Source organism: Gorilla gorilla, chromosome 17 (assembly GCF_029281585.2).
Source record: "Gorilla gorilla gorilla isolate KB3781 chromosome 17, NHGRI_mGorGor1-v2.1_pri, whole genome shotgun sequence".
Taxonomy (NCBI): Eukaryota; Metazoa; Chordata; class Mammalia; order Primates; family Hominidae; genus Gorilla; species Gorilla gorilla.
This window is the reverse complement of record NC_073241.2, coordinates 105,960,160-106,032,248: the sequence shown is the minus strand read 5'-3', so window position 1 is coordinate 106,032,248 and position 72,089 is coordinate 105,960,160. Positions and strand designations below refer to the sequence as shown.

Here is a 72,089-nt window from a genome sequence, read left to right as displayed (position 1 = left end):
GGATTTGAGACAAGACAGGAACAGCCCAGAGAGACGCATCTGAAAAGACCTGGGTTCTGCGTTCCCTGAGCCTGAGCCCGGGAAGATCTCTCGCCCTGAGCTTCAGCTCTTCGTGTCCTCAGTGGAGCTCTTTGTAGCACTTTGCCAACTTCCCAGGACTGTTGCAATGGGGAGTGAAATGAAGTATGGAGGTTCTTTGAAGACCAAAAAAGACAACTCAAAAAATTCACATGTCATTTACAACATTAACAAGGAGGGGAGCCACAGGACATGAGAAACTTATTTACCTTAAAATAGTAAAAACAAAGAAAAGTGCTTTTTAGGATTTATAATTAGTGTGGTTTTGCTATCTGTCTTGCAGCACACATTTTAATTGAATCTAAGTGTGTCATCAGCTGTTTGAAACCTACAGACTCTCCAAGTATGGATACATCCTACACAGGATCACAGTTTCACCTGTTCTGGCATTCAATTGTAAATTTAATCACAAACCGAGAACGGGACGACCAGGGCCTGTTTTTGGACTGATCATCCCTGTAGCACATATGGTTAATTTTAGTCATCGGTAGCAGGATTGTTTTTCTTTCAACTTGGATTACTTGGATCTTTAAAATTTAAGTACATATGTTTTCAAAGTTAATAAAAAGATTTTACATTTCAGTTGAGAGCTTAGTGATACCAAGAGCAGGTCCAAGCTGAAGGGAAGTTCAATGAGATGTTCCCTCCCCTCCCTGGGGGGTAGGATGGGAAGGAAACTGTGGAAACCCCGTCTCAGCTCCAGAACCACTCCAAGTCATGAGGAGAGGCCAAAGAATCCGAGAGAATTTTGGCAAAACGAATGGGAAACGTTCCTTTGAACACACAGCCTTTCCAAAGAGTGTAGTTTCCTCCCTGTTGCCACCCGCTCTGCTTTTGGCATTAACCTTTCTGTAATTGGAAATTCTGATAATGAACAACGTTTATAATGACATTCAAAGGCTAGAAAAATTTATCATTCAGACGAAGCCATGGACAGATAAATTATAATGCCTCTCCGTGTTTCCTAATTGCGTTTCATCAAAGTTTAGACAAGAGGGCCTCAGAGAAAACATCAAAAGAAGATTGTTTTGTCTGGAGAGGACAGCGGCTTAGGAAATGACCGCTATTTTCTAGAATGTGAAGCGCTATTATTAGGGCAGAGGCTGTCTATGATTTCCTCATCTATCCCATGGGCAGAACAGGAGAGCAGTTGTTTGGGCTGGTTTCTGGTTACCTGCCCCTAAGGGGTCCCACCTCTCCCTGTCTCTCTCTTTTTTTTTTTTTTTTTTTGAGATAGGATCTTGCTCTGTAGCCCAGGCTGGAGTGCAGTAGCACGATCTCACCTCAGTGTAGCCTCCACCTCCCAGGTTTAAGCGAGTCTCCTGCCTCAGCCTCCTTAGTAACTGGGATTACAGGCACCTGCCACCACGCCCAGCTAATTTTTGTATTTTTAGTAGAGATGGGGTTCCACCACGTTGGCCAGGATGGTCTTAATCTCCTGACCTCATGATCCGCCCACCTCGGTCTCCCAAAGTGTTGGGATTACAGGTGTGAGCCACCGCGCCCGGCCCCTGAGGGAATTTTAAAAGTTATATAATCATTTTTGCATGGTACGTCATGAAGAAGTAATTTTTTAAAGAGGTGTTTTTTGGTCAGTATGTCATTGAAGATTGTACTATACCTTCCATCTTAACACAAACACTGATAATTTGTATAATCTATAGAGACACATTTTGACTTTTCCCATGGAAACAGTGATGTTCTCCATTTAATTATTTTTTATTGTTCTACTTATTTTAAAATTATGTGATAAAAGCATGAATTGTTGACAAATAACGTTTTAATGTAAGATACTGCTTGGTGTTGACACATTACATACACTAAAATGTGGCAGGACATTTAGCTTCATGCAGTGTTAAAGGCAGACAAAAGTGTGGTCAGAGTCTATTTGGAGTTCTTGCATTTTGTTCTTTAAAAGCCAACAGACTTGTGTTTGTATTTCTATATGACCATAAGTGTTGTGTATGTGTAGTTAATATTGCTCATCTAAAATTTAGAAAAACTCTGTCTTAAATTAATGATTTATATCATATCTGACTTTTATGAAAAATGTGATGTTTTCACTTTAACAATATGAACGCCCTTGAATACTTTTTTTTTTTTTTAATAGAGTTTTGCTCTGTCACCCAGGACGGAGTGCAGTGGTGCGATCTCAGCTCACTGTAACCTCTGCCTCCTGGATTCAAGCAATTCTTGTGCCTCAGCCTCCTGAGTAGCTGAGATTACAGGCATGCACTACCATGCCCGGCTGATTTTTGTATTTTTAGTAGAGATGGGGTTTCACCATATTTCCCAGGCTGGTCTTGAACTCCTGGCCTTAAGTGATCCACCTGTCCCGGCCCCCCAACGTGCTAGCATTACAGGCGTGAGCCACCATCTTGGCCTTGAATACTTTCATATTCTGATGAATTGCTAAGCCATAGGAAACTACAACTAAAAAGGATCACGGGATATTACCAGGACTAGCTTCTTGTCCTTAGGTAAATTTCTAGCTTGTACGGAACAAAAAATAGTATATTATTTGTGGTTAAAGATTTCTCAGGAGCAGAAATTCCACATCTGTCCTCATTAGTCACGCCAAAGCTGTATTTCTTCACACAGCTTTGGAAAGCTACATCCAAATCACTGGCAGGAATCCTCTCTCACGAAGACCACTTTTTAGGATGCCCAGGCTCTGCCCTCTTCTGGGCACTGGAAAAAATAAAATCAATAAAGACAAAGCGTGAGGATGAATTGAGAAAAGGGCTAAAATAAATGTCAGAAATTCAATACAAAACACAAAATTTACTTTAACAAAATACGAAACTTAGCCTTGAGTCCTTTGGCAACTATGGCAAAAAGGGAAACATGATGATTGACAAAAGTAATATGCCAGTTGTCGGAGGCTTTTCTCAACAACACTCTCATGATTGAGTTAGCACCAGCAGCACTCACGGAAGCATGTTCTGTGAAGACCCTGTGGCTCAGTGCCTCTATTCCTCCCCTGGAATCTCTTTCACTCCCCTGAAGTTAGGACAGGCCTCAAAGAGCTGGCTTTCCCCAGCTTTGTTCAAATATCTTGACTCCTTCTCAGGTTGCAGGGCTGCCTAGTGGCCTTCTCAATGGCATTGCACTTCTCGTTTCCTCAGTCATGCTCCTGAAGGACCCATGGTTGCAGTGGAACTTGCTTCCAGCGGGACGTCCTGTGTTCCTTGGTGGGAAGTCCATCTCTCTCTCTGCACACCTGTTCCAGCCTTAATGGGTCAGAATTGCTCACCAGAGCAGAAAAAAAGTTCAGGAAGAGGCAGCTTAGAGGAAGTGCAGGCAGTGACCACGCTCGGCTCGGGGAGGAGGTTGGAGGCTCCTTGGCTGAGAGGTTTGTGGCCCAAGGACACAGCAAATCCAGCAGTCCTCCTTCTCATCAGTGACAGCGCCTTGTTCCCAGAGCAGGTGGAAACATGGTGATGTCTACCAGAGCACTGTATTTATTGATTGATTGAGACAGTCTTGCTCTGTCACCCAGGCTGGAGTGCAGTGGCACAATCATGACTCACCGCAACCTCCGCCTCCCGGGTACAAGCGATTCTTCTGCCCCAGCCTCTGGAGTACTGGGACTACAGGTACGTGTCACCACACCTGGCTAATTTTTTGTATTTTTTAGTAGAGGCGGGGTTTCACCATGTTACCCAGGATGGTCTCGATCTCCTGACCTCGTGATCTGCCTGCCTCAGCCTCCCAAAGTGCTGGGATTACAGGTGTGAGCTGCTGTGCCCAGCCTATTTGTTATATATACATATATGTGTATATACAAATATAGACATAGATATGTATGTACACGTGTGCGTGTGAGCGGGCACACACACACACAGCCCCAAATACCCTTCCCCATCCTACCACATGCATCAGCAAATGCTTTCACCGAGAGCCTGTGAGGCCCTGGGAGCAGTGAAGCAGCTTTAGGGCCGCTGAGCTGAGGGCGTTTCCCACTCTCTGCGTGAAGTCCAGCACCACAGGGGTTATTGTGACCACTCGGCACAGCCACAACAGGAGGCAAGGAGTTTGATCAGTCTGGGCACTGTCTTGGCGGCAGCGTGAGGAGGAGCTGTCTTAGAAGCCAGATAGATGGTGGCTGGAGCCAGCTGACCCGGAGTAAACCCGGAGCACTTCCTTAGAGACGCTGATAAGTCTTTGGGAGGAAACTTCAGGTGAATTGCTGGCCATGCTGGGTGGGCAAAGGTGGGTGAACCCGGGACCGTCAAGTTAATGACTTCACTGAATATACAAGCAGGCGATTCCTGGTCATGTCTGAGTTGCATAAAAGTTATGGAACTGTCTGGGTGCGGTGGCTCACACCTGTAATCCCAGCACTTTGGGAGGCCACGGAGGGCAGATCATGACGTCAGGAGTTTGAGACCAGCCTAGCCAACAAGGTGAAACACCGTCTCTACTAAAAATACAAAAATTAGCCGGGCGTGGTGGTGCACACCTGTAGTCCCAGCTACTCAGGAGGCTGCGGCAGGAGAATTCCTTGAACCCAGGAGGCAGAGGTTGCAGTGAGCTGAGACTGTGCCATTGCACTCCAGCCTAGGCAACAAGAGCGAGAGTCCGTCTCAAAAAAATAAAAAGTTATGGAACTGCAGAGTATTGCATAATATTGTGCAAGATTCTAAAGTTAAATGAGAATTTTATGAAAGTACCTTGATATGGTTAGGCTTTTTGTCCCCACCCAAAGCTCATCTTGAATTCTAACCCCCAGGTGTTAAGAGAGAGACCTGGTGGGAGGTGATTGGATCATGGGGGCAGTCTCTCCCATGCTGTTCTCGTGATACTGAGTGAGTTCTCATGAGATCTGATGGTTTTAAAAGTCTTTGGAAGTTCCTCCTTTGTTCACTAGTCTCTCTCCTGCCACCTTGGAAAAGGATTCCTGCTTCCCCTTCCGCCATGATTGTAAGTTTCCCAAGACCTTCTCAGCCATGCAGAACTGTGAGTCAATTAAACCTCTTTCCTTTATAAATTACCCAGTCTTGGGAAGTTCTTTATAGCAGTGTGAGAACGGTGCTATACATACCTCTTAAAGCTCTTGCTTTAATTGTTTATTATTACAGATGCATGAAAACTAATCAGTACTCCTTTTTATAAATTCATCTTTAATTTGAAGAAGCAATCAAGCATTCTGTCATCTTATTATTAAATTCCCCCTTAATTTATTTAGCCTTCTTATACCACTTATTAATTATTTTTTATCTTAGACTAATAGAGCAACATCTTTTTAAAAGTATAAAATCAAAAGCTGTACACATTTATAACAAAAGTCTGAGTAATGCCAAAGAAAGAAACAAGCATCGTTCTTCATGCTGTGCCTGTCGGACTCTCTGAAGACCGTTGCTGGGTCATGGCAGGTTTTCCAGGGCTGAGCTCGATTGCTGGCTGCGTTCAGCTCAGTCAGTTACTCTTTCTATGCTAAATCAGTATGTCTTTTATACTCAGCCAGGACAGCTTAATCTTGTCAGAATATTTACTTTTTTCTTTACTTTGTACTTTTTCCTGGTAAGACTTCTACTGTTTAATTTTAACTTTTTATTTTGAAATATAGATTCACAGGAAGTTGCAAAGACAATACAGAGACATCTCACATAACTTTCACCCAGTTTCTCCCAATGGTTACATCTATAGTACAATATCAGAACCAAGAATCTGGCATTGCTACAGTGTATGTGTATAGTTCCATCCCATTTTAAGACAGGCGTGGATTTGTGTAACCTCCACCATATTCAAGATACAGGGCTGTTCCATCAACTCAAAGACCTCCCCTTTGGTACTCTTTTACAGTGAAACCCACTTCCCTCCCTATCCCCACCATCCCTAACTCCTGACAACCACTAATTTTTTTTTTTTTTTTGAGATGGAGTCTTGTTCTCTCACCCAGGCTGGAGTGCAGTGGCGTGATCTCAGCTCATTGTAATCTCCGCCTCTTGAGTTCAAGGGATTCTCCTACCTCAGCCTCCGGAGTAGCTGGAATTACAGGTGCCTGCCACCACACCTGGCTAATTTTTGTACTTTTAGTAGAGATGAGTTTTTGCCATGTTGGCCAGGCTGGTCTCAAACTCCTGACCTCGGGGGATCCACTCGCCTCGGCCTCCCAAAGTGCTGGCATTACAGGCATGAGCCACCGTGCCTGGCCATAACCCATTTAAATTTAATGTAATTATGAATATGTTAGGGCTTATGCCTGTAATTTTATTTAGTTATTTTTTGTTGTTTTCTGTTTGTTTCCTATTTTTCTTTTCCTTCTTTTTTTTTTCCCTGCCTTCCTATGGGTTACTTGAATATTGAATAGATTTCCATTTTAATTGACCTATAAATTTTTGAGTACACCTTTTTGTTTCCATTGTTTTGTGGTTGCTGTACGTATTACATTACATATACGTAACTCAGCACTGTTTTCCGGTGCAAATGTCAGCACAGTTTGAGTGAAGTGTAGAAATTGTCACTTTTTAAAGTCCCTTTATCCTCCCTTAATTGACTTAAATATTCCTTCTACTTGCATTAAGAACCACATCAGACAGTGATAATGTTTTGCTTCAACTGTTAAATGTAATTTAGAAAACTCAAGAGGAGGAAACGCTGTTGTCTTTTTTTTTTTTGAGTTAGAGCCTCACTCTGTGGCCCAGGCTGGAGTGCAGTGGCGCGATGTGAAGGACTTCTTCAAGGAGAACTACAAACCACTGCTCAAGGAAATAAGAGAAGACACAAACAAATGAAAAAACATTCCATGCTCATGGATAGGAAGAATCAATATCATGAAAATGGCCATACTGCCCAAAGTAATTTATAGATTCAATGCTATCCCCATCAAGCTACCATTGAGTTTCTTCACAGAATTAGAAAAAATTACTTCAAATTTTATATGGAACCAAAACATAGTCCATAAAGCCAAGACAATCCTGAGCAAAAAGAACAAAGCTGGAGGCATCACGCTACCTGACTTCAAACTATACTACAAGGCTACAGTAACCAAAAGAGCATGGTACTGGTACCAAAACAGATATATAGACCATGGAACAGAGTAGAGTCCTCAGAAATAATGCCACACATCTACAACCATCTGATCTTTGACAAACCTGACAAAAACAAGCAATGGGGAAAGGATTCCCTATTTAATAAATAGTGTTGGAAAAACTGGCTAGCCATATGCAGAAAACTGAAACTGGACCCCTTCCTTACACCTTATACAAAAATTAACTCAAGGCTGGGTGCAGTGGCTCATGCCTGTAATCCCAGCACTTTGGGAGGCTCAGGTGGGCAGATTACGAGGTCAGGAAATCAAGACCATCCGGGCTAATGTGGTGAAACCCCGTCTCTACTAAAAATACAAAAAATTAGCCGGGCACGGTGGTGGACGCCTGTAGTGCCAGCTACTCGGGAGGCTGAGGCAGGAGGATGGCATGAACCCGGGAGGCAGAGCTTGCAGTGAGCCGAGATTGTGCCACTGCACTCCAGCCTGGGCGACAGAGTGAGACTCTGTCTCAAAAAAAAAAAAAAAAAAATTAAGTCAAGATGGATCAAAGGCTTAAATGTAAGACCTAACACCATAAAAACCCTAGAAGAAAACCTAGGCAATACCATTCAGGACGTAGGCATGGGCAAAGACTTCATGACTAGAACACCAAAAGGAATGGCAACCAAAGCCAAGATTGCCAAATAGGATCTAATTAAACTAAAGAGCTTCTGCACAGCAAAAGAAACTCTCATCAGAGTGAACAGGCAACCTACAGAACGGGTGAAAATTTTTGCAATCTATTCATCTGACAAAGGGCTAATATCCAGAATCTACAAGCAACTTAAACAAATTTACAAGAAAAAAGCAAACAACCCCATCAAAAAGTAGGTGAAGGATATGAACAAACACTTCTCAAAAGAAGACATTTGTGCAGCCAACAAACATATGAAAAAAAGCTCATCATCACTGGTTATCAGAGAAATGCAAATCAAAACCACAATGAGAAACCATCTCATGCCAGTCAGAATGGAGATCATTAAAAAGTCAGGAAACAACGGATGCTGGAGAGGGTGTGGAGAAATAGGAACTCTTTTACACTATTGGTGGGAGTGTAAATTAGTTCAACCATTGTGGAAGACAGTGTGGCGATTCCTCAAGGATCTAGACCAGAAATACCATTTGACCCTACAATCCCATTACTGGGTATATACCCAAAGGATTATAAATCATTCTACTATAAAGACACATGCACACGTATGTTTATTGCAGCACTGTTCACAATAGCAAAGACTTGGAACCAACCCAAATGCCCATCAATGATAGAATGGATAAAGAAAATGTGGCACATATACACCATGGAATACTATGCAGCCATAAAAAAGGATGAGTTCATGTCCTTTGCAGGGACATGGATGAAGCTGGAAACCGTCATACTCAGCAAACTAACACAGGAACAGAAAACCAAACACTGCATGTTCTCACTCATAAGTGGGAGTTGAACAATGAGAACACATGGACACAGGGAGGGGAACATCACACACACAGCCCTGTCAGGGGGTAGGGGCTAGGGGAGGGATAGCATTAGGAGAAATACCTAATGTAGATGACGGGTTGATGGGTGCAGCAAACCACCATGGCACATGTATACCTGTGTAACAAACCTGCACATTCTGCACATGTATCCCAGGACTTAAAGTATAATAAAAAAAATTTAAAAATGCTTTTTAATTTTCTCTGATACCTGTTGCTTTTTATACTTGAAATGAGTAAAAGCAAATGTACTATTTGATCTAGCACAAAATGTTATATTTAATTATATTTAGCGGGATATCTTTATCAGTTCATCATGCCATGTGAGTGAGTTTGAGGAACATTAAAGCATGAAAGTTTCCTTGTGTTCTTTGGTTTTGGCGAACTATGTTGTTTTCTCTTCTGAGCTGTGTGGTCTTGGACGAGCTGCTCTACTTCTCAGGGCCCCAGCTGGATCATTTGTAAAACGGAGATAATAAGAGTTCACCTTCAGAGGGTTGTTATACTGATTATGTGGGTTAAAAGATTAAAGTGCTTAGGACATTTTTTGGCAGATTAGCAAGCTCAAATAATGTTAGCCCTTGTTTTTGTTATGACTGTTATTAAACAGAATAATACAAATGCTAGGAGTAATTCTTCTCTGGCATTCACTTTGCACTTTGCCTTCCCTTCTCTTGGTTGATATGGTTGGATTAGTATTTGCAAACCTCTCTGGAATTGGGTAAGGAACAGATAGTTTTATGTCAGCCCTCGAATCCTCTGCTCTAGCTGCTCAGGTGCAGTCTTGCTAGGGTTTTGCTCTTCAGCCCTTATACCCTATTGTATATGTGTTACATTCTATCTTTCATGTTTAGAAAGATTTGTATCTAAATACACTATTTATAGGTGCTTAAGAGATGTATCACAATACCCTACAATACTTCTTACCTTAGCAAGTTTGTTGGCAACTGCAGTGCTCGACCTCCAGGGGTCCTTTGCAACCTGTATTCTTTTTTGCTTTGTTTTGTTTTTTGATACAGGGTCTTATTCTGTTGCCCAGGCTGGAGTGCAGTGGGACCATCATAGTTCACTGCAGCCTCGAACTCCTGGGCTTAAGCGATCCTCCTGCCTCAGCCTCCCAAAGTGCTGGGACCACAGGGGCACACCACCATTCCTGGCTAATTAAAAAATATTGTAAAGATGGGATCTGGCTGTTTCCCAGACTGGTCTTGAACTACTGGGCTCAAGGGATCCTCCTACCTCAGCCTCCCAAAGTGCTGGGATCACAGGGGCACACCACCATTCCTGGCTAATTAAAAAAAAAATTGTAAAGATGGTATCTGACTATGTTTCCCAGACTGGTCTTGAACTCTTGGGCTCAAGAGATCCTCCCACCTCTGCCTCCCTAAGTGCTGAGATTACAGGTTTGAGCCACGGCCTCTGGTTCCCTGTGTTCTTAAGATTTGAAGTGGGGCCTTGGGTTACACGACTTCATTTGCCCTTCAGGAACATTTGCCGGTTCCTTCCTAACATCTTCCGCCCTTCTAGTTGATGGCCAATTGAGTATCTGATTATTTGTTCCAGGATCTTTCCAAGTATTGATTCAAAGGTCAACAGTCTGTAACTGGGTACTAGGTCATCTCTTTTAAACAATGGCCACAGTGTCTCCTTTGAAAATCCTCCGGAGACTCTCTTTGTCCTCTGGGACTTCTCCTGTGACTGCCTGTTTTCCACAGTGACTGATGTGTGCCAATGTGTAAAATGGCCAGGAGTGTAAAACATCAGACTTCCCCAGAGCAAACGCATCCTTTGCAAAGTGATTATTTGGTTATTCGTCTTCCTCTATTAATTTGCTTTTCCACCCGTGCATCTATATGGAGGTTATGCAAGTTTGATGTTCACAGAGGCATTCTTCAGCAAAGATAATTACTCAAACATTAAAAATATATACATTCTGTTGTTTTGCTTTCCTCTTTCAGAAAGGGAGCTTTAAAAACTTTTTTCCTTCACCTAGTAGACCTGGCAGTATATGAATGTTTGTTATTTCTCCTGTGCTGTGGAGTCCTCATAAGCTTTGCCACCTTACAGCTGCACCACTCGCGAAGACCCTGTTTTTGTGATCTAGCTGAATTGTGACTTCAGGAAGATGAAGTTTGGATGTTGCCGTTCTTGTGGCAACACCACAAGTGACACAGGTGACACACCAATACAGGGGGCTGGATGCTGGTCCCCCCTGGGCATGGCGTGAATTCTTCAGAGTATGGATGTACGCAGTGTACGGGTGAGGGGTGTCCCTGTTCGTGTCCCTAAAGAGGTAAGCTGACTCCAGATGGCCTGTTCCAACTCTGTCCCCAGCCCCTCCAGGGCGGGGCCCCACCTGCCTGAGGCTGTTCACCCCCAGCCTCTTGGTGCGACAAGCCCCTCGTGCTGCCAGGCCTTCTTGGAAGAGGCACCAACCATTCCTGGCTACTTCCCAAGGAGCCCATCTGGTGAAGGAAAATGAACCATCCTCACAGTGGAGACAGTGATGGCAGCTGCTACAGACATCCTCTGCCTGCTCCTCCTACCCATTCTGGTCTCTCCCTCCAAATACACCTGGATTGGCTGGGCCAGCACCTCCCCGGGGAATGGGACCCCTCTGTCCTATGAAAACAGCTCTAATCACTGTGAGTCCCCATTTGGTGTGCACCCCATGAACTTGGTTTTGGGAGAGACACCTGATTGGGAGCCATAGCTGCGTCTACTGCACCAGGGACCCACAGCCCCATCCCTTTGCCTTATCTTCGCCCCTCTTTGTGTTCTTGTAGACAGATGGGAAGGGAGATGGGGCGGGGGGCAGATGGAGTGTTTGGAGGGGCAGATCAGCCTGGACTGATCGCTCCCTGGACCTGATGAGCAGCTGAAGTCACTCCTGGACCCTCCCACTGTTACTGTTATCTGTGGGACCCTGTTTCCCAGGGTTGGGGCCTTCCTCTGTCCAGAGTCGCTTCTCCTCCAGAAGGTAGGCATCCTTCAGGGGCACGGTTCTGAGGGCCTGGCAGGACTACACGTCTTTATTTTACCTTCATGTTTTATGGTTTGGTATAAAACTATAGTTTTACTATAGCTTTCCACTTAGCATTTCCCTAGTTTATTTACTTTTTATTTTTATCAAAGAAAATGTCCAATAGAGCGAGACCCTACTCCAGGCCGTTCTTTTGGTGTTGACCACTGACCCAATCCATTTAAGTCATCTGTGTGTACCGGCAACGCTGGCTTCATTCACTTTCTCCTATTGTTGCCTTGTTGATTTTGGTTGGTTTTCACAGTAGGTCCTAAAATTTCTATTTTTGAAACTCTAAACATATATATAAAAAAAGAGAGAGTAGCGTAATGGACCCCTGTGAACACGCACTATGCAGCCTCAACAAACATCAACTCCTGGGCAGCTATGTCTCCCAGGCTGCAATACAGGCCACAGTGACCATATTGAAGGCACTGCGGCATCTTCCAACCTCCCTGCGACTGAGCAACCCACTTCCATTCTAATGCCTTTTCACCTGGGAGCTGCTTGTTTGTTGTTCCCATTTTAAAGCCCTCAAGATCATCTATTGAATGATGGCGTCTTGGAATTTCATGACGACAGACCTGTGATCATGTCTCCTTTCATTCTGCTGGTCCTTGGCAGGTCTCTTACATTTGGGCACTTGTTAGTTCTGTAAACTTTTACTTGACTTCATCCTTCAGACCTTCTACAGAATTTTTTTTTTCGAGACGGAGTCTCGCTCTGTCGCCATGCTGGAGTGCAGTGTCACGATCTCAGCTCACTGCAACCTCTGCCCCCCGGGTTCAAGCTATTCTCCTGTCTCAGCCTCCTGAGTAGCTGGGACTACAAGTGCCCGCCACCACGCCCAGCTAATTTTTGTATTTTTAGTAGAGATGGGGTTTCACCATGTTGGCCAGGATGATCTCGATCTCTTGACCTCATAATCCACCCGCCTCAGCCTCCCAAAGTGCTGGGATTACAGGCGTGAGCCACTGCGCCTGGCCAGAAATTTTGTTTTATTTTAGTTGTCATTCCTACAAATTCCAGGAGCTGTGATTTAGTCTCTGTCTGTGTGCACGTGTGCGTTCATCTTGCTGTTTTATGAATGCAGCATTTGCCTAAGGATGTTAATATAGATTTTTTAAAAGTTTTTTTCTGCTCTCTTTATAGACTGCTTCCTCTATGTTAATTTTTGTAACTTTCGTTATTTTTTTTAAATCAAATTTCTTATGGTGCTGGACTGTCCTTTCACATTGACGACCGAGGTACTAAAAACCAGACTGAGGCACGGCAGGGCCTGTGGGCGAGGGGCGTCATTCATCTCCCTGTGGGGGGAAGGCCGCCCACCCATGGCTTCTGATTGTCTGGGAGCAGGTGGTCAGGGGCTCCTGCACTGAGAAAACTTTTCCTGGGCCCCCTGCATGGAGCGCCCCCACCCCTGTGAGATGGAGAAGGAGGGCGAGAGCTCCCCCTGTGGCCCAGCTATGGAAGGAGACCCTTTCTGTTGGGCTCCTTGTGGTAAACGACCTCTTCCTGTCCACATCTTCAGCTGTAGACACGTTCCCTGTACTTTACCACCTCTCATCTGTTCCTGCCTTCTGTACCTTGTTGAAATATCTCACTGGCTGCTGTTTTTCCTCTCATTTTCTTTGTTATTATGAATAATATCTTTAAAACTATTATGCAGAGCTTTAGGTAAAAGAGAAGATAAAATCCATCTGGTCAATCCACTGTGTTAAATAGAACATATATTTCTGAAAGTTCTTTTTCTTTCTTTTTCTGATTTCAGTTTTCTTCCCTTTATATATTGTGTCTTTTTTTTTTTTTGCCACTCATTCCTCTAACCCATCTACCTCCAAGAGACTGATTTCTAAATCTCTCACGATCTCTTCCCTGTTAGACATCAGATGAGCAACAGACCTCGTTCTGTTTGATTCCTCCAACGTTCTAAGGGAGGAAGCTCTCTCCAGTGTAGACCAAAAATCGACTTGGTGGTCTGTGGTCAGCTGAATTGTTTTTCCAGAATGTAACAGGAGTTTCATGCCCCATCATAACCAGATGTAGCTGAAAGCTTTGGTGAGTTGACCAGAAAAGGTTTCCTCGACCTCTTCATCATGTGGGCATCTATAAATAGACTCTACTGCGATGTCGCCCTCGATCTTAATCCGCCTTGCACAGTCTAGTGAGTGGCTTCAGGTTTCCTGAGAGATTTTATTCAGCGGATCGTGGTGTTCATCCACACGGATGCAGTGTTCCCTGCCATGATGATACAATGTGAGAATGTGAGAGATTTTTTGCCCTGCAAGGAAAGAACTGAATTTCTCATTAAGTTGAAGAAATTTTTATGATCATTGAATTATTAAGCTCTGGTCTTTTCAGAAAGCTACCAAGGGAAGGGAAGGAAAAAAATAAATAATAAATGGTGTTTTTTTGTGCAAAGTTTACATTTTTTTTTTCCAGGGAACAAGAAGGACGCTGATAAAACTCCAGATGCTTTGCTCATCCATGTCTACTCCACACATTTCTCCTAGACGGCGGCACCTCCTTTCCATCCTGACTTGGAGGGGCTTCATTTCAGACGGGCCGTGATTCACATTTTCTTACAGTACTTTGAGCTCTTGAAAGCCCTGGTAGAGATCATTATCATTTCCTTCTTTAGCCTGGCTCCGGAGCTGTGGTGGCTGCATTTCTTTGGTCCTGTTTTTTTATGAGCCTCACCCTTTGAGTACCAATAAAGGCTGCAGTAAAGGGACTGATCCAGACCCAGATAACTGCATGGCCAGAACAAAGTGCCCCAGCCTGAGCACCGTGACAATAAATGGAGCTACACTGAAGCAAAAAGTTCCAGAGAAATGGGAAGAGAGGTGCCACAAGAGAGAGCAGGACTCTTAATCTTTTGGAACTAAAAATTAACTGTTACTTCCACTACTTCAATTTGGAGCCTATTTGAAGGAGCAGTTGACATATGCTTTTATACAAATTTGTTGATCTGTATTTTCCTATATTTACCTTATGCACTCCTCAGTCATAACACTGCTAGAATGTCCTTTGTGTAATTTAAAAAGCGACAATGGAATTTTTTGAAGTATGCAGGGGGAGAAGTGAAAAGATGTCCACAGAGCAGGATGCTCCTTGTCCTGGCCCCCATCTGTCATCAGGGGCACTGGGAACAGTCTCTGTTTTTCCTAGGAGCAGCGATCACTTAAACTAATTTACAAAGTAAGCTGATTTCTGCCTCCTAACAGTTACTGAGTGCTTAACATTATAGGAAATACAGTCTAGGTCTAAATTACTTGCAAGGGATGTTTCAAAAAGTAGTCCTAAAAATTATTCAATCACCAAGAAATTATCCTTCATATAAATGTGTCAGGAGCAGTATGCATTGACATTTTGAGTAAATATTTCAGTTTTATGTCGAATGTATATTCAGTTGCTTCTGAAAAATAGATTGTAAGCAAGCAGATGGGGAAAAATATTTCAAAATGGAATTTAAGAGGATCAATTGTATTTAGAACCAGTTGTATTAGAAATGCAGCATAATAAGAGGTATCTTTCTCGGAGCTGTAGGTATTGTTATAATCTGGGATTTGTTTCCTGTACATCTGGATATAGATCATTATGTAAATAAAAGAAATGCCTTTTCAATATTCAAAAGTTTTTTTTTTCTTTTTGAAGCACAGCTAGTTATGTTTTGTTGATAAGGGAACATTAAATCTTTAATTTATTCCAAATTTTACTCACGATACTCAAACTGCTCTCACTCATTTTAGGTTGAGACTTTTCCAAGCCAGGATTGGGCTGATGCAGGGGACCTCCTCCGAGCAAGAGGGTGCATGCCATGGATGACAAAGGCAGGAGCTGCTCGGTCCAAACCCGGGTCCCCCAACCACCGTCTAGCGGACGTGTAACATCGGGCAAGTGATGCAGCTTTCCTCTCGCATTTTCCTATAAAATGGAGCTAAATATAGTCCCTACCTTATAGGGTTCTTATGAGGATTAAGTGAGTTAATGTGGAAAAATCACTCAGGACAGCAGTTGGTTATTGGTATCATATAAGGGGAAACATGGACTTCCTCAGATAATGCCAACGATTGACCCTTTCCTGCTGGGTATGTCCAGACAGTAAAACTCCTCTGTGCTTCAAAAAGTAAAGAACTGGTTCCATAGATGTGGGACATGAGCAGGGGTGGTGCTGTTGGAAATTTTGCTTTTTTGTTTAATGTGAACAATACCATTTGTTCTTGAGTGGTTTTGCCCAGGTATTATAGGCAAGGGGTCTTTGAAAAATGAATTTATGGCCAGAAGTGGCTGTATCTTCTCAAGCAAAGCCCTTGGTGGTTACTGATACCATCAGTAACTGAAGGCTATTCTGGTTAGGGCTGAAATTCTTTTCCTTTTACAGAAGTTGGAGACACCAGATAAAAGACACTAAAAAGTTATAAAGTAGATTTAGTGTTGAGTACGTTCCAGCATTCTCCATTAATTGTGTGGTTTCAAACAGCAAAGGGCTACCTCCTCTTGAAGACAACTCATGAGAGGATGATGGGGAGGAGATGGGTCCTGGAGGACCAGGAGCAGGGAGACACAGCCATTTGTGGGAAGAGCCCGTGGAAAGGGCATCCAGCCAGACTCCAGATCCCTCGTTTTTCCTTTGGCCAACTTCATTGCATCAACTTGTAGTTGATGTACTACTAGCAAATTGTAACAGTGTGTAGACTACTTAATAGGCGATCAAGTGGACCAAGAGGAAAAGTGGGACCTTCCTGGGGCACACATGCAGGTAACATGGAAACTATAGTCACTTCCTGGTGCTACCTCTTAGCCAGGCAGTGTCCTTAGTGATATTGCTTATGCCTTATTATCACCCTGTGTGGTTACGATCCTCCACTGCACAGGTAATGAACATGAGGCACTGAAGGTAACCTGCCCAGTGTCCCACAGGGCTGTGGTGTGAGTGTTTACATCACCCAAAGCATTGAAATCCTAACTCCCAAGGTGGCGGTATTTGGAGATGGGGCATTTGGGAGCAGATAAGGTCATGAGGCTGAAGGTCTCATAGATGGAATTAGTGCCTTTATAAAAGAGGCCCCAAGAGAGACTGCTTGTCTGTCCCTTCCACTGCGTGAGAACACAGCAATAAGGTACCATCTACGAACCAGAAAATGGGTCTTCAACAGACGCCAAATCTGCCTTGACTGCGGACTTGCCAGCCTCTAGAACTGTGAGAAATACAGTTTTGTTGCTTATGAGCCACCCAGCCTATGGTACTTTGCTATAACAGCCCAAACAGACTGAGACACAGTGAGTGGACCCTGTGACGCCAGAGTCTGTCCCTTGGCCACCACTGTTGAAGGCCAGAAGGGTGACGGTCGTGATCAACTCAGTGCACCACTGGAGGCCATATGGGTAAACAGCAGACTGTTCTCATTGAAAGCAGGATGTTGGCAAACTGACAAACTGCATCTGCAGCCCAGAAGGAATGCTGAGGGCAGTCACGACTCAGGCACAAGTGTTGCTTGGGATTAGACGCATCTGGAGCCTGTTAGCAATAATGTGAACCTGTGATCAATTAAGCAGCTGACCAGTCATCACCTCCTCCTCCCTATTCTTTCTACCCAATAAATACAAAGGGCTGGAGAAGCTCAGGGCTGCTGCCTTTGCTCACCAGAAGCGGGGAGCTCTCTTCTTCTTCCCCTGGCCCTTTCCTTTAAAACAGTTTCTTTTGTCTTAAGTTTTCATTTCTATGTTCATCCCCCTTCATTCAGTCTCATAATGACGGTCTCAAGTAGTAACAGTGGTAATTGTCATAATGATGGTCTCAAGTAGTAAGAGTAGCAATTGTCGTAATGACGGTCTCAAGTAGTAACAGTAGTAACTGTGGTAATGACAGTCTCAAGTGGTAACCGTGGCAGTCTGTCACACACCACCTGTCTTTCTTCCTAACCGCTCAGTACCTGGCTCCCTGGTGCACTCATGAGACCTGCTCTTCCCTTCTTTCTCACCCCTTCCACTCAGTCTGGAAGTTCTCAAGCACCACTGCTGAATCAGCAAAAAGTGAATGTGACAGACACAGTCACTGCCTTTTGAGAAAATTAATTCCCAGACAGACAACACTGCTATGGGCAGAATGTATAAAGGATCCCTCAAATAAGACACAAATGCTACACCTCACCTTCAGGAACTGTTGTGGTTTGGATATAGTTTGTTTGGCTCTGCCAAGTCACATGTTGAAGTTGGTTCCCTAGTGTTGGAGATGGGGCCTGGTGGGAGGTGTTTAGGTCTTGGGGACAGATCCCTCATAAATGGCTTGGTGACGGTCTCACTTGTGCGAATTGTCACTCTTAGTTTGCATGAGAACTGATGGTAATAAAAAGCCTGGTGGCCAGGTACGGTGGCTTATGTCTGTAATCCCAGCGCTTTGGGAGGCCGAGGAGGTGGAGTCTGCAGTGAGCCGAGATCACGCCACTGCACTCCAGCCTGGTGACACAGCAAGACTCTGTCTCAGAAAAACAAAACAGAAATAAAGATAATAAAGATCAGAGCATAAAGAAATGAAACTTAAATGAAAACAGTACAATCAATGAAATCAAAAGTTGTTTTTTTGAAAAGGTCAACAAAATAGACAAATTTTGCCAGACTCAATAAGAAAAAAATGAGAGAACACCCAAATAAATAAAATCAGAGATGAAAAAGGAGGCGTTATAACTGATGCCACAGAAATTCAAACAATTATTAAAGGCTACCATGGGCAACCATATGGCAAGAAATTGGAAAACCTAGAAGAAATGGATAAATTCCTAGACACATACAGCCTACCCAGATTGCACCTTGAAGAAATCCAAAATAACAAATAACAACATTGAAGCCATAATAAAAAGTCTCCCAGCAAAGAAAAGCCCCAGACCGAATGGTTTTACTGCCTAATATTACTAAACATTTAAAGAAGAACTAACACCAATTCTACTCAAACAATTCTGAAAAATAGAGTACAAACTCATTCTATAAGGCCAGTATTACCCTGATACCTACACCAACAAATACAAACCTAAAAAAGAAAACTACAGGCCAATATCCCTAATAAACATTGATTAAAAAAATCCTGATGAATATTGATGCAAAAATACTAGCAAACCAAAGTCAATAATACATTCGAAAGATCATTCATCATGACCAAGTGGGATTTATCCTAGGGATGAAAGGATGGTTCAACGTGTGCAAATCAAATCAATCAATGCAATACATCTTATCAACAGAATGAAGAACAAAAATCATATGTTCGTTTCAGTTTACATAGAAAAAGCATTTGAAAAAATTCAACATCCCTTTGTAACTTAAAACCCTCAAAAAAAAACTGGGTATAGAAGGGACATACCTCAACATAATAAAAGCCCTATATGACAGACCCACAGCTAGTATCATACTGAATGGGAAATAACTGAAATCCTTTTCTCTAAGATCTGGAACAAGACAAGGATGCCAACTTTCATCACTATGTTATTCAATCAGCACTATGTTATTCAACACAGTCCTTGAAAGTCCTAGCTAAAGCAATCAGACAAGAGAAAGAAATAAAGGACATCCAAATCACAAAGGAGAAAGTCAAATTATCCTCGTTTGTGGATGATATGAACTTATATTTGGAAAAGCCTGAAGACTCCACCAAAAAATGATTAGAACTGATAAACAAATTTAGTAAAGTTGCAGGATAAAAAATCAACAAATAATCGTAGCACTTCTATATACCAACAGTGAAAAATCTGAAAAAAAGATCACATCTATAATATTAATAACTACAACTAAAATTAAATACCTAGAAATTAACCAAAGGAGTAAAAGATCTCTACAATGAAAACTATAAAACATTGATGAAGGAAATTGAAGAGGATACTGTTGGGAATCCTATTTATAGATAGCAAACTCACTCTTTCACCCCAAATTCTGCCATCAATAATAATTATTAAGATAAATGTTGGGATTTTTATTTGCATCATCCTAGTGATTTTTTTTGAGACAGAGTCTCCCTCTGTCACCAGGTTGGAGTGCAGTGGCACGATCTCGGCTCAGTGCAACCTCCTCTTCCCAGGTTCAAGCGATTCTCCTGCCTCAGCCTCCTGAGTAGCTGGGACTACAGGTGCCTGCCACCACGCCCAGCCATTTTTTTTTCCTTTGTATTTTTAGTAGAGACGGGGTTTCACCATGTTGGTCAGGATGGTCTTGATCTCTCGACCTCGTGATCTGCTCACCTCAGCCTCCCAAAGTGCTGGGATTACAGGCATGGGCATCGCGCCCAGCCTGCTGGCCAACTTTCTATTTTTCCTTCTTTGCTAATAGAATCGATTTATTCAGGTCTTGAGAAACCAGTAAGTGGATGCTGGTTATTGTAAGTCAATCTTGGCAATTCTACTTCCCTTGCTACTGATTGTTTTATGTGTGGTTAGTCAATGCAATGCTGTCTCATAATGTTTAAGAAGAAGTTGGTTGAAGGTTTTATTAGAGGGGTTCACCCCTAATAAAAAGGGGTCCAATGAGGACTTCAAGTCCAGGCTCTTATGGGAAGGATGCTGTTTTCCCTGCTCCTTCTACTAAGTAAAACTATAGACCCTGAACATAATACAAGAGACAACCAAAGGAGACCGCTAGAAGATGGAAAGAAGAAGGCAAGCTGGTTAGAGGTCCCAGGACTGGAGAAACAAAATAATAGCAGGGCATCTTACAACCCACCATCCAGCAGAGAAAGAAAATCCACTCTGACCCACAACCTAGCCACAGAAGGTGGCTCAGGTAGCTTCATTCCTCCCCCAGATTTGTGGAATCCCACCACCAACACCAGGTAAGCCCAGCAGCACCAAGAAGAATGATCACTCAGAAGCCCCACTAGTAAGTGACCAGAGGAATCACTTCCCCGAGGACCTGAGCCTCCCCTCCCCTAACCAGGGACATGGGAGACACAGGCAAGAAGGACTTACTGCAACAAGCACCTAGCCTAGGAAGTTTTTTCATCCCCACTGTCTGCAGACTCCTTTCCCCAACCTGTGGGCACCAGGGACCAAGCATGGGGAAACTATCTGCCTATTTAGGCAGCACCAGTAGGGACCATTGGGAGATCAAGCAGTACAAAAAAAAAATGAGCAGCCCAAAATAACTCCACAAAAGCTCTGAAGATTAAATTGTCGTTGGAACCACAGCATACGAAAAAAGGCGAAGATCTGTATGCCTAAACCTAATCAGGATGGCTACCTGCTAAAACAAAAGAATTAAATAGGGCCCATAGTTCCCTAACATAATAGTTAAAATGTCCAAGATACAATGGAAGATCACCTGTCATACCAAGACTCTGGAAAACCACGACTTGAATAAGAAATTACAGTCACCTGACATTGACATGGAGCTGAATCAGAGATTAAATTGCCTGAAATGAATTTTCAAACAGCCATCGTCAAACTGCTTCAACAAGCATTACAGGCTCTCTTAAAACAAATAAAAAATTAGAAAATCTGATCCAGAAAATAAAAGTTATAAAAAAGAACAAAATGGAAATTACAGAAGTTAAAAAATAGTAACAAGCTTTGCTCACTAGTAGAGTTAAGATGGCAGAAGATAAAACAGAGCAAACTTGAGGATTGAGCAAAACAACGTGCCCAAAATAAACAACAGAAAATAGAGTGAAAAAGATGAACAGAGTTGCAGGCACTCGTGGGAGAATAACAAAAGATGCAACATTTGTATTATTAGATTTCAAGAAGGAAAGAAGAAAGAGAGAAGACAAAAGGATGTTGAAGAAAATTATGGGTGAAAACTTCCAAATTTTGGTGAAAGACATAAACCAACAGATTAAAGAGGCTGAGAAAACCCCAAAGGGAATAAATCCAAATAAATTCATGCCAGGGAACCATATATGTCTGAAAACTAAAGACAAGGAAAAAAATCTTGAAAAGTTCCAGGAAGAAATAACACATTCACAGTAAGTGAGCACCATTTTGAATGACAGCAGATTTCTCATCAGAAACCATAGAGACCAGAAAGAAGTGGCACAACACTTTTCCAGAGATAAAAGAAAAAAACTGTCTGCTGCTAATTCTATATGTGGTGAAACCATCCTTCAGGAATAAAGGGGAAATAAAGACATCCTCAGATGAAGGAAAACTAAAAGAATTTGTCACCAGATATTTACCTTTAACCCTTTTCCCATTTGCCCCAAGAATACTCGCCAGCAGTGCTTGCAGCGGCAGCGTTTACCCCGATATAATTTTGCCACGAGATATCTTTTTTTTTTTTGAGACATAGTCTCGCTGTGCCACCCAGGCTGGAGTGCAGTGGCGCGATCTCTGCTCACTGCAAGCTCTGCCTCCTGGGTTCACACCATTCTCCTGCCTCAGCCTCCCAAGTAGCTGGGACTACAGTCACCAGCCACCGCGCCTGGTTAACTTTTTGTATTTTTAGTAGAGATGGGGTTTCACCGTGTTAGCCAGGATGGTCTCGATCTCCTGACCTCGTGATCTGCCCACCTTGGCCTCCCAAAGTGCTGGGATTACAGGTGTGAGCCACCGCACCCGGCTGAAATATCTTGCTTTTATTATTATTTTTGCATCACTGTAGTATATTAACTTTGGAAACAAAAGACATCATTCTATTTAGGGCATTCTGGATTTAGTTAGTGGTATTCCCATTTACAAAATATAGTAATTTTCAACTGCTGAAAATGTCAAATCCTAGAAAACATAGCATTCCTACAGGTGATGTTAACATCATTCCCAAAGAAGATTCTTTTGATGAATCCTATTTTTCCGAAATACATGAATCTGATGATTCAGGCAATTCTGAAGTTAGTTCTGTTTAGAAACAACTCCAACAACAGCATTTATATTTTATTTTCACATTGAAAGTCAGTCAGATTTGGCCGGGCACGGTGGCCCAGTGCTTTGGGAGGCTGAGGCGGGCAGATCACGAGGTCAGGAGTTCGAGACCAGCCTGGCAAACATGGTGAAACCCCGTCTCTACTAAAAATAAAAAAATTAGCTGGGCATGGTGGTGCATGCCTGTAATCCCAGCTACTGGGGCAGCTGAGCCAGGAGAATGGCTTGAACCCAGGAGGCGGAGGTTGCCGTGAGCCAAGATCGAGCCACTGCACTCCAACCTGGGTGACAGAGCAAGATTCTGTCTCAAAAAGAAAGAAAGAAAGAAAGAAAGAAAGAAAGAAAGAAAGAAAGAAAGAAAGTCAGTCAGATTTGCTTCAGACTCCAAGAGCGTGTTTATGTAAAACTAAATGAGACCCGGAAGTGAACTGCACTTTTTTTGGTTTTCTAAATGGGAAAAGGGTTAAGAATGGGTAAAGGAAGTTTTTCAAACAGAAAGAAAATGATAAAAGTAAAAACCTTGGTGCATCAGGAAGTAAGAAAGGACAATTGAAAGAGGAGAAATGTACGCATCCCAAAGATTATCCTTCCCCTCCTGTGTTGCATAAATCATGTTGATTATTATTATTATTTTTTTTTTTTTTGAGACGGAGTCTGGCTCTGTCGCCCAGGCTGGAGTGCAGTGGCGCAATCTCAGCTCACTGCAAGCTCTGCCTCCCAGGTTCACGCCATTCTCCTGCCTCAGCCTCCCGAGCAGCTGGGACTACAGGCGCCCGCCACCACACCCGGCTAATTTTTTGTATTTTTAGTAGAGACGGGGTTTCACCATGTTAGCCAGGATGGTCTCGATCTCCTGACCTCGTGATCCGCCCGCCTCGGCCTCCCAAAGTGCTGGGATTACAGGCGTGAGCCACCGCGCCCGGCCGTTGATTATTTTTTAAGTGACGAAGGTAACACAAACTAATGGGAGGGAGATAGCCACACTTCACTTGAAGTAATAAAATGTTAACACCAATATCTGGGGAGATGGGCCAAGATGACTGACTAGAAGCAGCTGGTGTGCGTGGCTCTCACAGAGAGGAACAGAAGGGGCAAGTAAATACAACTCCTGCAGCTGAAACATTCAGGTCCTTGCATTGGGATTAATCAAGGAAACAACTTGACCCTACAGAGAATGAAGAGAAGGAAGACTGGACAACGGCCCCCCGGGGAGCAACATGGAGCCAGGACATCCTCCCTCGCCCAGGGAAGCAGGGAGTGAATGAGCCGCCCAGGAAACCAAGCTTCTCCCACAGGTCTTTGCAACCCTTGGCTCAGGAGATCTCCTTGTGAACCCACGCACCAGGGCCTTGAGTCTTCAGTCTGACACAGAGCTGCCTGGAGTCTGGGCAGAGCAGCTGCTCAGGCATGCATGGAGACCCTGGAGCCTTAGATCCTTGGGCTTTCTGGCAAAAGTAGCTGCAGCTCTGGCAAAGAGGGAGATTAGACTCCCATACATACCCCTAGGAAAGAGGCTGAATCCAGAGGGCTGAGCAGCAGCAGCCTGCAGACCCCACTTTCACAGCACCCCACAAGATAAAGGCCCCCGGCTTGGAATTCCAGCCAGCTACCAGCACTGCCCTGCACCTCCCTAAGAAGGAGCTCCCAGGGTGAGGGGTGGGCCACCGTCTTGGCTGTTCAGGTGATTTAGCCCTTCCAGCCTCCAGGCTCTGGAGAGTCTGAGCCAACCTGGGGCGGAAGAGATCCCTTACCACTGCACAGCTGCTCTACCAAAACACGGCCAGACTGCTGCTTAGCAGGTGCCTGACGCCGTTCCTGCTCACTGGGCCAGACCTCCCAGCCAGGGCCTCTAGCCACCCCTGCCGGAGATCTCCAGCTGACAGAGATCTGAAGTCCCCCTCGGATGGAGTGCCCAGATGGACAGGCGGGCCGCCAGCTCCTTGCTTTTTGGGTGACTTTGCCGTTCCAGCCTTTGGACTAGGGAGTATCCGAGGCGACAGGGGGCTGAAGTGGACCCCAGCACAGCACAGGTGCTCTACCAGAACGTGGCCAGATTCTGCTTTTTTAAGCGGGTCCTGATCCCGTTCCTTTCCGCTAGGCCGGGCTTCTCAACCGGGGTCTCCAGCCACTTCCTACAGATGCCTTTCACCAGGCAACAAGTCTGTTCCTCCCTGGGACAAAGCTCCCAGAGGGAGGGACAGGCTGTCATCTTTGCTGTTTCTCAGCCTTCCCTAGTGACACGCCCAGGTTCTGGAAAATCCGAGGTGACTAGAGACTGAAGCGGGCCCCAGGCATAGCACGGCAGCCCTGCAGAAAAATGGCCAGATTGTTATGTGGGTGCCCGTTCCCATATCTCCTCACTGGGCAGGTCCTCCAGGCCTGGGCCTCCAGCCACCGCCCGCCAGAGCTATTGAGCCAGCACCAACTCAGCATCTCCCTGGACAGCCTCCAGGGGCAACTGAAAGTCTCTCTGTCACGGGGCGAAGACCCTAAGTGCCTTATCCACATCCCCAACAAGCGGCAGCCAACCCTAGGAGAGGAGGCCAGTCCATTCCCCACGGGTCTCAAACACCTTCTCCTTTAATTAAAAGAGGACTGCCCAGGGTTGGGTCGCATCCATTAAGATGTGCTGTGAGAGGACGTGATGTTGGAGCTGCATCTGACCCGTGATGGAAACTGAGAACACTGTAGAAGGGATGACCAGGAACGTGTTTAACCAACAGGGGAACCACCCTCTTCTCAATGTCTTATTCTGTGGGAAAATGCCAATTATTCATCGGTTATGAGATGTGTAATCTGTTATTCGCAACCAAAATACTCTACTTGATCTAGGCTTGAAAACTCAAGCTACCTCCAATAGAAGAATTATTGGAATAGTTTCCAGACAAAATATAAAACATCCAGTTACATTTAAATTTCAGATAAACAGTGAATACATTTTTATTTTATTTTTATTTATTTATTTTTTAAATTTTATTATTATTATACTCTAAGTTTGAGGGTACATGTGCACAACGTGCAGGTTTGTTACATATGTATACATGTGCCATGTTGGTGTGCTGCACCCATTAACTCTCCATTTAACATTAGGTGTATCTCCTAATGCTATCCCTCCCCCCTCCCCCTCACCCCACAACAGGCCCCGGTGTGTGATGTTCCCCTTCCTGTGTCCAAGTGTTCTCATTGTTCAATTCCCACCTATGAGTGAGAACATGCAGTGTTTGGTTTTTTGTCCTTTCGATAGTTTGCTGAGAATGATGGTTTCCAGCTTCATCCGTGTCCCTACAAAGGACATGAACTCATCATTTTTTATGGCTGCATAGTATAGTGAATACATTTTTAGTATAAGTATGCCCCATATACGGCAGAGGATTGATTCTTACAAAAAATTACTTGTGTTTATTTGGTATTCAAATGTAACTACATTTCTCACATTTTTATTTGCTAAATCTTGTAACCCAGTATTGGAATAGGTATGGATGTATATGGTAACTGAAAATTAGTATTTGTACAGGCTGCATTAGATTCAACTCCCAATACGTGAGTGAAACTGAGGATCTGTCATTTCAGATTTGTCATTTTGAGAGTAATAATGTCACATTTGTTTTACACATATAAGTATTAAAAATTGGATTTTTCTTTTTGGCTACGACCTCAAAAGCACAGACAACAAAAGCAAAAGTAGACAAAGGGGAGTGCATCAAACTCAAAATGCTTCTCCACAACAAGAAAACAATCAGCAGAGCGAAGAGACAACCTACAAAACAGGGGAAAATATTTGAAAATTATACATCTAATAAGAGGTTAATATCCAAACTATATAAGAAACTCAAGGCCGGGCGCAGGAGCTCACGCCTGCAATCCCAACACTTTGGGAGACCAAGGTGGGTGGATCATGAGGTCAGGAGATCGAGACCATCTTGGCTAACACAATGAAACCCCATCTGTACTAAAAATACAAAAAATTAGCTGGGCATGGTGGCGGGCACCTGTAGTCCCAGCTACTCGGGAGGCTGAGGCAGGAGAATGGCGTGAACCCAGGAGGCAGAGCTTGCAGTGAGCCAAGATTGCGCCACTGCACTCCAGCCTGGGCGACAGAGCAAGACTCCATCTCAAAATAATAAAATAATAATAATAATAATAATAATAATAATAATAATAATAATAAAATAAACTCAAACAACTCCACTCCCGGAAAACAAATAACCAGATTTTAATATGAGCTAGGGACCTGAATAGACACTTCTCAAAAGAAGACATACAAATGGCCCACAGGTATATGAAAAAAATGTTCAGCCTCACTAATCAGTCGGGAAATGCAAATGAAAACCACAGTGAAGTATCATCTCACACCTGTCAGAATGGCTATTAGGAAAAAAAAAAAAAAGATAACTGTTGGTCAGGATGTGGAGAAAAGGGAACCCCTGTACACTGTTGGTCGGAAGGTAAGTTAGTATTGCCATTATAGAAAACAGATGAAGTTTCCTCAAAAAATAAAAATAGCCCGGTGTGGTGGCTCACGCCTGTAATCTCAGCACTTTGGGAGGCCAAGGTGGGAGGATTGCTTGAGCCCAGGAGTCTGAGGCCAGGTTGGGCAATATAGTGAGACCTTGTCTTTACGAAATAAAAAAATTAGCTGGGTATGGTGGCACACACCTGTAGTGCTAGCTACCTGAGAGGCTGAGGCAGGATTGCTTGAGCCCAGGAGGTTGTGGCTGCAGTGAGCCATGATCATGCCATTGCACTCCAGCCTGGGTGGAAAAAAAAAACAAACCTAAACTAAATAGGACTACCATTATGGCCCAGCAATCCCAGTTCTGGGTGTATATGTAAAGAAAATGAAATCAGTATGTCGAAGAGATGTCACACCTGTGTTCATTGTGGCAATCTTCACAACAGCCAAGACTTGTAATTCACCTAAGAGTCCATCTATGAATAAAAGGATAAAGAAAATGTGGTATTGCCAGACGCGGTGGCTAATGCCTATAATCCCAGAACTTTGGGAGGCCAAGGAGGATAGCTTGAGTCCAGGAGTTTGAGACCAACCTGGGAAATATGGTGAGGGCTGGTCTCAACAAAATATTTTTAAAAATTAGCCAAGCGTGGTGCTGCATGCCTGCAGTCCCAGCTACTGGGGAGGCTGAGGTGGGAGGATCGCTTGAGCCTGGGAGAAGGAGGTTGCAGTGAGCCGAGATTGAGCCACTGTACTCCAGCCTGGGTGACAGAGTGAGACCCTGTCTCAAAAACAAACAAACAAACAAACCAGAAAACGTGGTATGTATGTGTATATATAGACTTATATATACACATATACAATGCAACACTATTCGGCCTTAAAAAAATAAGAACATCCTATCATTTGTGATAATATGGAAAAACCTGGAAGCCATTATGCTAAGTGAGAGAAGCCAGGCACAGAAAGACAAGTACTGCAGGATCTCACTTAAGTGTAGAAACTAAAATAGTGGAACTCATAGCAGAGGGTAGAATGGTGAGGGCTGGCTGGGTGGGGAGAAGTTGGTAAAAGGGCACACACTTTCATTAGGCAGTTTGGGAGCTCTATAGCGCACAGCACAGTGACCACAGACAATAGTAATGTATTATGTACTGGAGCATTGCTAAGAGAGTGGATCTTCAATGTTTTCATCTGTGTGTGTGTGTGTGTGTGTGTGTGTGTATGGTGATATATATATGTGTGTGTGTGTGTATATATATATATATGGTGTTATATGAGTTAATTAGCTTCATTTAGCCCTTTCACAGTGCATACATATGTCACAGCATCATACTGTACACCATAAATATATACAATTTTTATTTTTCAATGATATCTTAATGAAGCTGGGGGTTGGGGAATGGGATTCTTTTTCTCCCAGTTTCAGCCCAGGCCTCAAGATAATGAGTGTCAGCTACAACCACATTCCATGCAAGGTGCAGGGCCTATGAGGGACTTTTAAAGGAAGTGGTAAAAAATCAATTCCATGACTCTTGCCCCTCCATCAACCTTCTTAGCAAAAGCTACAAATTCAAATATACCCTTAGGCCAGAATAAACTGAGGGAAGAGAAACATGCGATGAAGTTTAGTACTTTCTCATGTGGGACTAGGCACGTTAATCTCTGAAATAAGGTCATTACTACTTCAAGAAGTGACCAGAGGACTTTGTACCATTCAGGAGTGATTGTGAAAATTATGAGGACCAGCAGAAGGTTTCATCCGAGGTGGCAGGAGGGAAGCAGCTCACAGAGCAGACTGAGAGGTGTGTGTGTGTCACAGGGTGTCCAACTGATTCCATGTGGTGGAGTCTGTTCCTTAAACAGCAGGCACTGGTCTAAGCCCTTTAGAAATCTGAGTGCACTTAATCCTCTTACCAGTGCAGTGAGATTTATATTATTATTTCCATGTTACTGATAAGGAAACCTACGCAAGTATAATAAACTTTGAGGAGGTTACCTAAGATCACACATCTAGTGTGAGATAATGACAAGATTTGAACTCATACACTCTGGCTGGAGGGCCACTTGTAATCCCATGCTAAACAGCCTCTTGCATGAAGTGGAGCAAATGCAACCACATTTACATGAAAGGCTCTAGACTTTTAATTTAATTTATTTAATTTAATTGTAGACAGACTATCACTCTGTTGCCCAGGTTGGAGTGCAGTGGCGCAATCTCGGCTCACTGTAACCTCCACCTCCCAGATTCAAGCAATTCTCCTGCCTCAGCCTCCCAAGTAGCTGGGATTACAGGTGCCCGCCAACACACCCAGCTAATTTTTGTATTTTTAGTACAGAGGGAGTTTCATCATGTTGGCCAGGCTGGTCTGGAACTCCCGACCTCAGTTGATCCACCCACCTCGGCCTCCCAAAGTGCTGGGATTACAGGTGTGAGCCACCACGCCTGGCTAGACTCTTTAATACATCCATCATTATTATCATCATCACCACCATCTAAATTCATTCGAGGATTCTTTATCTCCACTGAACATGTCCTATACTTCGCACTGTTTTGTATCATGGGAATGGATGGTGTTTTGAAACAATAGGGCAAAATAGCAATGATCACTTACTGAGTGCAAAATATATACTTGTATTAAATCCTTCACTTATTTAATCCCCTCAACAAAGCCATGAGTTACTTCTTTCACAGATAAGGGAACTATTAATACAGTTAAGAGAGAATAAATTATCCACATCTAGTAAGAAAAAGATTTATGTGGCCGGGCACCCTGGCTCACGCCTGTAATCCCAGCACTTTGGGAGGCCCAGGTGAGCAGATCATCTGAGGTCAGGAATTCCAGACCAGCCTGGCCAACATGGCAAAACTCCATCTCTACGAAAAGCACAAAAATTAGCCGGGCATGGTGGCACACACGCCTGTAATCCCAGCTACTCAGGAGACTGAGGCAGGAAAATAGCTTGAACCCAGGAGGCAGAGGCTGCAGTGAGCCGAGATCGCGCCACTGCACTCCAGCCTGGGTGACAAGAGTGAGACTTCGTCTAAGAAAAAGAAAAAGATTTACGTCCAGATCTCTCAGATCTGCTGCCTGGCCCTTGACTACCGTGGCATTCAGCTCCCCCGACAGCTTCCTTTCTCCAAGGAGGGAGCTGGACCTCATGGAGTCAGCCTGGGCAAGAGCAAACTCCTTGGGCCACTGCAGCGACTGCACTCACTCTTTCGAGTTCCCGCCTCTTCCCTTGAAATTACCATTTATTGGGGGATTAGACATAAATATTTGTAATTTATAGTGCAAATAGTCTTTCCTTTGCTTCCTACAAAATACTTAAATCAAAATGAGATTGTCAGGGAGTGCACAAAACAGGTGTGGTCAACCACCTTTCTAATGTTTGGATAACGTTAAAGAGGTCTGCGAATTCAGGAAATGATCTCGTGGTTACCAGGCAGCCAGCGTACCCCTCCTGATGGATTGTGGGTCGGGAAGAGCACAAGTGTTTTGTAACTATGGAAACAAACTGAGTTTGTCAAGCCAGAGAGCAACCCTCCAGCATCCAGATTACCCTTCGAAGACGGCAAAGAAAAAGAGAGCTCTGAAATCACTCAACGCATAGGAGCTGGTTCTATAATTTTTAGACTTTAATTAAATCAATTATTAAAGCCTTTCTTAATGCCTTGCTGAGATATTCAGGCTCGGGCTGCCTCAGGAGAGAGGAAGTGGTTGAATGCAGAGGTGGCTAATAAGGTTGGTCACTGGCCCCTGAGGGACGCTAGGCAATAAGGAAGGTTCTCCCTCCCACACCCTTTCCAGCCTCACCCTCACTCCTTGTGTCTCTTCCAGAGGGGACACAACATTCTAGAATCCCGCAGGAAAGAGTCTACCATCTCCACAGCTGCCCTCGCCGCAGTCCTCCCTACCGTTGGAGAAGATGCCCCCAATAACTGGGGTGTCTCGAGCTAGTGGACACATCATGGAGCTGGGTGAGGCCAGAGGACCTTCCTAGAAAAGGGAATATTTCTCTGTCTCTCTTAGTGATCTGCCTGGGTCAGGAGTTTGGGATCACTGGCAAGTTGAACAGGTCCTGTGGATCTTTTCTAGCCTCTGTGTGCCCTAGAGAAGGAGGGCTGGCTCACATCTCCCTGCGGCCATATTCAGAAATAACTGGGGAATAGAACACAGTGTATTGGCTCGTACAGAGTCCATGGTGAGGGGCCGTGGCCATACCTGCTGCCTTGTTGACCTTGGTTTGCAGAGTGGACTGCGTCATTAAGATCCTCCCATGGCCTCATCCTGTGCTGGCCATCGCTATGCGTCCAGTAAGGTAAGGAGTTTGCTGCAACAGGCAGTTTCTTCAGAGCACAATTTTATCGGGTGACTTGGATGAACTGGCTTGGGTGTGGGGTGTCCAGAATGACAATGTCTCTGTCAAGGGCCCTGGTTCCATGCTAAGGACGTCTCTGCAAACACGTGGGAGGGAAACAGAGAGGATGGGGCAGGACAGCACACACCCACCTTTCCTCCAGGCACCTGTCTGGCTCCGCACGTCTTCCTCATGGGTGATGGCAGCCAGACCTGACCTGGGCTCCTCTGAAGACGCAGCAGAGCTTTGATTGCATGAGTGCAGCTGGGGAAAGAGCCCATAATGCAGCAATTATTGTTCATTTGTTGCTATGGTATTTCTGTGGCCTGTTTGGATCCATGAATGTCTTGATTATTTTCAATACCCATTTATAGAACATTCTGTTCATCTCAAAGTACTTTGAGACCATCTTCGTAGGATACTCTCTGTAACAGACACAAGTTAGTAATGGCGTTGCTATTTTACAAATGAGCACATTGAAGAGGGGTGTTGTTTTAATAACTAACATCAGGGAAAGTGAAAGAAAAGACATATGATAAATGACATTATCATTCTAATAAAGGAAACTTGGCTTTAGGTTAAATTATATTTGACATAAATTGATGTTTTGACATCAACGGATATCACTGAGGCTTTGACATCTAGTTGGTGTCACAGTTGGGAGAAATATTATTTGAGGAACAGGTTACCGGGAAAGGCAGGCCTAATGAAGCAGAAAGAGGAGATCAGCAATAACTCTGGCTTTCAAATCTTTGGTTTCCAAAGAAACTATGTAGAAAATTAACAAGTTCACAGCTCAATCTTCTACGTATTGGAGCCTATATTCACAGAATGTTTACAACTTTTGGGTAATAGGGTATGATAATTGTTATGTATGTATAATATTAAGATAATATAATTGTGTAATTAAAAGAAAAAAATCCCCCATGAGTAAATACATCATGGGATATTCATGCAATGGAATTCTATAGGATAGTGAAAATGAATGACATTCAGCTGAAAATGTCAACACCCGTGGATGACTTCCCAAACATAAACTTGAACCAAAGACTGGGTTATCTACAATATAATGCCACTTATCTTAAATAGAAACTTCAAATATATGCAAGATTTAGCAACATATACTTTAAGGATACATGGTTATATAGGAAAATGAGGAAGGAAATTAAGTCAATTATGAACACAACATTAGACGATGGTGGCTCTGGGAGGAAGGAGAAGGAATGGCGTCGGGAAGGCCCAGTCCTTAAGAGTCTTCAGCGATACTGACACAGCTCTAAGGCCTAAGCTGAGTGGCTGACTTGGGCCTGCTTGTAATAGTATTCTTTGTATCTCATGTGTACTTTTTAATATTTTCTTTTGTGTTTACAAGCCATAGGAACAGTCATTGCCTTGCTTTTAGTGGTTCTCCAACTGCAAACCTTGATTTGTTTCTGTGGATCACGTAGAGAGCTGTCCTAAGCACCTGCATCTGCTCAGCAGGGATTTAATTAGGGCTGTCCACGACTTTCATTTTCACAGAAAATAATTCATGTAGGTCAGAGGACATGTTTGCCACAGTTTTGTGTTATGGGATTATAAGTGATTTCAAACCCCAAAGATTATCCTAGAATAATAATGAGTATAAATAAGCCCAGTGGCTGAATTCTCAAATATGTGTCTTAAAAAAGCAAATGTGAACCAGAATGATGACGTTTTAAAAAAAATTTCAACCAATGTGTTGGTAAAATCATACGAAATAAAATAGATTATCTACTTTCACTTCCGCCTTCATACGACTTTCCTAGAACACGAGATCATATTAGGAGAGTATCCTACAATTTCCCTTCTCCTCTGGTTTACAGAAAGGAACTGAGGCAGCGGGAGGTAAAGAGATTTATTTAAAATCAGAAGACACTTAGTGCCAACAGAGTCTAAGCCTCTCAACTCACAAGAAAATGGCCAGCCCACCCTACTACCCCTGCTCTGCCCTCTCCTCTCCTTCGATACACACTATTGAGAGTGCATACACCAAGTCTAGAGATCCATTCCAGTACAAGAAGCACTGACTGGAGGGGCAAGAGATCTATGTTTTGGTTCTAAATCTATTATCTACAATCTAAGCCACTTACTATATAAGAACCTTAGCCAGGGTAACATGGCAAGACCTCATCTATACAAAAAATGAAAAAAAAATTGCCAGGTGTGGTGGTGTGCACCTATAATTCCAGCTACTTGGGAGGCTGAGGTGGGAGGATTGCTGGAGCCCAGGAGGTTGAGACTGCAGTGAGCTGTGTTTGCACCACTGCACTCCAGCCTGGGCAACAGAGCAAGACCCTGTTTCAAAGAAAAAAAAGCAATTATCCTGCCTCAGCCTCCCAAGTAGCTGGGATTACAGGCACCTGCCACCACACCCGGCTAATTTTTATATTTTTAGTAGAGAGGGGGTTTTGCCATGTTGGCCAGGCTGGTCTGGAACTCATGACCTCAGGTGATTTGCCCGCTTTGGCCTCCCAAAGTGCTGGGATTACAGGTGTGAGCCGCCGCACCCGGCTAGACTCTTTAATACATCCATCATTATTATCATCATCACCACCACCATCTAAATTCATTCAAGGATTCTTTATCTCCACCAAACACGTCCTATACTTTGCACGGTTTTGTACCATGGGAATGAATGGTGTTTGAAACAATAGGGCAAAATCTTTACTTGTGGGACAATATGTTTTAGACATTCTGGTGAGCAGGTAAAATTCTAAAGTAGGTTAGTGCCTATTGGCACTAAGTGTCTTTTATTCCTAAACAAGCATAAAGGTTTGTGTTAAAAACAAAATTTGACCTAATTTCAGCATAGAATGCAATGGCAGATGCTTGTTTGATTTTTTCTTCCAAGGTGCTCTTATTATTACCATCCTCTTTAAATTCTTCCAATATTACTTGGGTGGGGGGCACTTTATTATGTGCTAATCCTTCTATTAACCCCTGACAGCTTTTTACCATCCAGGGGGTAAGGCCTGGAGTAGGTACCCACAGCAACAGAACCACAGGACAGTCTTTGTCCGTGGAAGAATCCAGGATGCTAGGGGTTAAATAGCCTATCCCAAATCTCTAAAAAGAGGTGCTTTGCATCAGGAAGGTTTTTATAGAGAACATCCTAGAAAAACATTTTAACCTCCTTCTTTGCTCCCGGTACAATGGGCCAACACCAAACTTCTTGTTGTTGTGTCTTAGGAGGTAGAACACCGGATTAGCCATAGAAAGCACACAGGCCTTTGCTGTGGATGAGTCAAAGATCCATGTGGGAGCATCCCGTAGGGTAAGGACAGGTCCAGATCCTGAGTTCAGACCACCAAGGAGCAGGGAGAGGGAGGATTTACTTGCATTTCAGCTTTGTTAGGGGAAGACCCAGCACTGCATCCACTGATACACACCTTGGGGAGTCTGCCAGAATACAAAGGAATGACAAACACCCTTTGAAATCTATTCGTCTGACTCTCTAGATTTACATACATAATATTCTTTCCTGACATTCATTTCCACCCATAACAACAGTAACAAACTTGTTCTGTTTGAGACAATGCCATTCTCCTTAATTCAAACAAAAAATGTGCTCACTCCCTCACCAATGGGTGACAATAGTTACTGACCGCATCCATCCTCAATCCTGGATGTTCATTCATTCTCAAGTTCCACTTGCACTGTAGTTGCATTATTCTGAAACCTATGAACTAAATTATAGTTAACTGTAAACAAACCGTATATATAACAGTGAGAGAGAAGAGAGAGGAATCAAACAAAAATTAATTAACTCATAAATATATACACGACACAGCAGGAAGGAGAGGATACAGTCTGGATTTCTGCAGCTGTTCATGAGGCCAAAGCTGATATTTAAGACTTCTTTTTATTATCACGTTTATTTTGCTTTCAGCCAACACCTCAAATGGTCTGAAGTCTTTATACACGAGGGCTTCCCAAATATTAATTCTTCATAAACCTGACAGCTTGTTGGTCCTGTCTGTAGAAGACGGTGTTAGTCAGAGTTCTCCAGAGAAAGAGGAACAACAGGATGTGTATATGTAGTGCACACATAAAGAGACTTATTTTAAGGAACTGGCTCATGCAGTTGTGGAAGTTGGCTACTCCAAAATCTGCAGGGTTGACTGGCAGGCTGGAGATCTAACGAAGAGCCACGATTGCAGTTCAAGTCTGAAGACTGTCTGCCACAGAATTCCTTTTTGCTCTGGAGAGGTTAGGCTGATTGATTCAGTCCTTCAACTGATTAGATGAGGCTCACCCACATTACAGAAGGCAATTTGCTTTACTGAAAGTCCACCAATTTAAATGCTAATCTTATCTAAAAATATCCATACAGAAACATGCAGAATAATGGCTGCATGTTAATAAGGACAGTACATCTGGAACAGCTGCTGCTGAAATCAGGACTCACAATGTCCCATGAGAGTGAGAACTTACTGCCACAAGATGGCATTAATCTGTCAATGAGGGACCCACCCCCAGACTCAAACATTTTCACTAGACTTCACCCCTCAACACTGCCATATGGGGAAGGAAATTTCAACACAAGTTTTGGTAAGAACAAACCACATCCAAATCCTAGTAGCATACAATTATTATAGTCTTATTCATTTTTTTCCTGTGAAGTTGGTAGCAATGTCCCTGCTTCCATTCCTAATTTTAGTTAATTGAATCTTCTCACTGTTTGCTTGGTCAGACTAGCTAAAGGTTTGTCAATTTTGTTGATTTTTTTTTTCAAAGAGCCAATTTTTGGTTTCACTTCTTTTCTCGTTTTTCTATTGTCTACTTTGTTATCACTAGTCTAATCTTTATTATTAACTTCTTTTGCTTGTTTTGGGTTTCAGTTTGCTCTTCTTTTCCTTTATTTATTTATTTATTTGAGACAGAGTCTCGCTCTGTCACCTAGGCTGGAGTGCAGTGGCGCGATCTGGGCTCACTGCAACCTCTGCCTCCCTGTGATGCGCCTGCCTCAGCCTCCCAAAGTGCTGGGATTACAGGTGTGAGCCACCATGCCCTGCCTGCTCTTCTTTTTCTAGTTCCTTAACGTATAAAGCTAGGTTATTGATTTGAGATATTTATTCTTTTCAAATGCAGAATTTTACAACTATAAATGTTTCTCTAAATACTGCTTCCCATGGTTTTGGTATTGTGTGTTTTTGCTTTCATACATCTCCAAATATTCTCTAATTTCCTTTGTGATTTCTTCTTTGATCCATTGATTGTTTAGGTGTGTTGTTTAATTTCCACATATTGTGAATTTTCCAGTTTTTCTTCTATTATTAATTTCTAGTTTTATTCCATTGGGTTGGAGAAGATACTTTGTATGACGTGAATTTATAAAGACTTATGTCATAACATATGGTCTATCCTGGAGAATGCTCCATGTATAATTGAGAAGAATGGGCATTCTGCTGTTGTTGAGTGGAGTGTCCTATAAATGTCTATTAGGTCTAGTAGGTTTATAATTTTTTCAAGTCTTCTGTTTCCGTGATGATCTTCTGTTTAGTTGTTCTATCCATTATTGAAAGGGGTATATTGAAATCTTCAAATAAATATTATTGTTGAACTCTTTCTCTTTTCAATTATCTCATAACTTTACGTATTTTGGAGGCTCTGTTTGCAGGTGCATATATGTTTCTAATTGTCATATCTTCTTAATGGAGTGACTCTTTTATCTCTTATAACAATTCTTGTCATAAAGTCTTTTTTGCCTAGTGTTAGTATAGCCCTCCAGCTCTCTTTTGGTTACTGTTTGCAAGGAATATTTTTTTCCATTCTTTGACTTTCAACCTACTTATGTCTTTGAATTGAAAGTGTCTTTTGTACATGGAATCAATCCAAATGTCCATTAATGATAGACTGGATAAAGAAAACATGGTACATATACACCATGGAATACTATGCAGCCGTAAAAAGGAATGAGATAATGTCCTTTGCAGGGACATGGATGGAGCTGGAAGGCATTATCCTCAGCAAACTAATGCAGGAACAGAAAACCAAACACTGCATGTTCTTACTTATAAGCAGGAGCTGAACAACATGAACACATAGACACAGGGAGGGGAACAACACACACTAGGGCCTGTCCGGAGTTGTGGGGAGGAGGGAGAGCATCAGGAAAAATAGCTAATGCATGCTGGGCTTAATACCTAGGTGATGGATTGATAGGTGCAGCAAGTCACCATGGCACACATTTACCTACGTAACAAACCTGCACGTCCTGCACATGTACCCCAGAACTTAAACGAAAAAAAAAGAAAGTGTCTTTTGTGAAGAGCATATACTTGGATCAAGTAGTTTTTTAAATCCATGCTGCAAATCTCTGCCTTTTCATTGTAGAATTATTGTAGAATTTAATTCATTTGCATTTAATATAATTACTGATAATGAAGGATGTTTCCTTGTTTTTTTTTTTTTTACTTTCTTTTTTTTTTTTTTTTTGAGATGGAGTCTCGCTCTGTCACCCAGGCTGCAGGCATGATCTGGGCTCACTGCAACCTCCGCCTCCCGGGTTCAAATGATTCTCCTGCCTCAGCCTCCCGAGTAGCTGGGACTACAGGCACGTGCCACCACGCCCGGCTAATTTTTTTTTCCTTTTTTTTTTTTTGAGACAGAGTTTCGCTCTTGTTGCCCAGGCTAAAGTGCAATGGCGTGATCTCGGCTCATTGCAACCTCTGCCTCCCGGGTTCAAGCAATTCTCCTGTCTCAGCCTCCTGAGTAGCTCAGATTACAGGCATGCACCATCATGCCTGCATAATTTTGTATTTTTAGTAGAGATGGGGTTTCTCCATGTTGGTCAGGCTGGTCTTGAACTCCTGACCTCAGGTGATCCACCCGCCTCGGCCTCCCAAATTGCTGGGATTACAGGCGTGAGCCATTGCGCCTGGCCTGTTTGTTTCTTGTACTTATATTTGTGAGTTATTTTCTAAGTAGTCGCCCTGGGGATTAAAATTAGCATCTTAATTTCTGAAAACCTAGTTTGGATTCATACCAACTTGATTTCAACTAAATATAAAAACTTTGTTTCTTTATAGCTCTGCTCTCCATGCTGCTATTGTCACAAAATATCTTTATACCTTAAGTGCCCATCAAAAATATTTATAAATTTTGTTTTATACAGTTGCCTTTTAAATCAGATAGAAAAAAAAGAGAAGTTATTAAAAATCACATGATCACCTCAATAGATGCAGAAAAAGCATTTGACAAAATCCAGCATCCCTTTATAATTAAAACCCTCAGCAAAATTGGCGTAGAAGGGACATACCTTAAGGTAATAAAAGCCATTTATGACAAACCCACAGCCAACATTATATTGAACGGGGGAAAGTTGAAAGCGTTCCCTCTGAGAACTGGAACAAGACAAGGATGCCCACTTTCACCACTTCTATTCAACATAGTAACGGAAGCCCTAGCCAGGGCAATCAGACAAGAGAAAGAAATCAAGGGCATCCAAATTGGTAAAGAGGAAATCAAACTGTCACTGCTAATGATATAATTGTATACCTAGAAAACCCTAAATACTCATCCAAAAAGTTCCTAGAACTGGTAAATTAATTCAGCAAAGATTCAGGATACAAAATTAATATATACATATCAGACCAGGCATGGTGGGTCATGCCTATAATCCTAGCACTTTGGGAGGCCGAGGCGGGAGGATCACCTTAGGTCAGGAGTTCAAGACCAGCCTGGCCAATATGGTGAAACCCCATCTCTACTAAAAATACAAAAATTAGCCAGGCGTGGTGGTGCATGCCTGTAATCCCAGCCACCTGGGAGGCTGAGACAGGAGAATTACTGGAACCTGGGTGGCGGAGGCTGCAGTGAGCCAAGACTGTGCTACTGCACTCCATCCTGGGCAACAGTGAGACTCCATCTCAAACAAAAACAAAAACAAAATTAATATATGCAAATCAGTAGCTCTGCTGTACACCAGCAGCGACCAAGCTGAGAATCAAATCAAGAACTCAACCCCTTTTACAATAGCTGCAAAATAATAATAATAATAATAATAATAATAATAATAATAATATACTTAGGAATATACCTAACCAAGGAAGTGAAAGACCTCTACAAGGAAAACTACAAAACACTGCTGAAAGAAATAATAGATGACAAAAACAAATGGAAACACATTCCACGCTCACGGATGGGTAGAATCAATATTGTGAAAATGACCATACTGCCAAAAGCAATCTACAAATTCAGTGCAATTCCCATCAAGATACCACCATCATTCTTCACAGAACTAGAAAAAAAATCCTAAAATTTACATGGAACCAAAACAGAGCCCGCAAAGCCAAAGCAAAACTAAGCAAAAAGAATAAATCTGGAGGCATCACATATCCGACTTCAAACTATACTATAAGGCCGTAGTCACCAAAACAGCATGGTACAGGTATAAAAATAGGCACATAGAGCAATGGAATAGAATAGAAAACCCCAGAAATAAAGCCAAATACTTACAGCCAGCTGATCTTTGAAAAAGCAAACAAAAACATAAAGTTGGGCAAGGACACCCTATTCAAAAAATGGTGCTGAAATACACGGCAAGCCATATGTAGAAGAATGAAACTGGATCCTCATCTCTCACCTTGTACAAAAATCAACTCAAGATAGATCAAAGACTTAAATCTAAGACCTGAAATCATAAAAATTCTAGAAGATAACATTGGAAAAACCCTTCTAGACCTTGACTTAGGCAAAGACTTCATGACCAAGAACCCAAATGCAAATGCAACAAAAGCAAAGATAAATAGATGGGACTTAATTAAACTAAAAAGCTTCTGCAACAGAAAAACAAATAATCAGCACAGTTAACAGGCAACCCACAGAATGGGAGAAAATCTTCACAATCTATATATCCGACAAAGGACTAATATCCAGAAGCTACAAAGAGCTCAAACAAATCAGCAAGAAAAAAACAATCCCATCAAAAAGTGGGATTCTCAAAGATATACAAATGGCCAACAAGCATATGGAAAAGTGCTTAACATCACTAATTATCAGGGAAATGCAAATCAAAACCACAATGTGGTACCACCCCACTCCTGCAAGAATGGCTATACTCAAAATTCAAAAAATAATAGATGTTGGCATGGATGCAGTAGAAAGGGAACACTTTGACACCATTGGTGGGAATATAAACTAGTACAACCATTATGGAAAACAGTGTGGTGATTCCTTAAAGAGCTAAAAGTAGACCCACTGTTTGATCCAGCAATCCCAGTACTAGGTATCTACCCAAAGGGAAAAAGTCCTTATAAGAAACTTACACATGCCATGTTTATAGCAGCATGATTTGCAATTGCAAAAATATGGAACCAGCCCACATGTCCATCCATCAACAAATGAATAAAGAAAATGTGATATATATATATATACACACACACACACACACCATGGAATACTACTCAGCCATAAAAAGGAATGAAATAATGGCATCACAACAACTTGGATAGAATTGGAGACCATTATTCTAAGTGAAGTAACTCAGAAATGGAAAACCAAACATGGTATGTTCTCACTCATAAGTGGGAGCTAAACTATGAGGATGCAAAAGCATAAGAATAATACAATGGCACATATACACTATGGAATACTATGCAGCCATAAAAAAGAATGAGTTCATGTCCTTTGCAGGGACATGGATGAAGCTGGAAACCATCATTCTCAGCAAACTAACACAGGAACAGAAAACCAAACACCGTATGTTCTAACTCATAAGTGGGAGCTGAACAATGAGACCACATGGACACAGGGATGGGAACATCACACACTGGGGCCTGTCAGGGGATGGGGGGCTAGGGGAGGGACAACATTAGGAGAAATACCTAATGCATGTGGGGCTTAAAACCTAGATGATAGGTTGGTGGGTGCAGCAAACCACCGTGGCACATGTATACCTATGTAACAAACCTGCACATTCTGCACATGTATCCCAGAACTTAAAGTACAAATAATAAAATAATACAATGGACTTTGGGGACTCAGGGGAAAGGGTGGGAGGGGATGATGGATAAAATACTACACATTGGGTACAGTGTATGCTGCTTCGGTGATGGATGCATCAAAATCTCAGAAATCACCACTAATGAACTTATTCATGTAACCAAACACCACTTATTCCCCAAAAACCTATTGAAATACAAAATAAAAAGAGAGAAGTTACAGACAAAAATTACATTAATAACTGTCTTATATGTTTACTTTTGTAGATACTTTTATTAGTGTTCTTTTATTCTTTGTGTGGATTCAATTTATTGTCTAGGATACCTTCATCTTACCCTGAAGGATTTCCTTCTGATGAGAAATGAGCTATAAATTTTATTGAGAATTGCTTATACATGAGGAGTTGCTTCTCTCTTGCTGCTTTCAAGATTCTCTCTTTGTCTTTATCTTTTGAAAGTTTCATTATGATGTGTCTTGATGTGGATCTGTTTGAGTTTATTCTACCTGGAGTTTATCAAACTTCTTGGATGTACAGATTTATGTCTTTCAACAGGTTTGGGAAGATTTTGGTCATTATTTATTCCAATATTCATTCTGCCTCTTTCTCTCTACTCCTTCTTGGATTCCCATTATGCATATATTGTTATGCTTAAAGTTGTCACACAGGTCTCTGAGGCTCCTTGTCTTTTCTTTATTCTTTTAATTTCTTTTCTTCTGGCTATGTAATCTCTATAGACATACCTTCAAATTTGCTTCTTTTGTTGCTCAAGTATGCTGTTAAGACTTTCTTTTGGCAAATTTTGTATTTCTATTACCGTACTTTTTAACTCCAGAATTTCTATTTGATTCTTCTTTATAATTTATGTCACTTTTAATATTCTCTGTTTCTTGAAACAGCATTATCATCCCTTCCTTAGACCTTTAGACATGGTTTTCTTTAGTTCTTTGAATCTATTTAAAATAGCTGATTCAAAGTTTTTGTTGAGTAAGCCCAATGTCTAAGCCTCCTCAGGGACAGTTCCTATCCTGTGAATGAGTAATATTTTCTTGTTTCTTTGCATGTCTCATAATTTTGTATTTGAAACTAGGTATTTTAGATAATATAATGTGACAATTCTGGAAATATTTTTCCCCTCTTGAGGATTTGTTGTTGTTTGTTATAGGTATAGCTAATTGTTTCTTTAGTGACTTTTCTGAACTAATTCTGTAAAGTATTCTTTGTCATGTATAGCCACTGAAGTCTCTCCTTAGCTTAGAAATCAGCTAATAATTAGAGATTTCCTTAACTACTTGGAACCGGTAAGTCTCCCAGGTTTTGCCAATGGACTCTGTGCAGGTTGGGACACACCTTCAATACTTAGCCAGGCAGTGGACAATATGACCTCATCTTAATTAATTACGTCTTCAAAGACTGTATTTCCAAATAAGGTCAAATTATGAGGTTCTGGGTAGACATGAATTTTGGGGCACAGAATTCAACCCAGGATAGAATTAGACAGACCTATGCTGGGGCCTTGGCCCCTTCCTAGTTGTGTGACCTCATAATTCTCATTCCCCCAGTAATGATGATGTCTAATTAAGGTGACAGTACCTCCCAGTGTGTCCCACAGTTTTGCTGTCCTGAAAGAATTTTTAATTTGTCCCCATTTACTTTCAAAAGTATTTCAGTTTGAACAATACATTCATGCTATGTGCAATATGTGTGGATTGCCTAACATACAGGAGGCCCTAAATAAATGACAGTACCATTAATAAAAGAAGCAGCATTTAGGATTGCGGTAAGGGCTTTCTGTAACACAGCATCTGAAGGCTGAGCCCACAAACAGTTAACAGCTGTAGACACTACCCAAAAAGTCCCTTCCTGTGCAGTGTGGAAAGGAACATAAGTCAGGCACTGATTGGAGTTTTCAGCAGTCACCAGGTGAATTGCAGTACCTTCAGCAGCTGCGAATATTAACTACACAGCAACATGAAGTGTATTTATGTTATTAGTTAAAGGGAGGCATTGAACTCTGTTCACCAATTTCTCCTCCATCTTAGCACAGTCTTGAAAATACTACCGCTTTTTTTTTTTTTTTTTTTTTTTGAGACAGAGTCTCGCTCTGTCGCCCAGACTGGAGTGCAGTGGCGTGATCTTGGCTCACTGCAAGCTCCGCCTCCCCGGTTCACGCCATTCTCCTGCCTCAGCCTCCTGAGTAGCTGGGATTACAGGTGCCTGCCACCATGCCCGGCTAATTTTTGTATTTTTAGTAGAGACGGGGTTTCACCATGTTGGCAAGAATGGTCTCGATCTCTTGACCTCATGATCAGCCCACCTTGGCCTCCCAAAGTGCTAGGATTACAGAGGCATTGGATTTTTAAATCAACTAATGGGACAGTATTACATTTATCTCTGGTTCTAGAACTCTGCTACCCAATAAGGCAGCCAATAGCCACATTTAGCTATTTAAACTTAATTAAAAGTAAATGAAATGAAAAATTCAGCTCCTCAGTTGCACTAGCCAGGGGCCAAGTGCTCAGTAGCCACAGGGCTGGCTCCCACATTGGCCAGTGCAGATACAGACCCTTTCCATCCCCACAGCAGGACCTGTTGAACAGCACCGCGAACAGCCTGCCAACCATGGCTGCACAACAGAATCACCTGTGGGCTTCCAAAACCCCCAGGTCTAGGCCACAGCCCTAGACCAACTTAATCACAGCCTCTGGGAATGGGACCCAGGACTTTTGAAAGGTTAGCTTGCACCAGAATCACCTGGAGAAAGTGTGAGCAGAGATTGCTGGGCTGTACCCAGAATTTTAGATTCAGTCTGGGTGAGAGCAACTTGCATTTTTAGCAAGCTCCCAGGTGAGGCCGAGGCCCCTGGTCCAGGGAGCACACTTTGCAGTCACCCTCTTAAGGTAAAGCTAAACCTTGAGTTCTGCCTCTGTGCCTACGGAGCACCTGATGGTCGCCTCTGGCCTTGCCCATTTCTCCTTCCCTGAAAGCTCAGCAGAGCAAGCAGGGAGTCCCCAGGCCATGCCCCCTCAGAAAAGGCCTCCGAAAGCCTGGAACTATTCAAGGCTGAGACCCAGCATCCAGTTAAAAGGAAGCTTCCCTATTTCTTCCAGCTGTCCTTCCATCATTTTTTTCTTTTCCGTCATTCCCAAGCCCCTGCTGCTGTGGGGCCCATCACTGCTTCTCCACCTCTATTGCGAGCTCCAAGAATTACTGGGCACACACAGTTTTGCCCCTTTACAAACGCCTCCTGTGGATTATTTGAGTCCCATAGTCCATTGAGTGTTCTTGGTTTTCTTCCTGGCCCCCAAGAGAATCAAACTAATGGATTATCTGTAAAGATGGTGGCCCCAGCCTTTTGCAGCCTGAAACTTCTGGAAGCCAGAGCCCCATTCCTGCATATTTAGACCTAAAATGAGACTGGCCCCAAAGGGATGCAACCAAACAGCCTGTGATAGACTGTCTAAAACTAAATCAGCTCCAAAGCTTCTCCTCACATCACTGTTGCGTCCTATTCGAAGGATTATCCTAAACAGGTGAACTCTCCCAACAGAAGGTTTCTTTCGCTGCTGCACCTCCTTCCAGTTCATCTCATTCAGTGCGTTCCCCTATTTGCTCCAAGCACACAGAGCATGTGTGGAGTATGACCGCCCAGTCCTCACTTAGCCAGTATTTTCCAGGTTTTAAAATATGAAGGTTCTCGAACCTAGTCTCAACTTCTGTGCCTTAAGGAAATGAAGGATAATTGTTTCTCTATTTGAATTGCTTAATTTCACTAAACTCTAAATTTTAAGGGTTATTTTGAAGCAACAAATTTCACTATTTCTTAATATCTATTTTTTTATTGGTGTGTTAAAGTACAAAATAAGTAAATCAAATCCTACCACAAACCAGAAAAATTAATGGAATCATTGGAAATCAAGTATTCAATTGGAGCTTAATAATCCATCAGCTTCTGAAAACACTAAGCAGTGAAGAAGCAGCTCATGGATCCTGTTCCAGCGACTTTTGTGATAATAATATCAAATAATGAAAAATTTAAAAAAGTACAAGAGGGTAACAATATAATCGTTTGGGTTTACCATCAGATATACTCACCCATGGATTATTTCTTGAATTCTAGCTCTGAATCGAATTGATTTCATAGAATGGTATAAAATGTTTATAAAGTCTCTCCTCTGTCTTGCAGGGACTTGCGTTTCAGATCAGATGATGCTTTTCACGTATGTCCAGCAGCAAGAGAATCCTTCTCCACTGGTGAAAAATCATGGGCCTCAGAGCAGATTTTAGTTCATCTTTCATTTCAAAGCACTCCTTAGATATCTGCAAATTAAATCCCCTAATTTGGTGAGGACGCCCAGCTTCCCAAATAACAAGGCTTTTCCTTCTATTCTAACCAAGTGAGCCTGCCCTACGAAAGCCGGGGTGCGTGTTCTGGCTCCAGGCTTCTGAGCAGCCTTTCTCCCCACGCTGCAGCTTTTCAGTTAGGAAGTCAGAGAGAAGGAAAGAGAACTATTTCCAATTCAGTCACGAGCATGTCTACGCACCACTGAAGACAGACCTTTGTCCTGTTGCTTTCCAAACTTTAAATGTGAATTTTTCTTCTTATGATGACTGGTGTACTCTGTTATTCTGGAAAAAAGAAAAAGCCATAAGCACCCTGAAGTGAGGCTTTCACCTGATACTAATTTTCTTCTTCGTTATAAGGCTATTGTTTGTTTGAACAAAGAAATAGGAGCCATTGGTGGCTGTTTACATTATAGGAATGAGGGCAGCGATGGGGGAGGAGGAGGGGAACTTTTCATTAATGAGCTGGGGACATTGATTATGGGGACACACTAAAGACTAAAAGGGACACCTATATTTCTGCATTCTTTCCATGCAAGTAATATATGATCTTTATCATCTGTTAAACACCACTCACATATTTCAGGTGGCTGTAGGTTGATTGCTAACATTTAGATTAAACAAGCAGTTAGAGTCTGATGTTTAAAATAAAATAAGACAAGCCCTTGAACTCTGGGACCAGGTATGCCCCGTTATCTGGTCGTACCTGAACGAGCCTGTGTCGAGCACGCAAGGCCGCTGGGCACGTCTGTGGATGTGGGGTCTCAGGCTCAACCCACTCGAGGAGCAGGGGGCTTTTGGGAGGTGGCAGCCTCCTATACAAAACGAGCTGCCAGTAAATATTTATAGAACAAAGAAATGCATGAATTTCTCCTGAATTAAACATGATACATTTGTACAGAGCATAGTTCACTTTCATTTCAGTGACCCGAAATCCTGCTGAAAGTGTTCTTCCGAAACCTCAGAGCAGGAATGCTTCCTGTGCTTGGAAACTCCCTGGAGACACCTCCAATCGGAGTAAGCAGCAGAATTATCTGCACACTCATAGTCTTGCAGTCGAGTATTTTTATTGAAAAAAAAAAAAAAAAAGCCGTCTGTTTGAATAGGAAACGATGATATCATGTGGCTGGCTTTCTCCTGCCACCCACTAATTTGACAACAGATCAGATCAGAAGAAAAGTTACTCAAGTCAGAATTTTTTTAAAAAAATCTTTTGGGAACAAACTCATAAATGGAAGAAAGGGGAGAGTAACAAATGCAGACTGAATACCTGGCAGGCCCAGGCTTTTACTGTCATTGTTTTTAGCTCACCAGGTAATCAAAGCATAAAACAAAGGGTGATTTGTCAGAGCTTATGCTGTTGTCCCTGAACCACCAAGCGGGGGGGGGGGGGGGGGGGGGGGGGGGTTGCTGGACGAATTCGCTTCACGTGGGAATCAGTGTTTACCATGTAAGGGTCCTAACAGAAAGTGCACGATTTTCAAACTGGAAAACATAAATAATAACGCGTGTTGCCACTAAAGCAGTGGCACCTTGCCGTATTTCTCTTCTGAATAGAACAACCTACATTTCAAAGGACAGTCTCCTTCCACATGTAAATATGTATTTGCTTGCTGCTGAGGAGTGTCAGGAAGTACTAAAGAACCCGTGTTTAGAGTTTCAGAAGCAAATTGCTTCTGCGCACGCCTTGAGTCACTGGATTCTGTTGAGCTCTCCGCCTCTACGTCAGGGCTTCATTAATCTTTTCTCTTTTTAAAAAAATAGAAAAGCTTTTCATTTATTGCTTCTAGGAAGCCAGGTGCATTGCAGTGGATCTCTTCGGCAGAATCACTGCTTTGTGTGAATATTTATTGTGTAATTATTGAGCACCTACCATGTGCAGGGCAAGGCGGGGGGAACCCAGGCGTCCACTATCCTGCAGAAGTCCTGGGTCCCAGGCCCGCATCTTTGGGGCCACCTTCAACTGGGAGGGTGTTGGCTTTTCTGTGACACAGAGAGGCTTAAATCCCTCAGTGATTTAAAAATCTCGTTTGTGAGTCCAAACTGCTAGGTTGGCAGCCAGGAAGAGAAAGTTCCCAGGATTTTCAGTGGCTGAAGTTCTGGGCAAACAGCATTTGCACAAAGGAAGGGGCGAGGAAGGGGTGCGGGGAGGGCTCTCCAAGTGCCTGTTCGGCATCAGTTTACAAGTGTGCTTAGGTTGTATTTAGATGTTACGATGATTTTAAAAGTGAAATTTTGGCATTTTGCATTCAATCCTGACTAAAGCTCTTCGGTATATCGACTTAAAAGGTCTTTAGATTGCCAAGATGTTGCAGCTTGGATAATATCTTTGGAAAGGTTAAATGAGTCCATTTTCTGGAGCTTTCGTCAGCACAAGCCCATGATTCTCTGCCCTGCTGAGAAAGGAAGAGGCGAGCTGAGTTCTAGCAGATCCCCTGCTTCCGTCTCCCTCGGGCGAGCCTGTCTCTTCCGTCCCAGGAAGCCCGCTGCCGAGAAGCTGCCGCGGGTACATGCATTTCCACCTGGGCGCTTCGTTTCGTGTGAAGAAGGCCGGACGACGTCTGTTGGTGTGGCCACAGCCTTTCAAGACATTTTAGCAACATCTGAAAGGAGAACTCCACACAGGAGCCCAGGCCTGCAGCAGGGGGCGCGCCTGGCCTCAGAGCAAACACAAAGACCAGAGGCAAACTGCTGGGGAAACGGACCTGCTCCCCAGCACGTGGGGGGCGGGTGGGGGGAGGGAGCTCACAGTGAGCGCTGGGGAAGGGCTGGCGGTCTGCAGGCCCGGCCTCCCTCCTGAGATGGGGAGAAGGGCGTCTCCCCCAAGGTGCTTTCCATTCTGTGCCTGTCGGTGGGAACACGTCCCTGAGCCCACAGACGGGTGCCCTCCCAACACCTGCGTGGCATCTGAGGGTGGCAGGCAGCCCTGGGCCCTTCCACTTCAGGCCAGCCCGCCGGAAAGCCCGCGAGCTCCTCTCCCAGCTGACCCGGGCCTTCCCTTTTCATCCCACTTCCTCTCCCTCCCCGCCCCCTCCCTACACTCACAATTGGTGACCTCCTTCCAACCGCTGTGAAGTGACTTGGGTGAAACTGGAGCCAGGGGCGGAGGAACAGCCCCCTCCTGCTCCCAGGAACTCGCAGGCACAGCCCTACTCGCAGGCTGCTGGCTTTTGTTTTTAAGAAGCACCGTGTATTTTCTCTAGCGCAGGCCACACTCAAGTTCAGGGTATTAAGAAACTGCCGAGCTGTCACCTTCACCTCAGGGCATTCTTTCTATGTAGCGCCATGTGTACGAGCGAGATCTCCCAATAGCTACGCCGGACCCACTCCTCCCACAGTATCTGTGTGCTCCTCCCAGACATTTATGTGCACACATCTGCAGACTGTCGTTCTAAGGCTGGTAGAAAATATCAGAGAGCCTTTGGTCGAATGGCTAGAACAGACCTGCTGAGGCAGAGGAGAGAACCTAATTAATCTACAGAATGTTCTCAGCTCACCAGGATGTTGGGCAACAGGAACGTCCCAGGCCCTCCAAGGCCGAGGGAGAACAAAAAAGCGGCCTGTGATTCAGTCGGGTTCACACAGTGGAAGCCAGCTTCTCTGTAACCACCGAGACACGAGTCCTCCCACACAGGCCGCACCTGAGCCAGCAGCGGCCGCTGGCAGTCTCTGAACGCCTTATCACCTGGTCATGTGGCCTGAGCGTCAGGGTATTTCATCCACATTTTTACTTTCCCTGCCATGTAATCAAATCTTTCCAAACCTTTAAAGAGTTAGGTGGGAAAAAAAAATCAAAGCCAAGTTTTGCATTACATTTCCTGTGTATTTTCAATCCATTACCACAGAAACCCAGAAGAGGAGAGGAAAAAAATTAGGGGTGGACTTCTCTGGCATTTTTTTCCTGTGCCCCAGTGAACCCACGACTTTCCTCCTCCTTCCCACCAGGGTTGGAAAAGTTCCCAATACTGTGATTATGATATACTATATTGGATACATTTTCTTTTCTTTTTTTAAGATAAAAGTTTTATTTCAGAGAGAAGCACAAAGCCCCAACTGTTGTGAACAAGGCAGGGATTTGTGGGGATTCTGAGACCTTCAAGAGGAAACAAAATGCATCAGCTTTTGATTAAGAAGAGGACACCATGGTCCCAGCCTCGACCTCTCATCTCCCTGGCCCCAGCCCATGGGTTCTCACGACCCTGGCAGAGGGCTCCTGGAGGCTCCTCCAGCCACATTCCTGCTGCCTCCCTCTTGGGCCCTGCTACTCTTATTAAATCATCTCCAGACCCTAAGCCTCCCTCCCCCATGCTGGATCAGTTTACCTCTGGATTCCCAGTTCAGCCATTGCCACGAGGTTCTTCCTTCCTCCCTCAAGACACAGCCCCTTGACCTCCATCCATTCTGACTTCGGTAATCACCAACTCTGAGCAACCACATTCAGACTTCATCCATTCAATGTGCATTAAATGCCTATTGTGTGCCAAGTACAGTCCCCACACTTGGGGTGCACCAGGCAAAAGGAGAGCCACGGGTTCATCATCACAGGTTTCTGATGGCCACTTCTCGAGTTGACCCTCAGGTGGAATTGCCAGCCTTGGTGACAGGGTTTCCTGTACATCCATGCTTCCAACTCCAGGAAGACCCGCCTCAGCCGGACAAGCACCTCATTCTGCACCTGTGGATTCCACAGTCCCACTGAGACACCAGTTCTCCCCAGTTCTCTCCAGAATGAGGCAGAGTTCAGGGAAACCACAAGAGTCAAGCTGACCCCCATCTTTCTGCACCCCTCTCCACCCATGACCCTCTCTAGATTGCATTTTCAGTCTCTTCCCACGAATCCCTTCTCTTATTCCCACAACACAAGCTCACCTCTCCATGCCTTAATAAACAAACCAACCAAGAAACAAAAAAAGAGCCCTCTGTTTTCGCTTCCCACCATCACATTGAAAAGAACAGTTCCCACTCTTCTGGCCTCCTACTGACTCTTAGATCCGTATAATCTGACATCCAGCTGAAACCTTCTGCCCTTATACATAATTGCTTTTTCAAAGATTATAGGACCAAATGCCCCATGTTTATTTTAAATTTGGGTTTAGTATTCAATCACCGAGTCACTATGTCCATCCTTACAACTCCTGTTCATGCCAAGGACCTTCATCTGAACTGTCACCACATTGGTAAAAGTCATGAGAGGAGATGCCTGGGGCTAGGTGTCCTAACCCGGGAGGAAATGCCAAGGACCTCCGACGGGGCAGAGGCAGAGGTAGGTTTAAATCCAAGCATAAAACCAGATTTTTAGCATCTAGGACCCCGAACCACACAAGTCCAGGTCTACTAGTTATCCATTGTTGCCTAACACTCATCCAGCCTTTAGAGGCTTAGACAACAATCAACACAGGTTATCTCACACAGTTTCTGCAGGCTGAGATTCAGGAGCACCTCAGCGGGGTGGTGCTGGCTCAAGGTCTCCCACGAGACCGCAGGCATGGTGTGTGTCAGGCTGAGGGCCTAAGGGTGACTTCCAGGCCGGCTCTGCCTCACCTGGGGTCTCAAAGGGCTGCCCCTCTGCCCTCAGGACACAGTGCTATCTTACTGCAGAATGGGAGATCAGACCACACAAGGCGGAAGCTGCAATGTCCTTAATACCATCACTCTGCATTACCTGTGGTAACACAGGTCCTCTCTGTTAGGTGTGAAATGGGGCTACACAGGTGTGAACGCTGGCGTGAAGCTCCTTGGGTGCCATTTGGAGGCCACAGCAGGGTTAAATGGGACTCTGGAAGGGAGAGGGAAAATGACTTTAGGAGAACCTGTTAGTGGTTTCCAAACATGTGTTTTTCTTTTTCTTCTTCTTATTTTTTAAACTTTATTTATTTATTTATTTATTTTAGATGGAGTCTCGCTCTGTTGCCCAGGCTGGAGTGCAGTGGCACGATCTCAGCTTGTTGCAGCCTCCACCTCCCAGGTTCAAGCGATTCTCCTGCCTCAGCTTCCTGAGTAGCTGGGATTACAGGCATTTGCCACCACGCCTGGCTGATTTTTGTATTTTTAGTAAAGATGGGGTTTCACCATGTTGGCCAGGTTGGTCTTAAACTCCTGACCTCAGGCGATCCGCCCTCCTCGGCCTCCAAAGTGCTGGGATTACAGGCGTGAGCCACTGCACCCGGCCTATTTTTCTTATTTTTTTTAAAAGCAGAATTATTTGCTCAAAAACCTTGTTATCAGAATTACAAATGAAAACACAGCCATCCTAGCTCAAGCCATGATGGGCTGAGGCTCATCTCCCCACACCCCGCCTTCTCCATCACCCCCAGTCAAGTGGTCTTGGAGACTTCTTCAGAGGACGAAGAGTTCGTCCGAGGGTAGGAGGAAACGGGGCCTGCTTGACCGCTGGGACCCTGTCCATTAGGAACAGTTTTTGGAAAGCCATTTGGCAATATTTATCAAGATCTAAAACACACATGTCCTTTGGCCCATCAGTTTTACTTCCAGGAATTCATGCAACGCAGATGCTTGCATCAGTTTACAGAGATGCCGGCACAAGCATATTCAGTTCAGAGTCTCATGGCAAAATTTTGGAAACATTTAAGTGTCCATTGATAAAGGGCTGCTTAAGTAAGCGATAGGACTGCCAGACAATGGGATACTAGGCACTTCTTTAACAGTTAGGCACTTGAATTGACATGGAGATGTTTATTGTCCCTTAAACAAAGCGAGCTGCAAAACACCACTTAAAGTTTGATACTATTTTTGCCAAAAAGAAAAAAAGATGCTCACATATATACATTACTGGTCCTAGAAGGTTTCTGCACAGTGGTAACATGATTTCCCTTTGGAAATTAGCAATGAGGAAGGTGCAGTCAGTGAAGGAATCAAGAGGTTTTAATTTTTAAATTTATATCACTCAATATTTTTAAACTGCTTTCAACCATCTTATGACGAATCACTTTTTTGTGTTGGGATACAATTCACATACCATAACATTTACCACTTTAAAGTTTACAGTGCAGCAGTTCTTAGTATCTTCATGACATCGTGCACTGGTCACCACCGCTCTTGGGACCGCAGCAGCACAGGTCCCCTTGCTCTAAGCCCTCTCCCCCACAGCCTTGGGCCCTCCCCCTGTTCCAATGCCCTTCCCATCCCCCTTCCACCTTCCCTGACTCCCTGCCCCTCTGCATGCCCCTCTTCCTACCTCTTAGCACCTCACTGCTGACAGACGCGTCGCTGCCTTGGTCCCTCTGCCTCCCCATCTAGAAACTGAGTCCCAAGCACTTGTTTGCTTCCTGCAATATCTCTGGCATCTAGAACAGCATCTTGTAACGGAGACTGCCGTTAAGATCAGCATCTGTGGACTTGGCGAACTGGATGGTCCTTTGCCCTGAACACCCCTTCCACATTTCCAAGTGCCTGCCAGATGTTTCTTTCTATATGATTGGCCAGCACCCTTAATCAACATGTTCACAAAACAAACACACACAACAAACCCTCACCGTATCCCACTCACGTTTTCACGGCCCAGCCCCAGGTGGAGGAGGGAGCGGAAGGTCTCCAGCGATTTCCTTCCCCGTCGATCCTACACCACGCGCATGAACATGCTTGCATCCTCAATTCCGGGCTTCCAGAGACTGGCCTGATGTACCACCAAACAAAACCAGAGAGAGACAAGGGCCACTGCCACTTGTGGACCTGAGGCACGCGGGGAGATTGCACGCAGCTTGCAAATCCCACAAAACACGTAATTAAATCGCTAAACCTGTGAGGCTCAACAATCTTAAATGGGTCTGACTCATCCTGGTGCCTGTTTGCAGCATCATAGCAGAAAATGTACTTGAGGAAACAGAAAAAAAGACTGAGAACAAAATAAAATGTCAGTGAAATGAAATGTCAGATATGCCTTTCCTTATTCATCTTCCAACCAGAAAGACCCCAACAGGGCCAGCTGATCACTCATATGTTTTTAGGGTGGTTTTTTTTGGTACAAATTCAAGGCTAGAGATTCCTTTGGACAAATTCATTTCCAGAAGGCAGAGAATTTCCCTTTGGATTTTATGCAATCAGAAGAGAAACCAGAATATATAATGAAGTGTTTAAATAATATCAACTTAATTTTGAACTGTTTTGGTTCATTTACTTTTTTATCTTTATACTTGGAGAAAATCTGAAAATTCAGGCTTCTACCATGGCAGGAAGGGATCCCTAGACAACCTGAGAGTGAGCTGCTGGCTTCTCAAACCCCCTTTTTAAGACTGCTTCTGCCTCTTGCTGCAAATTTAGAAGGTACTTTCTCCTATAACCTAAAGTTACACCTGTTTCTGCATCTACGTATATGAATGTGTAGCTGCGTGAGGGACGATGACTGCCTTCAAATTGCTTACATTTTTTTCTAGAGCGAAAGGAAGCAAAGAAAACAGGGGGCTCAGGTGCCTATAAAAATGGAGGCGTCGGCCGGGCGCGGTGGCTCACACCTGTAATCCCAGCACTTTGGGAGGCCGAGACGGGCGGATCACGAGGTCAGGATATCGAGACCATCCTGGCTAACACGGTGAAACCCCATCTCTACTAAAAATACAAAACATTAGCCGGGCATGCGAGACTCCGTCTCAAAAAAAAAAAAAAAAAAAAAAAAAAAAAAAAAAAGCAGGCGTCAAAATTGCTACTGAGTCTGGACGGGAGGAACTGCAGGATCCGCCAGGCTGGCTCTGCAGCCAGAAGTAAGTAGCCCAAGGCAGGGTGCTTTCTCCCTGGGCAGGTGTGCAGGGCTCTCCTTTGCTCAACAGTGACACACAAGTCTGTCTTCTCCATAGATGTCCACAGCCCAGCCATAATTTTCCTGCTCGTGCCTCTTCCAGCACCTTCACTTCTATTTATGGGAGAACAATATCCTTTCAAAGCCTTGTCTGCGGGACTCATGCCCAGTATTTGAATGTACCCGAAGGGCCGGCAGCAGAGGGATGCGAGTGTACAGCCCTGGGCTTTTCTCTCCCGCGCCTCCTCCGACCCCCTTCTCGGCATGGCGGCTTTTGGCTCCCCCCCCCCCCCGATTTCTTCCATGTCGTCTCCCCTGTTCAGTGTCCCCTGTCCTTCCCTTTGTGTCGGGCACGCACTGCCGTTCTCGTTCTCTAGCATCAGATGGTGCAGCCGCCGCCTCTTGGCGGCCCAGCCTCCAGAGGACCCATCCGCGTGCTCAGCAGCTCCTGCCGCGAGGCGCGCACAGGTGTCCATTTTACAGATGAGAAACTGAGGCTCGGTGAGGCGCTCACCCCAACCTCGGCACCCGTGTTCATTTACAGACGAGGAACAGCGAGGCATTTACCCTGACCCAGCTAAACAATCGCCAAGTCAGGATGTGAAATCAGATCTACTTCGGGTTTAGCGCGCTCTTCCTTGGGCCTCTGCCATCTGTTTGGCTCCACGCTTTCTGTAATAACAGTTAACAAGTTACTAAGCAAGTGTTGCGCGCAGGCGCTGTCCTCACAACTTTGCTAGTAAGGGAGAGGCGGGGCTTGCACGAGACCGCCTGGCCCAGGGCCCGAGTCCTAACCCTTCTGCTCTACCTCCCTCCACTGTGACAGACGTCTCATTTAGAAACATCGTCGTGTCCCCTGCCTCCATCCCTTTTCTCAGAGTTGATTGCAATGTTTTACAAGTTTGGCAGGAGCAAGGCAGGGAGAGAGGCGTTCCTGCTTAAATGTCCCCTCCAAAACTCATGTTGAAACTTAATCCCCAATGTGGCAGCACTGAGAATTGGCGCCTTTAAGAGGGCTCCACCCTCATGAATGGATGAATCCCTTCATTGACTGACGGGTTCATGGATTAATGGGTTATAACGGGAGGGGAACAGGTGGCTTTAGAAGAGGAGGAAGAGGCTTGAGCTAGCACATTGCCATGTTAACCTGCTCAGCCCCCTCTCCATGTGGAGCCCTGCATTGCCTTGGTATTCCCTATTGAGTCCCCAGTAGCAAGAAGGCCCTAACCAGATGCCACACCTCCAGCTTGGACTTCTCAGAGGCCTCCATAACTGGAAGAAATAAATTCCCTTTCTTATAAATTATCCAGTTTCAGGTATTTTGTTATAAGCAATTGAAAATAGACTAAGGCAGTTGGAAAGAGGGGATATGGGTCCAGGGGGCAGACTAATATCAGCAGGATAGAGAAAGGCCTCCCTGTGCCCTGGCCAGGTAAATACCATCGTCGCGTTTCCCGGCTCTCTCACAATTCCCCTTCAATGCCATCTGCTCCATCTCCTCCCACCTTTCCTAAGTCCACTCCAGGCAACACCGTCTCCCGCCCCATTGCACCCTGGCCACCCCACCTCCTCTGTGCTCTGGAATGGACGTGTGTTCCGTGGGGCTTCAGGGGAAGGAGACATCACCATCATCTACATTCACTCAGCCATGAGCTTTTGGGCAGGGCTCAGTGGCACTCTCTGCCTCTCTGTGTAACTCAGCGGCACATTTTAACCTGAGGCCCCACCCCCTTTCTCCATGGAACCTGTGCGAAAGAATGAAAGAATATGCTTGTCTTGAGACCCTGCCTCACCGGAAAAAGGATTCCCTCCCGTGATGTCCAAGTCAAAGAGCTGTGTGCGGGCACCTTCAGGGTAGAGGGGACTCTACCTGGCACCCCAGAAAGTGAACCAACCACGCAGTCCCCCTCTGCCTTCCAGTGCTCCCACTTCACCCAGACTGAATGTGGGTGAGTGTATACTCCGGTCCGAATATACCAATCGCAAAAGTCCTCTCTTCTTAGATGGAGGAAGAAATTCCAATTGGAACCCCTGCCCTTGTCTGGGGAACCAGCATGACCGGGATGCAAGGATGCCATTCTGGCCCTCTGGGCGGAAGACCACACCCGCGGAGGGTGCCTGCTCGCCTTCAAGGCTTCGGTCGTGCTTGCGTTGGGCGCCAGGTCCTTTGGAATAACCAGCCTCCCAGGCGGCAGTCATGAGAAAGCTAATGCCCATCACTCCAGGGAGCCCACCACGCAGGCACACCGCCCTTGCCACCGCAGGCACACACGCAGGCACACACGCAGGTACACACGCAGGCACACACGGAGGCACATCGCCCCCTCCATCGCAGGCACACACGCACACACGCAGGTACACACGCAAGCACACACACACGCATGCACACACGCAGGCACATCGCCCCCTCCAACGCAGGCACACACGCAGGTACACACGCAGGCACACACACACACGCAGGCACACACGCAGGCACACACATGCAGGCACACACGCAGGCACATCGCCCCCTCCATCGCAGGCACACACGCAGGCACACACGCACACACGCAGGCACACACACAACACTTTTCTTACATAATTTACTCTTTCCTCTGACTCACGGCATGTTTCCCTCGTGTGTAACTGAAACACCTCCCATTATGCACCCTGGGAACATATAAGTTCTAAAGAGAGTTGCCTGAGTGTTTACATGGGAAAATAAGTATTTATTAAAAATAATATTTGAAGCTGGAAATAACATGCCTTGACAGTTTAGAAGAAGAGATTTGAAAGACTTTTTTTTTTTCAGTTATTCACACAAACATCTTACTGTTACCATAGATACAGATCTATCCAAGGGCAGAGTCCTTCCCAGAGAAACCCACTCCGTCAGCCCCGGGCTCTGCTGCTGATGTGAGGGCGTGTGGGGAGTGGGAAGGCTCAGGAGCTGCCTTCAGCAAATCCCCCCGGGTTCTCTGTTTTCCGTAGGTGACAGCAGGGCTAGCTTGGAGGAATTGGGCCAAACTTGAAACTGGAACATGCCTGCCCGCCTGCCGCCACAGCCAGCAGAACAGAGCTTCTCCCCCGCCCCGCCACCCCAGGCAGGGAACAAGTCCTCATTTACCGGCCAAAATAAATATGCTTCCAGTCCAGAGAAAAAAGTGATTCTGGTTTTTAAGACTTGAAATCACACGCTATTGTGGCTGCAGCGTTGTAGTGAGTCTTTTTGTTCTGTGTTCGATGCAGCGTATTCTCTGTGGAAAAAAAAAATAACCTGAGAACAAAACAAAACAGAAAGCACTGGGCAAGTGAGACCCGCCGGAATTCAATACAAGGGGAAAACTGAAGGCCCTTCCATCGATATGACTGAGAGAAGAGAGAGGTATTGAGAAGAAATGGGGCAAATTCAGAACCGGTGGGTCCAAGTGAATTAACTAATGTTCCCTTGAATGTGAACTTGAGCTTTAATTCTGGGTTTTGCTTTAAGCTGTGGGCTTAATCACTTAGTTCAAAAACCCCAGAGTTTCACGTTCCTTGTAAACGTAACACCTTGATCACCCATTGCAGCTCGCTTCTTCTTCTTTTATCTGCTTAATTAAGCCTAAGTCTATTTATGGGACTTAAATTTGCCCTTTGAAGTCATGAAAAAGTTTTGGAAATGGAGAGTGGTGATGGTTGCTCAACATTGTGAATGTAATTAATTGTACGCTTAGAAATGTTAAATAGCACATTTTATTATACATATATTTTACCACGATTGAAAAACAAATTTTCAACATAGCCACCCAGAAGTCTAAGAAAACCAAATTTTTTTAGTTTAACTAAAAATAGAAACAAGAAAGGAAACCAAAATTGTAGTGTTAGTTATCGTATATTTTGCAAAATGCTTATGTTAGCATTTATTTATTTATTTGTTTATTTGTTTGTTTATTATTTGTTTGTTTTTGACATGGAATTTTGCTCTCGTTGCCCAGGCTGGAGTGCAATAAAGCAATCTTGGCTCACTGCAGCCTCTGCCTACCGGGTTCAAGTGATTCTCCTGCCTCATCTCCCGAGTAGCTGGGATTACAGGTGCCCAGCACCACACTCAGGTAATTTTTGTATTTTTAGTAGAGACAGGGTTTCACCACGTTGGCCAGGCTGGTCTCAAACTCCTGATCTCAGATGATCTGCCCACTGCGGCCTCCCAGAGTTCTGGAATTACAGGTGTGAGCCACTGCGCCCAGCCTTATGTTAGCATTTAGCATGGTAAGATAAGCATCCATGTGGAACCAACCCAAATGCCCATCAATGTGGAACCAACCCAAATGGCCATCAATCAATGAGTGGATAAAGAAGCTGTGGTATATATATACAATGGAATACTATGCAGCCATAGAAAGGAATGAATTAATGGCATTCACAGAGACCCAGATGAGACTGGAGACTATTATTCTAAGTGAAGTAACTCAGGAATGGAAAACCAAACATTGTATATTCTCACTCATAAGTGGGAGCTAAGCTATGTGGATACAAAGGCATAAGAATGACACAGTGGACTTTGGGAACTCGGGGAAAGAATGGGAAGGGGGTGAGGGATAAAAGACTATAAATAGGGTGCAGTGTACACTGCTCAGGTGATGGGTGCACCAAAATCTCACAAATCACCACTACAGAACTTACTCATGTAACCAAACACCACCTGTTCCCCAATAACCGATAGAAACAACAAATTTAAAAACTAATAATAAACTTACACTTTTTGAGGACAAAAAAAGAGATGACCTTTTTGTGTGTGTAGAACAATTCAAGAATAAAATGAATTGCTTTACTTTAGGGGGAAAAAAAGAAACAAATTGTGCTTTGGGGGCCATGGTTGGCAGCAGAAGGCAGCACCACGTGGTGGAATGCAGCCTGTCTGTTGCCTGGGAGGCCTGTCCTCAAGTGGTCCCAGGACGGGGACACAGCAGGTTTCGAGTGTTTGGTCCTAGTCCCTGGGTGACAACCCCACTTGCTCCCATCACCTGGGTAGCTCAGGCAGCCCTCTCTGAAGAATGCCATCCGCATTACCCATGGTCGCCCTTGTAAAGGCCAACTTTGTCTGAGCCAGGTCAGTGTTCCTTGAAAGGGTTTTAAAAGGGCAGACGTGGAAGGCAAGGATGTGGGGAGCAGAGACTTGAGTCTCTGACACCAGCAGAGGGTCTAGAGAAATCTGATCGGGATTTGTATACCCTAAACTTGTGTTTCTCCGAATCTGGGTAGAATATCACAGATCCATTTTCACTCTTTCCACCATCTCTCTTTCAAAAAAAAAAAAAGAGTTTGTGAAATCCAGTTAGAAGTTTAAACCTACACAATTTAAATATTCCACATAGAAATCATAATATTCTAGGATAGACACTGGCAAAGTCTTGATTACTGGTGAAGAAAGTCAGGATGACCCATCCCTGTCTGAACAGAGCAGAGGTGGTACTGATATTGACACTTCCCTTCATATCCTGGGCTGTGTATAGAGGCCCTTTCTACTTGTTTATGTTAATGATGCCCCTTCTGGGTGCAATTGTTATTTGCATATGTGGATTTGATAGAAAAGATCAAAATGTGGCCAATCATTCCTTCTATTTGGTGTATGTGTGAGGATTGTATTTTATTTTTAATTAATTAATTTATTTGTTTGAGACAGGGTCTCACTCTGTTGCCCAGGCTGGAATACAGTGCTGCAATCATAGCTCACTGTAACCTCTGACTCCTGGCCTCAAGCGATCCTCACACCTCAGCCTCCCGAGTAGCTGCACTACATGTGTGTGCCACCATGCCTGTAGTCCTTTTGAAAATTTTTTTCTTTTTTTTTTTTTTGAGACGGAGTTTTGCTCTTGTTGCCTAGGCTGGAGTGCAATGGTGCGATCTTGGCTCACCGCAACCTCTGCCTCCTGGGTTCAAGCAATTCTCCTGCCTCAGCCTCCCGAGTAGCTAGGATTACAGGCGCCCACCACCACGCCTGGCTAATTTTGTATTTTTAGTGGAAACAGGGTTTCTCTGTGTTGGTCAGGCTGGTCTCGAACTCCCAACCTCAGGTGATCTGCCCACCTAGGCCTCCCGAAGTGCTGGGATTACAGGCGTGAGCCACCGCACCCAGCCAAAATTAAAAAAAAAATAATAATAATAATAATAATTTAAAATTTTTTTTGCAGTAGTGAGGCCTCACTATATTGCCCAGGCTGGTCTTGAACTCCTGGGCTCAAGCAAACGTCCCACCTTGGCCTCCCAATGTGTGGGGATTACTGGCCTGAGCCACCATGCCCAGCCTGAGTGAGGATTTTAAAGATAAACACCTAATTTGTTTGGAGGACAAAATCCACCCAGGTGGTGCTCCACACCACTCACTTTGTGTAGCCACAGCCCCTGATGAAATTGGCAGCTGATGGTTAAAGGGAATCAGCACTGCCTTGGCACACAGCCCTTGGACACCAGCGCCAGCCATGGCTGTTTGTCTTGGTATTGTGAATGTTGAGAGTTTTAGGGGACATGGTTAATTTTATGATTTGTAGTTGTCAAAATAGGCCATCTTTTCATCTTTTCAAGAGTCAGTACTAGATACCTGGGTAACCATGGGAAAAAGATGACTCCACCACAGGGCAGATGGGGAGGCCTTCAGCAGTATCTTCCTCACACGGTGGTGTTTGAGGAGAACTCACTAACGGCAACGTTTTAAGAAAGTAAAAATCGCCCCAAAATTACAATTAAAATGTACTTTTGAGGTTAACCTCATATAAATTCCTGATTTGCAGGACAGGGGGAATATAGATTTTAGACCTCCTTAAAATTACATATACAACTAAATACATCTTAACTCCTAGGATATACTTATAGCAATTTAATATATGAGAAAGTACTTTGAAGAAAATAGTACTATGCTTATAAATAAAATTCTATTGGAAATAAATGAATTCTCATGTAGTACAGATTTTCAAAATATTAATGGATCCAGGTTTAATATTTTTGCAAAAAGCAGTGTTTAGGACCTTATTTTTCCATATTAAAGGATACATTCTTATATTGTCCACATGCAAAAAAAAGAGGCATATACCTGACTTTAACATTAAGACTGGTACTCTGTGTAATCTACTTTGCACAAATTCCTCACCAAACTAAATTTATCCCAAGATGAGAAAAAGAGCAAGTGCACTGAGAGTGAGATGTCCTGGCATCAATATAATAATACAGCACGTTCTGGACTGCTGGGGTGTTTCACAGGAAGCTTGACCCCCCTAGTCTATAAAAGAGGGGTCATGTCCTTAAAATCCCTCAAAATACTGAGAGTGAGATGTCCTGGCATAATACAGTAGGTATGGGACTGCTGGGGTGTTTCACAAGATGCTTGGCCCCCCTAGTCTATAAAAGAGGGATCAGGTCTTTCAAATCCTTCAAAATGCTAAGTTCTATTCTCAATGGACCAAAGGCAAACAGTTGGTGATTTTTACTAGGGTCAGTATGTCCATAGCTACACAGGTGTGTGTGTGTGTGTGTGTGTGTGTGTGTGTGTGACAGAGAGAGAGAGAGAGAAAGAGGGTCTTGGTGTCTCAGTTTGTTTGCCTGCTATAACAAAATACTTTATACTGGGTAATTTATGAACAATGGATATGTATTCCTCACAGTTCCGGGGAGGCTGAGGAGTCCACGATCAAGGGACCAGCACATTGGGTGTCTGGTGAGGGCCCGTTCCTCACAGATGAAGCCTTCCATGTGTCCTCACATGGCAGAAGGGACGAACGGGCTCCCTCAGGCCTCTTTTAGGGGGCTGCAATCCCATTAGCCAGGGCAGAGCCCTCATAAGCTAATCACCTCCCAAAGGTCCCACCTCGTAATACTATTGTATTGGAGATCAAGTTTCAACATGTGATTTTTGAGAGGACACACACATTCAGGCCATGTAACTTGGATAAAGATCTTAGATTCATTACAGTTCAATACAACTCTTCAGTTTTAATGGTTAGTGACATCATGGATGTAAGTAATAGGAAGCAGTTCAAGTAAAGTGGACAACAATTTTGATTTTGTTTTACTTTTATGTTGTCTGTTTAAAGCAGAGCATTGTTTAGATTTTTAGTAATAGATAAAAGGAGAAAACAAGATGGCTAATTATAAACTCTTCTTAAGTTTTTTAGTCCCTTTAAGACAAGAATCTCCGAATCCTGAGATACATACTAATACTTCAGAAATGGTTACAGTAGGAATGGACGACAGGATGAATGGATGATTGCAAGGATAATGAATGAATGGATGGATAGGAGAATAGATGAATGGATGGATGGATGGATAGAATAGATGGATTGATAGAGTAATAGATTGATGAATGATAAATAGAAGAATGGATGGATGGATGAGTGAATGGATAGAAGGCGGGATGGATGGATGGATGGATGGATGGATGGATGGATGGACTAGATTGATGGATAGATTAATAGAAGAATGGATGGATGGATGGATGAATGTATAGTAGAATAGGTGAATGGGTGGATGGATAGAATAGATGGATTGATAGAGTGATAGACTGATGGATGATAAACAGAAGAATGGATGGATGGATGGATGGGTGGATGGATAGAAGGAGGGATGGATGGATGGATGAATGGATGGATAGACTAGACTGATGGATTAATAGAAGAATAGATGGATGTATGAATGTATAGTAGAACAGGTGAATAGATGGATGGATAGAAGAATAGACGGATCAAGGGAGGGATGGATGGATGGATTGATGGATGGATGACTGGAAGAATAGGTAGATGATGAAGGGCAGGAGGGAAGGCTGAACAGTGACAGATTAGAAGAGAGTGAAACTCATATGACTTGGTTGACTTAGTGGTGTCTTTAAAATGGAACGGAAATTTACACTGAATCTAGTTATGAAAGTAGTTTAATGTACTTAGCAATACTTCTTAAAGCATGACCTACACAGTACATAGGTTTAAAAAAGATATTGGGAAGCTTGTCGAAAATGCAGACTCCTAGGCTCCCCCTTAGATCTTCTAACTTTGAATCATTAAGGCGGGGTCCCAGGAATGCATGTTTTTACAAGCTCTCTATGCATCCGGAAGCTGAAAATCACTCACAGTGTTACAAAATCAAGGAAATAAGGCATCTTGTTTATTATGTTTTTCAATTTCTATGCCTGTGGAATCACTAAGAGGAGAAAATAAGGGAAAATAAGGGAGAAATAATATGGTGTCAGTGGGGATGACACCATATAAACATGCAGTAAAAACAAACAAGACTCGGACCAGTTACCTGAGGATAGAGTGAACAAACCATTTCTACTACAGCACAGGGACTGTGCCTCTCAGCCTAAAGATACTTCTGTGCAATCATTTCAGGATTATATTAGTAATGTCTGACATCTCTATATGGGGTAATAGTGAATAATTTTATTAAATGATGCTTTCTTTGACATAAAATGCATCTTGGACATTTTAATACAATATGAATGGAAATTACACAGGAATATCACAGCCTGTCCCATCAGTAACATCATAACGTAGCTGGGAAGAGGGCAGTTAATTCTTATGTAGCAGGGCATGCATATCATACATGGGAAATGTATCTCAATACAAACGCCTCGGGGCTTAGCACATTTTGTGCATTTAAATAAAAAAAGGCATAGGTGTATGTTCAGTATAAATCACTGGAATTACAGTGTGACTTATGGACTCGGTGCATTTCTGAAATAGAGTCCCTGAAGCTAATGACTTTAACACCAGCATGTGTGATTCAAGCTGTAGTTTAAATATTTATCCTGAAACATTCATGGATGCACAATACATGCATTAACTCTGGGTCATTCTCCATGAGACGAGCACGGGGACAGGAATGCATTTATTAAACCCCCGTATCTGCATCGTTTTCATTTCCTTTCTTGCTGGATCTAAATGGCAGCCGGGTCCCACCCTGCTGAAATATCATGTCAATGGTGACAATATAGAGGGTCAGATATTGTTTCATTATGTAATGTTGCTGGAGATCACAAGGCACGTATCCATTTTGAAAATGGGATGCTGCTTCTCAGAGCCTCTTATGAAACAGACTTCACACTGAAGCTTTTAAAAGATTAGAAGATAGGTGCATTGGAAGCAGACGATGTTCTATGCAGTATTCCAACCCAAACGCCCAACGCGCAGGGCAGTAAAAGACATTTCATCTCTCTGAATCTCTCAAGCTGTCCTCATATTTCAAATGCATAGTAATTTATTTGGGGCAATTAACTGTGTCTGTTTCTCTGTTTGTAAAACAGCAGTAATACCTATTTCCAAGGCCAGTTAATATTTACTGGGTGTAGCTGGCTGCTGCAACTGTATCCCTCATCCATGCTAGTTGGTTGATACCCAGTGGATTGTTAAATATTTTCAGTATCACTCCTGCCTATCTCAAACTATTGTTTAAATCAAATGAAATCATGATCATCACCATTTATTGAACAGGCATTGTTCAATAAATTGGAAAACTTATAAACTAAGTCCTTCAATGATATTACCGTATCTAGTTAACCCAGCTTTGGAGATAAGCAAATGGGACCCAGGTGCCCTCCTCCTGAGCAGGAGCATGGGCCAGAGCCTGGGATTGCCACCCCGGCACTCACGCTGTGCCTCCTCATGTCACCCACCACCTTTGCAGTCCTCAAAAATTTCCCAGCCCATAAGTTAGTTTTCTTCTTCGAATATCTAGGTCAAAGATATTCTCCATGTCTGGACACTGTCTTTAATTTTCTCTAACTCTGAATGGTTAGCACAAGAGGCGTGTCAGCCAGGCCTCATTCCTGTGACAATGGTTTGATTAGGATTTTTCCATTTGAAGATGGTGTGAAAGTGAAACCTATTCAGCAGTCTCTGCTTCGAGGACCCATACAACCATTCCGTTTTTCACCGAGTACAGTCAATCAATTTCATGAGATATTCACCACTTTATTATAAGACAGGCTTTGTGTTAGAGCCTTTGCCTAGCTGTAGGCTAGTGTGAATGTCCTGAGCATGCGTAAGGTAGGCTCGGCTCAGCTACGATGTTCGGTAGGTTAGGAATAGTAAATGCATTGTTGACTTACTGTATTTTCAATTTATAATGTGTTTATTGGGATGTAACCCCATCAGTCAAGGAGAATCTGTATTGTGAAAAAAGTTTATTTTTCACTTTAAAATCAGTAAAGAGTATTATGAAATTACTAATAAACAGTCAAACAAAACTGTAAAACACAAAAGTAATCTGTGGCTACATTTATCGAAAGCCGGAGGCTGGTGTCTCCCTCGGCACTGGAGAGACCCGCCCAGAGTCCTCTCACCCCTAGGGATGACATTTTCACAGGCTAACTGGACTCTCCAAAAGTGAACAGCAGAGATTCTGGAAGATCTAGAAATGCAAACACACAGCACACCATGAAGGACTGAATGGAACTGAGCTGGGGAGGGAAAGGTTTCGGAGGCACCATGATGGTAAATTCATCCCACCACAGAGGAAGGGAATTTGACCCATAAGGCTCTGGGCTGGGGGCTGGGGAAGCAGAGTTACTTCATAAATGGGATCACAGCCAGGTAAGTTTGGGACTAATGTTAAGTTCAAATTTTCAAAAGCAAAAAAGAGAAAGACTTTTAAATTGAGATGTGTTTTTTATGGCCTGGAGAGTTTTCTGTCCCTGCACTTGATTAAGTACAGGCCAGCCAAGTACTTAACAGAGTGTTGTAGGCACAGTCAAGCCTTTGATCTGTGTTTGGGTTCCATGGCCTCCTAGTCTCCAGATCCCAGGAATCTAAACTGTGAGCAAAGAAAGATACCAGTCTTTTCAACTTGATATCTTATCCTCAAGATCTGCCATCTGTTAAAAGTTTTTTTTCTTTTGGTGGTGGGGAGGAGTCTCGCTCTGTCACCCAGGCTGGAGTGCAGTGACGCGATCTCGGCTCACTGCAACCTCTGCCTCCCGGTTCACGCCATTCTCCTGCCTCAGTCTCCCGAGTAGCTGGGACTACAGGTGCCCGCCACCACGCTTGACTAATTTTTTGTATTTTTAGGAGAGATGGGGTTTCACCGTGTTAGCCAGGATGGTCTCGATCTCCTGACCTTGTGATCCACCCGCCTCGGCCTCCCAAAGTGCTGGGATTACAGGCATGAGCCACCGTGCCCGGCAAAAGTTTTACATTAACTTGTTGAATTATGAATGGCCATTGGGAAGGGACTGCTGGACATCAGTCACTTTACCATGGAGAGAAGAGCAGCTGTTCATTCATCCGAAGGTGACCTAGCAAGCACCCACAAGGTGCCACGCACGGCTCTGGTCCCTTAGATGATGTCATTGATCAAAACAAACATCCCTGCTCCTGTGGGGCCTACATTCTATCAGGAGGCCACAGACCATAAGCAATGGACATGAAGAACAAATAAATTATATGGTCACGAGAAAGGAAGAGCCAGTTTGCCGGATGCGTGGGGTTGGGGGCCAAGCAGGCTGGGCATGGGGGACGGGGAAGCTCTTCTGCAGGGTGCTCTACGGACAGCTGAGACCCCCCTGCACTTTCAGACTCCCCCGGCCCAGTGTAAACCGTGCAGCTCAACTCTCTCTGTCCCTGATTATGAGTAGTTTAAATAAAGAGCAAAATGGACAGGCTGGAATTTCACTTTGGTTGCTGTTGGATTTTATTCCCATGAATATGCTTTGGGTTAGAGGGTAACCAGCAGCATCCAAGACACGCATTTCAGGAGATGGCAAAAAAGGAGGAGAAAGAGTTTTGAGTAACTCACTCATGGGTAGATGCACCCTGTCTACAAAGGAGCTGCACTGCAATTTTCTTAGAGTCCCATTCACGGAGATCAGTTTTCATAAGAGAATGAAAAGATACAGTCAACAGGGAACTCGGGCAGGGCAAACCAGCTCCACACGTTGGGAAGTAGTTTGGTGCTGTCCACCTAATGCTATGGAAACATGTTCGATCCTTTGACCTTTTCATCTTCATCTTTTTTTTTTTTTTTGACAGGGTCTCACTCTGCCACCCAGGCTGGAGTGCAGTGGTGTGATCTCTGCTCACTGCAGCCTCAACCTCCCAGGTTCAAGGGATCCTCCTGCCTCAGCGCCCCAAGTAGCTGGGACTAAACGCATGCATCACCACGCCCAGCTAGTTTTTGTATTTTCTGCAGAGATGGGTTTTCACCATGTTGCCCAGGATGATCTGGAACTGGATTCAAGTTACCTGCCTGCCTCAGCCTCCCAAAGTGCTAGGATTACAGGTGTGAGCCACTGTGCCCAGCCTTTATCTTCATTTTTAAGTACTTAAACTGTTTTATATATATCATTACAAAAGGAATATCTACTTGTAAATAATTGAAACAACAGAAAAGAATAAAAAACGAGAGTAAAAATTTCCAAAATTCCCATAGACTCATGGTTATGAGTGTTTTGCTATGTCCTCCTGAGAGGTGACAGCGTGCTGGCAGTCCTCACAGCCCTCGCTGGCTCTCGGCGCCTCCTCTGCCTGGGCTCCCACTTTGGCGGCATTTGAGGAGCCCTTCAGCCCACCACTGCACTGTGGGAGCCCCTTTCTGGGCTGGCCAAGGCTGGAGCCCACTCCATCAGCTTGCAGGGAGGTGTGGAGGGAGAGGAGCGAGCGGGAACCGGGGCTGCGTGCGGCGCTTGCGGGCCGGCTGGAGTTCCGGGTGGGTGTGGGCTTGGCGGGCCCCGCACTCGGAGCAGCCGGCCAGCCCTGCTGGCCCCGGGCAATGGGGGACTTAGCACCCGGGCCAGTCGCTGCAGAGGGTGTACTGGGTTCTCCAGCAGTGCCAGCCCACTGGTGCTGTGCTCGATTTCTCACCGGGCCTTAGCCGCCTTCCTGCCGGGCAGGGCTCAGGACCTGCAGCCCGCCATGCCTGAGCCTCCCACCCCCTCCGTGGGCTCCTGCGCGGCCCGAGCCTCCCCGACGAGCACCACCCCCTGCTCCACGGCGCCCAGTCCCATCGACCGCCCAAGGGCTGAGGAGTGTGAGCGCACGGCATGGGATTGGCAGGCAGCTCCACCTGCAGCCCTGGTGCGGGATCCACTGGGTGAAGCCAGCTGGGCTCCTGAGTCTGGTGGGGAAGTGGAGAGTCTTTATGTCTAGCCCAGGGATTGTAAACACACCAATCAGCACCCTGTGTCTAGCTCAGGGATTGTAAATACACCAATCGACACTATATCTAGCTGCTCTGGTGGGTCCTTGGAGAACCTTTATGTCTAGCTCAGGGATTGTAAATACACCAATCGGCACTCAGTGTCTAACTCAAGGTTTGTAAACACACCAATCAGCACCCTGTGTCTAGCTCAAGGTTTGTGAATGCACCAATCGACACTCTGTATCTAGCTGCTCTGGTGGGGACGTGGAGAACCTTTATGTCTAGCCCAGGGATTGTAAATACACCAATCAGCACCCTGTGTCTAGCTCAGGGATTGTAAATACACCAATCGACACTCTGTATCTAGCTGCTCTGGTGGGTCCTTGGAGAACCTTTATGTCTAGCTCAGGGATTGTAAATACACCAATTGGCACTCTGTGTCTAACTCAATGTTTGTAAATACACCAATCAGCACCCTGTGTTTAGCTCAAGGTTTGTGAGTGCACCAATCGACACTCTGTATCTAGCTACTCTGGTGGGGCCTTGGAGAACCTTTATGTCTAGCCCAGGGATTGTAAATACACCAATCGGCACTCTATCTAGCTCAAGGTTTGTAAACACACCAATCAGCACCCTGTGTCTAGCTCAGGGTTTGTAAGTGCACCAACGGACACTCTGTATCTAGCTGCTCTGGTGGGGCCTTGGAGAACCTTTGTGTCCATACTCTGTATCTAACTAATCTGATGGGGACGTGGAGAACCTTTATATCTAGCGCAGGGATTGTAAACGCACCAATCAGCACCCTGTCAAAACAGACCACTTGGCTCTACCAATCAGCCAGATGTGGGTGGGGCCAGATAAGAGAATAAAAGCAGGCTGCCCGAGCCAGCACTGGCAACCCGCTGGGGTCATCTTCCACACTGTGGAAGCTTTGTTCTTTCACTCTTTGCAATAAATCTTGATACTGCTCACTGTTTGGGTCCACGCTGCTTTTATGAGCTGTAACACTCACCGCGAAGATCTGCAGCTTCACTCCTGAAGCCAGCGAGACCACGAGCCCACCAGGAGGAACGAACAACTCCAGACATGCTGCCTTAAGAGCTGTAACACTCACCTCGAAGGTCTGCAGCTTCACTCCTGAGCCAGCGAGACCACGACCCCTCCAGAAGGAAGAAACTCCGAACACATTCGAACATCAGAAGGAACAAACTCCAGACGTGTCACGTTAAGAGCTGTAACACTCACCGCGAGCGTCTGCGGCTTCATTGTTGAAGTCAATGAGACCAAGAACCCACCAATTCTGGACACACTCCCAGATTTGGAGATAGATAGATGTGTGTGTGTGTGTGTGTGTAAGTACCCATATATGTATGTATGTCTAATTGTTTATAGTGTGAGTGTATATAATAGTATATAACAGTATGTATGATAATTAGAAAGGCGTTATTACTTTAACAATAAAAAGGTTCATAACTGTCCTGTCACTTCAAAATATGTTGTGATCATTTGTACATGTCATAAAGCAAAAATCCATCTCATTTTTATTAGCAAGAGCATAAAATTACAGTATAGACAATAGTACATTTATCCAACCTCTTTTTTTTTTTTTTTTTTTTTTTTTGAGATGGAGCCTCGCTCTGTTTCCCAGGCTGGAGTGCAGTGGCGGGATCTCGGCTCACTGCAAGCTCCGCCTCCCAGACTCACGCCATTCTCCTGCCTCAGCCTCCGGAGTAGCTGGGACTACAGGCACCCGCCACCAGGCCTGGAGAATTTTTTGTATTTTTTTTTGGTGGAGCCGGGTTTCACCATGTTAGCCAGGATGGTCTCGATCTCCTGACCTCGTAATCCGCCCGCCTCGGCCTCCCAAAGTGCTGGGATTCCAGGCGTGAGCCCCCGCGCCCGGCCCGTCCAACCTCTTTTTGATGAACGCAATGTTCGCTATTTTAAAATTCTGTAACAGAAATTAATTATACACATGTATATTGAAAATAGACTCAATGTCTGTGTTAAGTGTTTTTAAAGATAAATTCTTATAGAATTACCATGTCCAAAAGTATATTTAAAATTTTGATAGATATTGTTCATTTTCCTCCAGAAAATGTGGTGTCACATGAGATGTGCCTATTCATTCATATCTTCACCAAAAAAGGAATATGAATACTTTAGTCTTTGCCCATCTGACAGGTGAAAATTATCATCTAGTTCTTTCACTTTGTATTTATTTAATTATTGTTAAAGCTCAGCCCCTTTCATACATACGATGGCCACTTGCCTGTCTATTTCTAGGGATTGATTGTTCACATGTTTTGTATAGTTCTTCCTTAGGTTGACTTTTTCTTGTAGACTTTTTCACCTTTCTACATTAGAGAGGATAACGGTTTATCTTTTGGGTAAGTTACACATATTTCCTCCATTTGCCATGTATGATATCTTTGGCCAAATCATTTATTTTCTTTTTTGAGGGGGTGGGGTGGGGTGAGAGGTCTTGGTGTCATGCTAAAACAACTACAGTAAAACCTTCTCCACTCCCAAAATTAAAGAAAATTCTCTCTAGTTTGTATTTTTATTTTCTGACCTAAGTACCTTTATTCCATTCATAATTTACAAGGCAAAAGCCAGCTTTTTCTTCCTAAAGATCATCCAATGTCTCACTAATATTTGTTGTATAATTGAGGTTGGCCCCTTTGATTTGAAATATCATCTTTACCATACATTTATAAAATTCCAAAATGGGCATGGATTTATTTCTGTCCTTTATATTTTGTTCCAAAATCCCTGGTCTCCCTATCCATTAGATACGTACTTTTACAGCTAACCAACCAAGCAGGACACTGGTGGCCTTCACTTTTTTTTTTCAAATTCTCTTAGCTCCCATGGGACGCTTTCACTCTTTTTTTTTTTTTTTTTTTTTTTTTTGAGGTAGAGTCTGGCTCTGTTGCCCAGGCTGGAGTGTTGTGGTGCTATCTCGGCTCACTGCAACCTCCGCCTCCCAGGTTCAAGCAATTCTCCTGCCTCAGCCTCCCAAGTAGCTGGGATTACAGGCGCCCACCACAATACCTGGCTAATTTTTTTTGTATTTTTAGTAGAGATGGGGTTTCACCATATTGGCCACGCTGGTCTTGAACTCCTGACCTTGTGATCCGCCAGCCTCAGCCTCCCAAAGTGCTGGGATTACAGTCGTGAGCCACCGCACCTGGCCGACACTTTCACTTTTTAATTTTTAATATAATCATTTCGTTTAATGCATATACATTTCTCATTGTGTTAAATTGGGTGTGAGACAGTCCTTATTGCTGTTGTTAATAATTACATATAGAAAATAAAATTGTATAAGTCCATATGCATGCAAAAAGAAAATGTGATTTTTATACATTAGCAACTTTTTTGAACACTTAATACTTTTTTTTGGTTAAGTTTGGACTTTTCTAAGTTTATAATCATATCATCTATTCATAGAGATAACATTAGCTTTTACCTTTCAATATTGTTATATTATTTTTTCTTACAGTAATAATTGAATCTCCAAAATAGATAAAGATAATACAGTAGGCAGTGTTGCCTGTTTCTCTTTCAAGTCTTCAATCACTTTCTACAAAATTTCCTTCTAATTTTTATTGGTAAGGCTCTTCATCAGGAAAGGCTGTTGAATTTTTAATTGTGATTTTAATGTCTATCTAAATGATCCTAACATTTG

At 43.9% G+C, this 72,089-nt stretch overlaps 2 long non-coding RNA genes across 6 annotated transcripts; one reads left to right on the top strand and one right to left on the bottom strand.

The window, feature by feature from the left end:
• Positions 1–17,786: 17,786 nt before the first annotated feature.
• Positions 17,787–53,388, bottom strand: LOC101136124 (uncharacterized). 5 transcript variants are annotated; one of them, XR_008673475.2, is made up of 4 exons: positions 53,075–53,388; positions 45,319–45,852; positions 31,124–31,684; positions 17,787–18,087 (listed from the first exon to the last, which is right to left on the bottom strand). It is a non-coding gene; the product is annotated as an uncharacterized lncRNA (long non-coding RNA). The 5 variants fall into 5 exon arrangements; XR_008673474.2 differs by lacking the exons at positions 17,787–18,087; positions 53,075–53,388 and adding exons at positions 25,360–25,726; positions 46,274–46,650; XR_002003430.4 differs by lacking the exons at positions 17,787–18,087; positions 53,075–53,388 and adding an exon at positions 47,441–50,484 and having other exon boundaries at positions 31,215–31,684.
• Positions 53,389–57,006: 3,618 nt separating this feature from the next.
• LOC129528234 (uncharacterized) lies at positions 57,007–67,685 on the top strand. Its single transcript, XR_008673472.2, has 3 exons — positions 57,007–57,713; positions 58,273–58,389; positions 67,288–67,685. It is a non-coding gene; the product is annotated as an uncharacterized lncRNA (long non-coding RNA).
• The last annotated feature ends 4,404 nt before the right edge of the window (positions 67,686–72,089 follow it).